Consider the following 72,089-nt stretch of genomic DNA (forward strand, 5'->3'; position numbering starts at 1 on the left):
ACATTTCGGGCCTGCTTGCACGCCTATCCGGATGCTCTGCTGGTCTGGGAAAATGGCCCATTTCGGGATTCTGCTGTGCCTGTTAACCGTCGTGGACGATGAGAAGGTCTCTAGTCATTCTGAGGAGTCTACTGGACTCAGGTCTGTTCTGCCACCCGCAGTGGGCATCCCCTGCAAAGGTTCGGATGTGTTGCTCAAACAATTACCGGTTGCCTTGTCACAGTCAATCTGCTCGACACATTTTTTTTTTGTTTTCCTGCGATGATGGTTCTTCAGGACTGCTTCTTCAGCTCTAATAACACTCTCGCAGACTTTTCCGGTGTCTCTAAAGTAGATGACGGTGTATGTGTGTCGCTTAAGAGGAAAAGATGCCTGTTTTTGTTGTTGTTATTACTGTCAGGAAATGTCCAACCTAACCCTGGTCCGCCCAGTAGTAGTAGTCAGATCGCTACTCCTGCTGATTTTAAAGCTAGGTCTGGGTTGGGTTTCATCCACTTGAATGTGCGCAGTCTGTCAGGTAAACTAGATGCTGTCCGTCTCTGGGCTCGACTGACGCTGACGTCATTGTCTTATCTGAAACACGGCTAAACAAGTCTGTCTGGCCTCTGACGTCGCCTTAAATGGTTTTAATGTGTATCGTTCCGACCGGCCTGATGAAGGCGGTGGCGTTGCCATTTATGTTCAGAATAAGTTCAGTGTAACCGCATTAGTTTCCAAATCGATCAGGAAGCAATTTGATGTTTAGCCTTAAATATAGAAGTGGCAAAGGGTCAAAGGTCATGGTGGTGGGCTGCTACTGACCCCCCTCAGCTGGCAAGGACTCCTTGTCTTCACTAGCAAATCTTTTATCTCAGCTAGACTACAGGACATAGTGCTGCTTGGAGGTTTGAGCTGGGACTGGTTAACTGCAGAGTCAGAGGATTTAAAAACCTTTGTATCTCTCTGAATGTTACTCAGACTGTGGACAGTCCGACTCGCCCTCACATCAAGTCCCTAATAAATCCTCCCTAATTGATCTCATTCTAACTAATGCTCCCCATAAATACTCATCTGTGGGAGTATCTGCTAATGATCTGAGCGATCTCTGAGCTGTAGCCACAGTTAGGGACACTAAGGTCCAAAAGGTTAAACCTCGCATTATCATTAAGAGAGACATGAACACTTTGTGGAGCAGGTTAGTTCATGATCTGTTTGATTTTGATTGGGGTAAATGGATCTGTGTGCTGATGTAGAAACCGCATGGTCTTATTTTTATCTTGGTTTTATGGAGATCATTGATAGACATGCACCCCTGCGTACACTTAGAGTGAAGGGACGAGACACTCCCTGGTTCTCTGCTGAGCTGTCCAGTGTCCTTCATGAGAGGAACAAGGCCTGGGCAAAGGCTAGGAGATCCGGCTCAGAGGTAGAGTGGCTGCGTTTTAGGCAGCTAAGGAATAGTTTCACTTCAAATGTCAAAAGTGCAAAGTCGAAGTACTATCTGTCAGTTACCACAGAAAACCTAAATAATCCTAGGAAATGTTGGAAAGCCATAAAATCGATATCCACGGTGAGATCCGTAATGAGCTCCTCCGTGCCTCACCACAGCACCTGCTCTCTGTCGGACAGGGCTCTATGCTCAGCTGCTTTAATGAGCACTGTGTGTCCTGTGGCTCTCTGCTTGATTCTGTCACTAACTCTGCTTCTGTGAACACCCCAGTCTGTGACTCTGAACAACGTGGTCTGGAAAACCCTTTCAGTTGTACTCCTTTTACTGTTGATGTTGTTCATGAAGCCTTATCTAAGCTAGATCCTAGGAAACCGGCCGGCCCGGACAACGTAGAACCTTTCTTTTTAAAGATAGCTGCAGATGTTATCGCTCCACCTCTCACTACTCTTTGTAACCTCTCCCTCAGCACTAATACAATTCCAAAAGTATGGAAGTCTGCTTATGTCTTGCCTTTGCTGAAAGGAGGGGAGGCACCTTATTGAATAACTATAGGCCGTCTCTAAGTGGTCAGTTCTGGCTCAGGCTCTTGAACGCCTAGTGAGTGAACAGGTAAAGGAGTTTTTATGTATAAATGACATCCTGTCTAAACATCAGTCAGGCTTCAGAAAGCAGCACAGCACCATCACTGCGACATTGAAAGTGGTGAATGACATTACTACTATTTTAGATAATAAGCAGAGTTGTGCAGCTCTGTTTGCTGACCTGTCCAAAGCGTTTGACACGTCGATCATCTCATCTTAAAGCAGAGGCTGCTCAGTGTCGGCATGTCCAGCCGTGCAGTGGGTGGTTTGAGAACTACCTCTCTGAAAGGTCCCATGTGTTCACTTTGATGGACTGTCTTCTGAGTGGTTAAACATTTCTAATGGTGTTCCTCAAGGCTCTGTTTTAGGACCACTTTTATTCTCCATATATATTAACAGCTTAGGGGAACATGTGGATGAAGCTACTTTACATTTCTATGCGGATGATACTGTAATGTTCTGTGCAGGTCCCTCATTCAGGAGCTGTTGTTAAATTACAGGCTGCTTTTAACACTATTCAGACTCAGCTCTCTGAACTAAAGCTTCTTCTAAATGTGGATCAAACCAAGGTAACGCTCTTTCTAAAGCTAAACAGACTCCAGAGCCTGTTTTAGATATTGTAACTACTCAAGGAATAAAACTCAAAGTGGTTACCTGTTACAAACACCTTGGTATCTGGCTTGATGATTGTCTCTCTTTTAAACTTCAGGTCTCTAACCTGCTGAGGAGCTGAGGGTGAGGCTAGGGTTCTTCTCCAGGAACACGTCCTGCTTCTCCTTGAGGCCAGGAAGAGGCTCTGTGACCTTTGACCTGTGCTGGACTCTGGGGATCTGGTCTATATGAATGCACCGGCCCATTGCCTGGGCCAGTTAGATGCTGCGTATCACAGCGCTCTGAGATGTGTGACTGACTGTAAAGCATTAACCCTTCACTGTACCCTGTGTGCAAGGGCTGGTTTGCTTTCACTAACTGCACGGAGGCTCAGTCACTGGTACATTTGTATATACAAAGCCATGTAAGGCAAATGTCAGCCTTATGAACAGAGGTACCATGGTACTTGCCCTTCAAATGTACGCGTGTCCGCTCAATGGAAATGCGATGTCAACTTCCGATGTCAAGTCCCTGTCAGCGGCTGGACAAATGTTACCAGTGTTTACCAGTGTTGCCAGGGGCACGAGCATACCCTCCACTGGAGGGTGGGTGCTGCTGCTGTGAAGAAGGCCGAATATCGGAGCCGATGAGCGGACGATAAAGCACCGCAAAATACACCCCCTTTAAGTGTTGCCAGGGGCACGAGCATACCCTCCACTGGAGGGTGGGTGCTGCTGCTGTGAAGAAGGCCGAATATCGGAGCCGATGAGCGGACGATAAAGCACCGCAAAATACACCTCTTTTCTGAGTCACCAGGGGCATGAAGTTCTGGAGGGTGTGAACATCTGGGTTTAGTCCGTTGGGGAGTGCTTAATTCCGGGGGTCTGGGGTCTCATGTTATGTAAGTATGGATGATTTTCGAAATTCTCGAAAAACGGCTAAGTGCCAACGGGGGAGGGGGTCAAGTCTTCGGCCTGTCCATTTCATGCATTTTTAATGGGGTCGTCGAATGTGATTGAAATGGACAGATTGAAAAACGGCTAAGTGCCAACGGGGGAGGGGGTCAAGTCTTCGGCGCTTCGGGACGAAGCCCCGGAGACTTTTGCACTCCCCCGTTGCAATTTACAACGGAGAGGGGAAACGAGACCTCCCCTCCTCCGTCCAAAAAATTCATTCATCTTTTCCAAGCTACCATCTGCACGAAATCGGAAACCCGGTTTTTGAGAGCACTTAGAAAAAAACGAGCTATTTTCACTTGATGGGGAAATCATGGAGGAATGTATCCGCCTCATGAGCACTTTGGATCGGATGAAATTGTTGCCTGGAGGACCCCCAATCATGGTTCTCACAAAACTTTAAGTTTTCAAACTGTTCTCTGGAGGAATTCAAGGGGAGTTGTCACGGAATAACGAGATACTATTTTCGGCTAAAATGTTGCCTGGAGGACCCCAGTCATGGTTCTCACAAAACTTTACGTTTTCGAACTGGTCTCTGGAGGAATTCAAGGGGAGTTGTCACGGAATAACGAGATACTATTTTTGGCTAAAATGTTGCCTGGAGGACCCCAGTAATGGTTCTCACAAAACGTTACGTTTTCGAACTGGTCTCTGGAGGAATTCAAGGGGAGTTGTCACGGAATAACGAGATACTATTTTCGGCTAAAATGTTGCCTGGAGGACCCCAGTCATGGTTCTCACAAAACGTTAAGTTTTCAAACTGTTCTCTGGAGGAATTCAAGGGGAGTTGTCACGGAATAACGAGATACTATTTTCGGCTAAAATGTTGCCTGGAGGACCCCAGTCATGGTTCTCACAAAACGTTACGTTTTCGAACTGGTCTCAGGAGGAATTCAAGGGGAGTTGTCACGGAATTACGAGCCACTATTTTCGGCTAAAATGGTTGCCTGGAGGACCCCAGTCATGGTTCTCACAAAACGTTAAGGGCGTTCTCCCCGGCAACCCGCCAGCAGATGAAAACACCCACCCCTCCGCCTCTCCACCTCTTCCGAGGGACGAGGGAACCGCGCGGGGGGATCTGCTGGAGGCTACTGCCGGGTGCTCTGTCCTGCGCTTCACCGGGACATGGCTCGAACACTCGGAACTCTGACTCCAGCGCGGTGTGGCGGCCTCGCCCTGGTCGTCCACCATGCGCCCTCCGGTACCTGACTCCCCTGCCTCCTCCGGGGGCAGGTGCGAGGGGTTCAATGCCTCCGTCCCCCTGGGGGACGGAGCGCCCGGAGGGTACTGTTATCCCCACGTTGTCGTACCCGAAACTGTCGGGTATCCTTTGCAAGAACCAGACTCTGGAGGAACGTGAGGGGAGTTGTCAGGGGACTCTACCCGCCTTATGGAACACTATTATCGGATACTTTTTTTTGACTTTCATGCATCTTTCCATGGATGAATTATTGTATTTATTTTTAACTTTTTGGTCAATTTCATCCAGTTTTGGACCCCGCCTTGCCTGGATGATAAGACCAAGAGATGACAGGGATCTCTGCCCGCCTAACGAGTGCCTAAATGGGACACCGCACGATGATGCAAATGAAAACAAACACTGATTTGAAAATAAGCTGAGTGCTTCCTTCTTTTTCACCCACGATTCTATACCTTCTACTAGTGACATTTCCCGGTAGCGAAATGCTCAAGAATACAGGTCGGATGGCGGTCCGTTGTCCGATCTGTAATAGTTCCTACCGCGCCCTGAGCAAACACCCACAGAGGTACCATGGTGTGCGTAACTTGGTTGAAAGAAATATTCTGCTGTTGTTGGCCAACGGACGGACCAACATTAGGCTCCATCCCTGTCCCATTGCAGGATGCGAGTACCGCGGCACAAGGCTGGATCGCCACTTGGACAGAGACCATGTTGAGCTGTCCCGGGAGGAAATACATGTGGTTCAAAATAAACTGAAAATGACAGTGGCAAAGAAGGAGCTTTATGAACTCCGAATGACAAACCCCACGATAGAAATGGTTACCTCTTGGGCTGTTGATATGGTGTAAGACGACGATATCCTGTCACAACCTCCACCCTTGTCCCCGGTGAATGAATGTGACAACCCGGACTGTAAGGAATGGAGGGTAGAGGCTAACAGAGTGAGGGCTCAGCGGGACAGATATGCTGCTGAGGTGAAATCCCTGCGCTGCAAGTTGCAGCAGATGATAAGACACAAGCGACAGAGGATGGATCAGCGGGCCGGGGACATGCCCGTGTTCGATGGGGAGGAACGAGAGCGGGTCATTCTTAAGAAACGACCCCGACCAGAGTCGACACCAACGAGGCTGTCCAAGTCGAAAGGTCCCTCCTGCAGCAAGTCTCCTATTCCCGCCTGCAGCAAGTCCCCCACTGGCTCTCACACACATTCATCCAGCTCCTCAGAACCTGCATCCATGCATACCGAGGCCTCGTCAACCTCCCCTCCCATAAATTCCCCCTGGTTCCGCGGCAGGGGCAGGGGAAATATAATGCGGGACATCACATTCCCACGGATCATGGGTAAGTGTGTTGAATATGTGACAAATGCAGTTTCTGTAACACACCATGTGTTGTCATTAAAGTACTGTTTTATATTTCACAGAGGAGTATCTGCAAGGATACCGGGAGCATTATGCAGGTATCGACCCACCAGTGAGGCTCCAAGAAAACACAGTCTCCAAACTAAGCAGAGTGAAGTCGTTCCTAAGTTTCATGGCTCACGGTTTCAATCGCCTGTCTGACTGGCTCTTTTTGAGGGATCTCAAGAGGATACGCGGGTGGTCCCGGAGCCTGATAAAATCAAGCCTTCAGGTCACGACCTCCGACTTCTATATCAAAAATATATCACACTTTCTCAAGTACATGGCCGACACACCGTGCAAGGGGAGCAGGCTCAGTCAAAACGACATGATTTTAATCAAATGGGAAGTAGTTGCCATCCTGAAGTCCCTGAAGAGAAAAGTACTTATCCACCAGATGCAAGTGAAGCGTGACAAGATGGAAGGTCTGCCGAGCCATAACGACATCATGACATGCTTGACTTCGACCAACACTCGCATCCCTCAGCTCCTGGATGTGATGGCCAGCAATCCGACTACCGCAACCCGGATACTCCTCTATGGGTACATGACCCTCCATTGGAGTTGTATTTACAGGCACCGTCCGGGGGTCTACTCCAACATGACCAACGCCGAGGTCCGAAAGGCGGATACAACTGGCACTGCCTTCGGCTACCTGGTTCATGTGAGTGCTATTAAGCAATGCATTTATTCTGGCAGTTATATGCATGATTGATATTGTATTGACACTCTCTAACTCTGTCATAACAGGTAAGCAACCACAAGACGGCCAACGCATTCGTGGAAGCGCAGCTGTACCTCACCGTAAAAGAATTTGGATGGATGAAGAGGTGGCTGGAAATCAAGGGTACGCTGACCTGCACCCAGAGCCGCTACTTCCTATACACAGTGGGGAAGAACCCGTCCAGGAACCTTGCCTACTCCCTGAGGTTGGCATGGGCTGATGTGGGGCTACACGGTCCCATTAACTTCACCGACCTCTGCACCGTCCACGCCGATAATGCGAAGAGGTTTCAGGACAAATGCAACCGCCAAAGAGTGAGTGATTTCATGTGTCACAACACTGCAACTGCAGACACATTTTACGCGAATAATCCTTCTTTGAAGGAGGCTGCGGAGATACGGCTGCTCTTCACAGAGTCACTGCAAGCAGCAGCGGCGGCATCGACAGCAGCAGCAGCGGGAAATGAAGACACTTTGGCGGGTATTGACATCGACAGTGACAACTCTGGGGAGGAGCACAGCCCCGCTCCCTACCAAGACTCCCTACCAAGACTCAGCGATACCGAGACGTCAGATGAAGAATTCTCCAAAAATGTCAACGCTTGGAGAGCGAAGAGGGACCAGTCACTGGCCGAACACAGCCCCTCAGACATGGGTGAAGAGAGGGTGCCATACTCGGCACCGACTTCAGCCACTGTTGCCAGTGATCAACTTGTAAATATGCAATGTTTTGTTGTACTCAGTCCCCTTGTAAATACTTTATATCCTGTGTGAATGTATTTATTACTGTAAATAAAGTTTGTTAAAATTACTTACTTTGTCTTCTGTTTTTAAAGCCCAATATGGGTTTTTTCCCTTTAATATCCCCAGGGGCACGATATTCTGGTTCTGGTGGTAGCATGGAGGTGTTTAGTCCGAGTGAGGAGTGCTCAAGTGTGGGATGATTTGTAAGGTAGAAGAGGGTAAAAAAAAGTTAAAGTGTGAACCTCCAGCAGGGCAGGTGGTGCTGTGAAGAAGGCCGAATATGGATGCCGATGGGCGGACGATAGAGCACCACAAAATACACCCCCCTTTAAGGTTCCCAGGGGCACGAGTTTCTTGAGGGTGTGATCATCTGGGTTTAGTCCGTGGGGAAGTGCTTAAGTTCGGGGGCCCGGGGACTCAAGGGGCACGATGTTCTGGAAGTACGCATGTCAGGGAGAGATCCTGGAGCTCCTTAGTCCGTGTTTTGGGGGTCTTGGAGCGGCCCCGAAGAGGTGGCTTTGTCGGTGTACCTAATGGGTATGAAAGCCACCCTTGACGGGTCGTCAAATGTGGATGAAATGGACAGATTCCTGTACATTTCATGCACTTTTAATGGGAGGATGAAATGTAAGTGTGAACTAGCCTGTTTAATCCGATTTTGAGCACTCTTTTCCCCGCATAAACTAGTTTAATCACCGTTAAACACTTATTTAAAATGCCAATTTAATGGAGTTCCCGCTATGCATTAAAGTCCGTGATCTGTACACACTAACGTGTACACTTGGCAGACCGCGACGGGTAGTTAATGTCCACAGTAATCTTACCCAGCTTTCACACACTAATTCCTGGGTAAGAAAGCCCTGTACATATCCCTGGATGAAATGGCCATGTGCACCCCTGTATTCAAAGTAATCTTACCCAGCTTTCACACACTAATTCCTGGGTAAGAAGGCCACCCTGGACGGGTCGTCAAATGTGGATGAAATGGACAGATTCCTGTACATTTCATGCATTTTTAATGGGAGGATGAAATGGCCATATCCTCCCTAAATTCACAGCAAACTTACCCAGCTTTCACATACTAATTCCTGGGTAAGAAAGCCCTGTACATCTCCCTGGATGAAATGGACATATTCTCCCTATATTCACATCAATGTTACCCAGCTTTCACACACTAATTCCTGGGTAAGAAAGCCACCGTGACTGGGTCGTCGAATGTGATTGAAATGGACAGAGTCCTGTACATTTCTAATGGGGTCGTCGAATGTGATTGAAACGGACAGAGTCCTGTACATTTCATGCATTTTTAATGGGGTCGTCGAATGTGATTGAAACGGACAGAGTCCTGTACATTTCATGCATTTTTAATGGGGTCGTCGAATATGATTGAAATGGACAGAGTCCTGAACATTTCATGCATTTTAAATGGGGTCGTCGAATGTGGATGAAATGGACAGATTCCTGTACATTTCATGCATTTTTAATGGGGTCGTCGAATGTGATTGAAATGGACAGATTCCTGTACATTTCATGCATTTTTAATGGGGTCGTCGAATGTGATTGAAATGGACAGATTCCTGTACATTTCATGCATTTTTAATGGGAGTCGTCAGTATATGGAGCTTAACCCATAATTCCCGGAGGTTCCAGGCCGAATTTGGAAGCTCATAGGCGGCCTGCCATGCGTCCCCACCCGTGGAAAGAAAAAAAAAGTAAAGAAAACGGTCAATTATATGTTAAAATAACGGGGGAGGGGGTCAAGTCTTCAGCGCTTCGGGACGAAGCCCCGGAGACTTTTGCACTCCCCGTTGCAATTTACAACGGAGAGGGGAAACGAGACCTCCCCTCCTCCGTCCAAAAAATTCATTCATCTTTTCCAAGCTACCATCTGCACGAAATCAGAAACCCGGTTTTTGAGAGCACTTAGAAAAAAACGAGCTATTTTCACTTGATGGGGAAATCATGGAGGAATGTATCCGCCTCATGAGCACTTTGGATCGGATGAAATTGTTGCCTGGAGGACCCCCAATCATGGTTCTCACAAAACTTTAAGTTTTCAAACTGGTCTCTGGAGGAATGCAAGGGGAGTTGTCAGGGGACTCTACCCGCCTTAAGAGGCACTATTTTGGGATACATTTTATCAATTTTCACCCTTTTTTATGGTTCTTCCAAAAAGTTAACTTAGACTTTTTCCGACTCTGGAGGAAGGTAGGGGGAGTTGTCAGGGGACTCTACCCGCCTTATGGAACACTATTTTGGGGTACTTTTTTCCCATTTTCACCCCTTTTCTCCGGTTCTCCAAAAAGTCCTGATTTCTCACTGATCGAATGGCAAACGCGACCCGCCATCGGAGGGCCTCCGCCGGCCCGGCCTCGTGCCGGTGCTCTGGCGGTCGGTTCCTCCGAACTGCGGGTTCGACTCTGATGGCCGGGAGGGTGTGCTGCGCGGGGGTAACCCCGCGGAGCACAGCCTTCCTGCCTGCCCGATATGAAGCGTGACCGAGACGAACCGTCTGACTCAGGTGTCCCACCACGGGTCCCGCGGCGGGACGGAGGTTCCGGGCTGGAACCTCCCCACCTCCGCCGCGGTGCACCCGGCAAACACTGTTTCTCGAACCCTCCACTGTTGCATAGCTGCGGCAATTGGCCTTGCTCCGGGCACCGGTTCCCCCGGGGACCAGTGTCCGGTGGCTCCACATGATATATGGTCGACCCTACTTCATAACATGCTACTCTCATCGAATCAGTTATGGTTCCCTTGACTGCTCAACGTTACTTGGGTGACTGTGACACGTCTAGACCTAATAGATGTCAACGAACGCTGACCTTCGGTGAAGTTCTGTGCTTCGTGCATTTATCAGATCCAAAACCCATGTGGTGTGCTCTCCGGGGCGCCCTGGGACCTTTGGTGACTCTGGATAACCTCACAGGCCCTCGTAGCGACCACGGGTAACGGAGAACCATGGTTTGATTCGGGAGAGGGAGCCTTACCATGGTATAGGGTTGACCGTACTTCATCACAGGCTACCCGTTTGATCCTGCGTACCAACCCCATATGCTTGTCTGCAAAGAGTGAACTGCCTGGTCCTGCCCTGGCGTTCCTCTACGGCTAGTGTCCAGCCGTCAGCTGTGCTATCAGCAAATTTGACCCGCCATTGGAGGGCCTCCTCCCCGGGTCCTCGTGCCGGTGCTCTGGCGGTCGGTTCCTCCAAACTGCGGGTTCGACTCTGATGGCCGGGAGGGTCAAATCCCCAAATATGTGTATTTGCCCAAATGATGGAAATAAACAAAATGCTATTTTACAGGACAAGACAGTACAGGACATGCCGGATGTAGGTGTATTTTCACAGCTTTCTGGAAATACACCAAATGTGATTTGCAGGGCGACCCAAAGCTCCTTTTACCCAAGTGATGTGCACGTGGCACATCACGGAGCTCATTTCATTACATGGTTTACCAGGGGCACTAAGGTTTTACCCGGATATCCTTATGTGTTTAGTCAGAGTGCTTGAGTTTGGGTACACGTCTTTGCCAGGCACACACAACCGAATATGGAAGCCGGTGAGCGGACAATAAAGAACCGCAAAATACACCACCTTTAAGTGTTGCCAGGGGCACGAGAACATCACATCCTCCACTGGAGGGTGGGTGCTGCTGCTGTGAAGGAGGCCGACTATGAGTGCCGAAGGGCGGACGATAAAGCACCGCAAAATACACCCCCCTTAAAGTGTTGCCAGGGGCACGAGAACATCACATCCTCCACTGGAGGGTGGATGCTGCTGCTGTGAAGGAGGCCGACTATGGGTGCCGAAGGGCGGACGATAAAGCACCGCAAAATACACCCCCTTCAAGTGTTGCCAGGGGCACGAGAACATCACATCCTCCACTGGAGGGTGGGTGCTGCTGCTGTGAAGGAGGCCGACTATGGGTGCCGAAGGGCGGACGATAAAGCACCGCAAAATACACCCCCCTTAAAGTGTTGCCAGGGGCACGAGAATATCCTCCACTGGAGGTTGGGTGCTGCTGCTGTGAAGGAGGCCGACTATGGGTGCTGATGGGCGGACGATAAAGCACCGCAAAATACACCCCCCTTTAAGATTCCCAGGGGCACGAGATTCTTGAGGGTGTGATCATCTTGGTTTAGTCCGTGGGGGAGTGCTTAAGGTCGGGGGCCCGGGGACCCAAGGTGTGCGAGGTTCTGGAAGTACGCATGTCAGGGAGAGATCCTGGAGCTCCTTAGTCCGTGTTTTGGGGGTCTTGGAGCGGCCACAGAGAGGTGCTTTTCCCCGGTGTATTTCATGGAAGTCTGAAATAACCTGTTTGCTCATGTCAGGGAGAGATGCTGGGGCTGCTGCGTCCGTGTTTTGGGGGTCTTGGAGCGGCCCCGAAGAGGTGGCTTTGTCGGTGTACATAATGGGTAAGAAAGCCACCCTTGACGGGTCGTCAAATGTGGATGAAATGGACAGAGTCCTGTACATTTCATGCATTTTTAATGGGAGTATTCAGGTGTGGATGAAATGGCCATACCTTCCCTAAATTCACAGCAAACTCACCCAGCTTTCACACACTAATTCCTGGGTAATAAAGCCATGTGCACACTGTATTTAAAGTAATCTTACCCAGCTTTCAGACACTAATTCCTGGGTAAGAAATGTGAATGAAATGGACATATTCCTGTACATTTCAATCACTTTTAATGGGAGTCATCAGGTGTGGATGAAATGGCCATACCTTCCCTAAATTCACAGCAAACTCACCCAGCTTTCACACACTAATTCCTTGGTAATAAAGCCATGTGTACCCTGTATTTAAAGTAATCTTACCCAGCTTTCAGACACTAATTCCTGGGGAAGAAAGTCACCCTGGACGGGTCATCAAATGTGGATGAAATGGACAGAGTCCTGTACATTTCAATCACTTTTAATGGGAGTCATCAGGTGTGGATGAAATGGCCATACCTTCCTTAAATTCACATCAAACTTACCCAGCTTTCACACACTAATTCCTTGGTAATAAAGCCATGTGTACCCTGTATTTAAAGTAATCTTACCCAGCTTTCAGACACTAATTCCTGGGGAAGAAAGTCACCCTGGACGGGTCATCAAATGTGGATGAAATGGACAGAGTCCTGTACATTTGAATCACTTTTAATGGGAGTCATCAGGTGTGGATGAAATGGCCATATCTCCGTTAAATTCACAGCAAACTTACCCATCTTTCACACACTAATTGCTGGGTAATACAGCCATGTGCACACTGCATTTAAAGTAATCTTACCCAGCTTTCAGACACTAATTCCTGGGTAAGAAATGTGAATGAAATGGACAGATTCCTGTACATTTCAATCACTTTGTATGGGAGTCGTGAGGTGTGGATGAAATGGCCATATCTTCTTTAAATTCACATCAAACTTACCCAGCTTTCACACACTAATTCATGGGGAAGAAAGTCACCCTGGACGGGTCATCAAATGTGATTGAAATGTACAGGAATCTGTCCATTTCAATCACTTTTAATGGGAGTCGTCAGGTGTGGATGAAATGGCATGTTTAATCCGATTTTGAGCACTCTTTTCCCCGCATAAACTAGTTTAAATCACCGTTAAACACTTATTTAAAATTTCAATTTAATAGACTTCCGCTATGCATTAACGTCCGTGATCTGGACACACTACCCTGTACATTTGGCCGACCGCGGCCGGTAGTAAATGTCCACCCAGTCTACCCATCAGTCCCTAGAGTATGTTAGGGAAACTTCCATCTTATATCTGCTCCCTGATCTCACGGTGAATTGTAAGTGGCTCCTGCCTGAGATCGCATGCTGTGGTTTTATTAAATGAGCATCTGCTAGGACTGTCTTAGGGAAGCAGCTTTTAGATGCAGCTCCTCTGTCTTGGAACAGTCTGCACATTAAATGGAAACTGAACAATCTGGTGCCACTAAATGTTTTTAAAGCTCGGTTGGATGCTACTCAATCGGAAGCTATTGGTACCTGTTTATGTGGATAATTATGTACATGATGCTGTATGATGTCCTTTGGTTGTTCTGTTTATGTGTTTATGTTTCATGTGGAACTACTTGAGCAGGTCTCCCTTGGAAAAGAGATCAATGATCTCAATGGGATTTTATCTGTATAAATAAAGGTTTGAAATGAAATGAAATGAATGTGTTGTTGATGAAGATGTTTCTTCATGTGGAACCTCTGGGTTTTTATATCTGCATCCTTTCTGAAGCTGCAGCGAGTTTGTCTTGATGGAAGTTATTTAGATCTGTTAGCCTCCGTTTATTCAGCCAGAAGAAACAACATGTTATTAATACATTATATACTTTATCTTTATTACATGTCCACCTCTCTTTAATCCCATAATGTACATATTATAATGTCCACATCTAAAGATAGGGAACATTTTAAAGCTTTACTTATGGGTTTTATTTTACATAGAGGCCAACAATCCAGGTACTAATTCCCTATTATATCCCACGTGACCTGACACACACACACACACACACACACACACACACACACACACACACACACACACACACACACACACACACACACACACACACACACACACACACACACACACACACACACACACACACACACACACACACACACACACACACACACCACACACACACACACACACACACACACACACACACACACACACACACACGCACGCACACACACACGCACACGCACACACGCACACACACACACGCACACACACACACACACACACACACACACACACACACACACACACCACACACACACACACACACACACACACACACACACACACACACACACACACACACACACACACACACACACACACACACACACACAGGCAGTTGGACTTCCTGCGCAGCCAGGTCTCTCTCCTCACATGTGCGATGGGGTCAGTATTTTAAATGTTTTAGGTCAAACGTCACAACGGTGAACAGAAATCAACATGAACACCCTGCAACAACAACAACAACAACAACAACAACAACAACAACAACAACAACAACAACAACAACACATCATCTATTGATTACATGCAGACGTTGATAAAGCTACAGCTACTTCAATATATATCACATTAATTCATAAAGCAACTTAGACATTTTGATGTTCCGGACCTTTGCATGGGGACATTTCCTCTAACTGGACCTCGTTGAATTTGAGTTGAATACCCCTGATCTATTGTATCTAACAATAATCCAACTCCAAAAATACTTCCTTTACACATTTTGCATACACCTTTTGTTGGTGGTATAATAATGTGTGTGTGGATGTGTATATCACTGTGAGACAGGCAGTACATAGAACAAATGGCATCTAAGAGTACAAATTGCAAAATACTTTATAATAAATAATATTATATGTAATAAAATAGATGAATGAAATGTTCGTTTATAAGTCATTGAATCTGAATCAGCTGTTCCTTTTATGATTGTTTATATTTGATTGTTAAGTTGCATGGTCCCTGTTGAATAAAGAAAGATAACAGTTCAATCTGTTGAAGCATTTTTTATTCCTCTTCTGACTCAAACTGAACCATCCTGTTACATGTTATTCCCAACACAGGCCAGCAGCAGATTCTTACACAGGATGTATATTTGGGACACATTACATGTTAGAGAATACGAAGGTGAACATATTGTCAACATATTGGGAACATAGTTGATATGAAGCTGCTCTGTGTCTGATCACAGCGAGGAGCTTCATTCAGCTTTAACTTCAGTTTCACTCCTAACGTCCGGACTCATGGACCTTTCAGGGTTCTCCTAAAATCACTGAGGCTGATATGAGAAGTGAACAGCAAGAGAAGAAACAGAAAGAGAGAGCAGCATCAAGCGTTTCATTTCCTTCCTCTGCACACAGTGAACGAGACACGTCATTAGAGTTAATACTGCTGAAGTCAGGGTCCTTTCATTCTCTGTCTCTGCAATCTCTTGATGACCTACACTTCACCGTACAACAGGCACTTACATATGATGCGGATTTTAGACATCTTCAGCCCGTACAGGACTGGGGTAAAGAGAGGCTGGCATGTTAGAAAGTACAGGGATAATAAAATGCGCAGCATGTTGGGAACACTGCTCATATCAAACCTGCTCTGTAATACTTCAAACAAGACTCCAAAAGAGAAATTGATGAGGGAAGCGAGGTGAGGTGTGCAGGTACTGAGAGCTTTCTGTCTGGTCTGTTTGGAGCCAGAGAAACACACTCTGAGGATCCTCATGTACGTGTAGAGGATTAAAAGCAGAGGAATGACGATGGAGATGACCGTGTAAAAGAGCCCATAAATGTTATTGACCCTGGTGTCAGAGCAGGCCAGCTTAACAATGAAGAAGTTCCCACAGTACACTGTATCGAGTATGTTCCCACACAGCGTTAAAGACACAGTCAGGAATATCAGAACAACAATTGAAAGAAAAGGGAACAACCATGTTGCAGCAATAAGCTTTGCGGCCTTACGAGAAGTCATATGAGTGTTATATTGCAGAGGATAACAGATAGCAAGATATCTGTCATAAGACATGACGGTTAAGTTTAAATATTCCACACACACATATGTATACACAGAATAAACCTGCAGGAAGCAGAGCGGAGCAGAGACAGTGTGGATGTCAGAGAGGATCTGAACCAGAAGGAATGGAAACAACCCTGTACTACCATACAGTTCATTTACAAACAGGCTGCACAGGAAGAGGTACATAGGTTCATGTAAGCTCCTGTTCACACAGATAACCACAATCAGCAACACGTTGGCACCTAAAATACACACATATAAACACATGACAATCATGAAGAACAAGTATTTAAAAAACCCTGTGTCGAAGTAGACACTTAGAGTGAAATATGAAAGGTGCGTAGAGTTCATCATGATCCTCCTGTGGGTAAAGATAAAAAACATTTAGCCTGAGCTGAGCACATTATTCACAGTGTTCAGTCACCAGCAGCAAAGACATGCTGTCACAGTTCAGCACACTCACCTGCTGAACCTGAGCTGGAGGAGCACTCTGGATAGGGACTTTTTCTCTATGCGCAGATTATGTAAAGGGGGAGGGTGGGGGTGGGGGCTTTGATCAGCATGGGAGGGACCCGGGTTTTGTGAACATAGCCAGGGTCCTCATTGGTATGACGTCTTTCTCCCTGTTGTTTGGGATAGTTACTGAAAACCCTAACGATGGTTTTGCTACAATGTCAAATGCAATATTAGTTCTGGAAACTTGCATTTGAGTGACAGAGGTTCATAAACAAAGACGGCGAAGGCTGTGTTAAAGCCTGGAAAGGAGAATCAATAAACCGCTTCAGAACCAAAACCCGGTCAAACAATCTTTTCATTTGTTTTGGGGAGACTTGTCATATTTAGATTTTGTCAGTTTCCCGCCTCATTATCTATGCCCGAAACCACTAACAAAAAACATCAAGTTCATCAAGGGCCGGAGTCGATGGTGCCACAACCAGGTCCTGAGGAAACTGGCAGTGACGACTAGAAACCAAGATGGTGACGACAAGAAACAAAGATGGTGACGACTAAAAAACCAAGATGTTGACGACTAGAAACCAAGATGGTGATGACCAGAAATCAAGATGGTGACGACAAGAAACAAAGATGGTGACGACCAGAAACCAAGATGGTGACGACTAAAAAACCAAGATGTTGACGACTAGAAACCAAGATGTTTACGACTAGAAACCAAGGTGTTGAAGACTAGAAACCGAGATGGTAACGACTAGAAACCAAGATGGTAACGACTAGAAACCAAGATGGTGACGAGCAGAAACCAAGATGGTGATGACCAGAAACCAAGATGGTGACGAGCAGAAACCAAGATGGTGATGATCAGAAAACAAGATGTTGACGACTAGAAACCAAGATGTTTACGACTAGAAACCAAGGTGTTGAAGACTGTAAACTGTAAGGGGAACTTCTGCAGCAATGGAGAGTCAGGACTCAGAGAGACACGAGGAGAGTTGGAGCTTTGGTGTCAAACACTGGTAGTTTATTACAAGTCAACGGCCGGAGAATTCATATCACAAGTCACAGCAGCAAAAGGTTCTGACTGCACGGGTGGGTTGCCATGTCAATTCTGCTCAGCCTCGCATCTTGTTGGACCTTTTAACTAGTTTACAGAGAGTTAAATCCACATATTGGGGATGGGCGTAAACATTCTGCAGACACAGGAGATGTCTCTCCCATCTGTGGAGCTTAGCGTAAAACCCCCTATGTCCGCTAGGTCAAGCCATAAAACTTATAGTATCAACATACAACTGCATTATCACATTCCTTACGGAAGATAAGGAGCAGGGCTGATCGTAAATGTCAACACACAGAAAATGTTAAATATCTTAGGAGTAAGGAAGAATTATTCTCTAACAGAAACCAAGATGGTGACGACTAGAAACAAAGATGGTAACTACTAGAAACCAAGATGGTGACGACTCGAAACCAAGATGGTGACGACTACAAAAACAAAGATGGTAACGAAACAGTTAACAAAGAAAAAGGGAGACTCAAGTTTCTGCTACACTTTATTTATCTGAAATCAAGCACTTTAAGATGCACATATTTTCAAAAGCTATTTTATTTATTTTCTCTATTTTATTTTTAAATGCAGCCCGAGAGGAACATTACACATATCCACAGTATTTACTGTATATCTGTATAGTTCAATGTTAATAGACAATAGATATTGTTGTTTTTGAATTGTACTTTCTTTATTTGGCAGTCAGTTGTTGATTACATGCAGACGTTGATAAAGCTACAGGCTACTTCAATATATATCACACTAATTCATAAAGCAACTTAGACATTTTGAAGTTCCGGACCTTTGCATGGGGACATTTTCTCTAACTGGACCTCGTTGAATTTGAGTTGAATACCCCTGATCTATTGTATCTAACAATAATCCAACTCCAAAAATCAGAATAGTAGAAATAGAAAGCCAGAAACCAAGATGGTGACGACTAGAAACCAAGATGTTTACGACTAGAAACAAAGATGGTGATGACTACAAACAAAGATGGTAACTACTAGAAACCAAGATGGTGACGACTACAAACAAAGATGGTAACTACTAGAAACCAAGATGGTGACGACCAGAAACCAAGATGGTGACGACTAGAAACCAAGATGGTAACGACTACAAACAAAGATGGTGACGACCAGAAACCAAGATGCTGACAAACGGAAACCAAGATGGTGACGACTGGAAACCAAGATGGTGACGACTAGAAACCAAGAAGTTTACGACTAGAAACCAAGATGATGACGACTGGAAAACAAGATGGTGACGACTAAAAACCAACATGGTGAAGACTAGAAACCAAGATGGTGAAGACCAGAAACCAAGAAGTTTACGACTAGAAACCAAGATGGTGACGACTAGAAACCAAGATGGTGAAGACCAGAAACCAAGAAGTTTACGACTAGAAACCAAGATGGTGACGACTAGAAACCAACATGGTGAAGACTAGAAACCAAGATGGTGACGACCAGAAACCAAGATGGTGACGATTACACTGTGGCAGTTGGACTTCATGAGCAGCCAGGTCTCTCTCCTCACATGTGCGATGGGGTCAGTATTTTAAATGTTTTAGGTCAAACGTCACAACGGTGAACAGAAATCAACATGAACACCCTGCACTCAGATTATTGCAGGTACAACACATCATATATTGATTACATGCAGACGTTGATAAAGCTACAGCTACTTCAATATATATCACACTAATTCATAAAGCAACTTAGACATTTTGATGTTCCGGACCTTTGCATGGGGACATTTCCTCTAACTGGACCTCGTTGAATTTGAGTTGAATACCCCTGATCTATTGTATCTAACAGAAACCAAGATGGTGACGACTAGAAACCAAGATGGTGACGACCAGAAACCAAGATGGTGACGACTAGAAACCAAGATGGTGATGACTAGAAACCAAGATGGTGACGACTAGAAACCAAGATGGTGACGACTAGAAACCAAGATGGTTACGACTATAAACCAAGATGGTGACGACCAGAAACCAAGATGGTGACGACTAGAAACCAAGATGGTGAAGACTAGAAACCAAGATGGTTACGACTACAAACCAAGATGGTGACGACTAGAAACCAAGATGGTGATGACTAGAAACCAAGATGGTGACGACTAGAAACCAAGATGGTGACGACTAGAAACCAAGATGGTGACGACTAGAAACCAAGATGGTAACGACTAGAAACCAAGATGGTGACGACTAGAAACCAAGATGGTGACGACTAGAAACCAAGATGGTGACGACTAGAAACCAAGATGGTGACGACCAGAAACAAGATGTTGACGACTAGAAACCAAGATGGTGACGACCAAAAAACAAGATGGTGACGACTAGAAACCAAGATGGTGACTTCTAGACACCAAGATTGTGACGACTAGAAACCAAGATGGTGACGACTAGAAACCAAGATGGTGACGACCAGAAAACAAGATGTTGACGACTAGAAACCAAGATGGTGACAACCAAAAAACTAGATGGTGACGACTAGAAACCAAGATGGTGGCGACAAGAAACCAAGATGGTGACGACCAAAAACCAATATGGTGACGACCAGAAAACAAGATGTTGACGACTAGAAACCAAGATGGTGACGACCAAAAAACAAGATGGTGACGACTAGAAACCAAGATGGTGACGTCTAGACACCAAGATTGTGACGACTATAAACCAAGATGGTGACGACTATAAACCAAGATGGTGACGACCAGAAAACAAGATGGTGATGACCAGAAACCAAGATGGTGACGACTAGAAAACAAGATGTTGACGACTAGAAACCAAGATGGTGACGTCTAGACACCAAAATTGTGACGACTATAAACCAAGATGGTGACGTCTAGAAACCAAGATGGTGACGACTAGAAACCAAGATGGTGACGAATAGAAACCAAGATGGTGACGACCAGAAAACAAGATGTTGACGACTAGAAACCAAGATGGTGACGACTAGAAACCAAGATGGTGACGACTAGAAAACAAGATGGTGACGTCTAGAAACCAAGATGGTGACGACTAGAAACCAAGATGGTGACGACTAGAAACCAAGATGGTGACGACCAGAAAACAAGATGTTGACGACTAGAAAACAAGATGGTTACGACCAAAAAACAAGATGGTGACGACAAGAAACCAAGATGGTGACGTCTAGACACCAAGATTGTGACGACTATAAACCAAGATGGTGACGACTAGAAACCAAGATGGTGACGACCAGAAAACAAGATGTTGACGACTAGAAACCAAGATGGTGACGACTAGAAACCAAGATGGTGACAACCAAAAACAAGATGGTGACGTCTAGAAACCAAGATGGTGACGACTAGAAACCAAGATGGTGACGACCAAAAACCAATATGGTGACTACTAGAAACCAAGATGTTGACGACCAGAAAACAAGATGTTGACGACTAGAAACCAAGATGGTGACGACTAGAAACCAAGATGGTGACAACCAAAAAACAAGATGGTGACGACTAGAAACCAAGATGGTGACGACTAGAAACCAAGATGGTGACGACCAAAAACCAATATGGTGACTACTAGAAACCAAGATGTTGACGACCAGAAAACAAGATGGTGACGAATAGAAACTTGGAGGGTGACGACCAAAAGAATAAATGTTGACGAACAATAAAAAAAAAAAATGTTGACGACTAGAAACCAAGATGTTGACGACTAGAAACCAAGATGGAGACGACTAGAAACCAAGATGGTTACGAATAGAAACCAAGATTGAGACGACTAGAAACCAAGATGGTTACGAATAGAAACCAAGATGGTGACAACCAAAAAACAAGATGGTGACGACTAGAAACCAAGATGGAGACGACTAGAAACCAAGATGGTTACGAATAGAAACCAAGATGGTGACAACCAAAAAACAAGATGGTGACGACTAGAAACCAAGATGGTGACAACCAAAAAACCAATATTGTTACGACTAGAAACCAAGATTGAGACGACTAGAAACCAAGATGTTGACGACTAGAAACCAAGATGTTGACGACAAGAAACCAAGATGGTGACGACCAAAAAACCAATATTGTTACGACTAGAAACCAAGATTGAGACGACTAGAAACCAAGATGTTGACGACTAGAAACCAAGATATTGACGACTTGAAACCAAGATGGTGACGAATAGAAACCAAGATGGTGACGACTAGAAACCAAGATGGTTACGACTAGAAACCGAGATGGAGACGACTAGAAACCAAGATAGTGACGACTAGAAACCAAGATGGAGACGACTAGAAACCAAGATGATGACGACTAGAAACCAAGATGGTGACGACTAGAAACCAAGATGGTGACTACTAGAAACCAAGATGGTGACTAATATAAAACAAGATGTTGACGACTAGAAACCAAGATGGTGACGACTAGAAACCAAGATGTTGACGACCAGAAAACAAGATGGTGACGAATAGAAACTAGGAGGGTGACGACCAAAAGAATAAATGTTGACGAACAAAAAAATAAATGTTGACGACTAGAAACCAAGATGGTGACGACTAGAAACCAAGATGGTGACGACCAGAAAACAAGATGTTGACGACTAGAAACCAAGATGGTGACGACTAGAAACCAAGATGGTGTCGACCAGAAAACAAGATGGTGACGAATAGAAACCAAGATGATGATGACTAGAAACCAAGATGCAGACGAATAGAAACCAAGATGGTGACGAATAGAAACCAAGATGCCATCTGCACCAAACAGAGAATTGTCTGCATTCTTTAAGGACAGGCCTATACGTCGCTGGGTGACATTAAAATAATGTGGATTGACGGATTTAATGGAGCACGTCTGCATCTGGTGGTGAAACCCTGAGTTACAGAAGGAGGATCCCTGAAGGATGACGTCAGTGAGCTGCAGACAGAAGGTAAAAGCAGCAGCTCAGAGTTTCAGCTCAGTGAGGAGAGCAGCACCTCACACACTCTAGATCTCTGTATTATACACATTGATATAGGACGGTCAGTTTGGATCATCTGTCTTATGTGTTCTGATGAAGAGGAACATGTGTTCACTGTTATTGCCATGTTTAAAGTGACATCTACATCCAGGTAATGCACTGCTCGTGTTGTGATGCTTGAAGAACCACAGGAGGATCATGGTGAACTCTACTCACGTTTCATATTTTATACTGACTGCATACTTCGACACAGGGTTTTTTAAATACCTTTATTTCCTGATCATTCTTGCTTTGTATTTTTGTATTTTAGGTACCAACGTGTTGCTGATTGTGGTTATCTGTGTGAACAGGAGCTTACATGAACCTATGTACCTTTTTCTGTGCAGCCTGTTTGTAAATGAACTGTATGGTAGTACAGGGTTGTTTCCATTCCTTCTGGTTCAGGTCCTCTCTGACATCCACACTGTCTCTGCTCGGCTCTGCTTCCTGCAGGTTTTCTGCTTGTTTACATATGGAAGTGTGGAATTTACTAATTTAGCCGTCATGTCTTATGACAGATATCTTGCTATCTGTTATCCTCTGCAATATAACACATATATGACTTCTAACAAAGCTTATGTTCTTATTGCAGTGTCATGGTTGTTCCCTTTTCTTGCAATTGTTGTTCTGATATCCTTAAGTGTGTCTTTAACGCTGTGTGGGAACATCATTAACAAAGTGTACTGTGGGAATTACTCCATTGTTAAGCTGGCCTGCTCTGACACCAGGGTCAATAACATTTATGGGCTCTTTTACACGGTCATCTCCATCATCATTCCTCTGCTTTTAATCCTCTACACGTACATGAGGATCTTCAGAGTGTGTTTCTCTGGCTCCAAACAGACCAGACAGAAAGCTCTCAGTACCTGCACACCTCACCTTGCTTCCTTGCTTAACTTCTCCTTTGGAGGTTTTTTCCAGATATTACAGAGCAGGTTTGATATGAGCAGTGTTCCCAACATGCTGCGCATTTTATTATCCCTGTACTTTCTAACATGCCAGCCTCTCTATACCCCAGTCCTGTACGGGCTGAAGATGTCTAAAATCCGCATCATATGTAAGCGCCTGTTGTACGGTGAAGTGTAGGTCATCAAGAGATTGCAGAGACGGAGAATGAAAGGACCCTGACTTCAGCAGTATTAACTCTAATGACGTGTCTCGTTCACTGTGTGCAGAGGAAGGAAATGAAACGTGCAGCTGTACATGTGCTGAGCTTGATGCTGCTCTCTCTTTCTGTTTCTTCTCTTGCTTTTCACTTCTCATATCAGCCTCAGTGATTTTAGGAGAACCCTGAAAGGTCCATGAGTCCGGACGTTAGGAGTGAAACTGAAGTTAAAGCTGAATGAAGCTCCTCGCTGTGATCAGACACAGAGCAGCTTCATATCAACTATGTTCCCAATATGTTGACAATATGTTCACCTTCGTATTCTCTAACATGTAATGTGTCCCAAATATACATCCTGTGTAAGAATCTGCTGCTGGCCTGTGTTGGGAATAACATGTAACAGGATGGTTCAGTTTGAGTCAGAAGAGGAATAAAAAATGCTTCAACAGATTGAACTGTTATCTTTCTTTATTCAACAGGGACCATGCAACTGATGCACCGGGAGTTTCCAGATAATTTTCAACTCATAAATTCTGCTTTAAAATAAAATATCCAACAATACACTATGGATATAAAATCACTATTAAATGCACCTCACATTTTGTCATGACAGAAACTGCCGGACTGTAAATGCAGTTTGGGATTTCTCTCCACAAGCAGCAAACAATCAAACTGCAGGTTATTATTTGTGTTTATTATCATCAAATGGTGTCTTTTCCATGATTCAAGTGTAATGAGTATACCAGGTGAAAGGGACTGTGGGAAACAAACTATCTTTCAAAGTCAACCTTGAGAAGCTATCTTGCATCTCGGTTTAAACTGATATATTTATGCCACACATATGTTTACATTAATACACTATATAGTATTTTTCCACTGTAAATTATTATACATTCTGTTTTATTTTATTCTGTGTGCCCACTTTGTGCAAAAAATGCAAAAATGCAGTCAGAGAGTTGAGCATGAACATGGCTCACAGCATTAAGAAGGAAAAAAGAACAAGATGTTGTTCACATGATGTTGGCAAATATGAACTTTAAACATCCATGACATAAACATATTATCCAGGAAACAAGCCACAGAGTTGCACCTGCAAGGTGAATACAGAACAACTGGTTACAAAATAAATAAACTACCGAGTGTTTGAAAGCGTAACAGTTTTATGATACTGCCCAGTCTATGATACTGCCCCATAAGACACGAGTGGATCAGACTTTAATTACATTTGAGTTGAGTGTTTCGTCAACCTAATGTGTTGCTTAAATACAGTATCTGTGACACTGAGTGTTGCACGGCCAGATGCGGCTCAGCTGACTCAGATCAGGAGATATTGTGATATTATCTGATCGATGATCTGACTGATGATGTGATATCAGTGTGATATGAATAAGTGCGACACGTCGGCGTCTTCCCTGCATGCGGCAGTTTAAACTGCATTTCCTTTCTCCTGTGATATGACTTGATAGATTTAAACTCCGCACACTGAGCTCTGATTGGTCAGGAGGCGGTGCTTTCACTGAGTTGATCTCTTTTCTATAGACGCCGGAGGCGGGCAGCGTCAGGTAAAAGAAAGTTATTTAGCCTTCCCAAACCTGAGCCTCACGCGCCGCCTATGGGGGGGGGCTCCTGCCTTAAGGAGAAATACATTGAGGCCTCAAAAAGGTGGTTATGTCATAGCCATAGAATATGTCTGGTCATGTCCTTTTTTTACACAAACATGGGAAGATGTGTCTTATGCCATAGCCAATAGAATATGTCCAGTCCTGTACATCAGTGGCCATGCCCAGTTTGTTTCATTGGTTGGGAATAGAGGAGGTGTTATTTGGGGTTTCTATCCGGTTTTTTGAGCATAAAGAGACTGGCTTTTTGGAGAGGGGGGGAAAAAGTGAACTCGTCTTGACGTGAAGTAGTGATGATGATGATGCTGATGATGATGATGATGATGATGATGATGATGATGATGATGATGATGATGATGATGATGATGATGATGATGATGATGATGATGATGATGATGATGATGATGATGATGACGACGATGACGACGACGACGACGCAACGTCATCAGCTCGCTCATCGCAGAAGGTAAACTACAACGTAGAGTGAACGTGTGGAGCTCACACGAGAGAGAAAACACCAAGATGAAAACATCTAATCCATCTCATTTACTGACGAGCATTTCTGCTAAAGACCGGGCAAAGCCGTTCCCCGATGTCTTGCATGAAAGTGAGGGAAACTATTCTGCACCCCGTGCCACTGTGTTGTACCATAAAAGAACATCGACGGTGACGACCCACTTTGATTCATTCAAACATTCGAAAATGCTTTCAGCTGCTGCGGACAAGAAAGCCAAACAACTCACGTTCACCGAGGCATCGACCTCCAAAACCCTTTCGAGGGCTACAAGAAACGAGGTGAGAGGCCTACAAGATTGAAGCTGGTCAGATAATTGTGTGTGTGTGTGTGTGTGTGTGTGTGTGTGTGTGTGTGTGTGTGTGTGTGTGTGTGTGTGTGTGTGTGTGTGTGTGTGTGTGTGTGTGTGTGTGTGTGTGTGTGTGTGTGTGTGTGTGTGTGTGTGTGTGTGTGTGTGTGTGTGTGTGTGTGTGTGTGTGTGTGTGTGTGTGTGTGTGTGTGTGTGTGTGTGTGTGTTCATATTCTCTAACACAGTGGTTCCCAAACGGTGTGCCGTGAGTCAAGTCCGGGTGTGCCGTGGGATTTTGTGACAACCATACGTTATTATTGCAATATACAACTACACAGAAATAATTAATTTTTAATTTACTATATCAGTACTTTGTAGGTTTATATGTACGTAATCTGCGCGACTTGCACGTCCACATCTCCACGTGCAGTGCTGCATAAACATGGCTGAGTCAGCGATAACTCTCGAGGGGTGGAGGTGTGCGCATTACTTTGAGTTCGTCCGAAGAATAGACAGGAAAGTGACGGTGAGGTGCAAACTGTGTCCAGGCCAGAAGCTGTTATCCACGGCTGTGAACACCACGTCACACCTCAACAAGCACCTGCAAAGAACACATGCTAAGGTGAAGCTAACGCACACGCTATTTGTTGTTTGTTTATATCACGTATCTGTTCTTCTTCTCTGTCTTCCGGTTGTTGCCTGTTTTGAATGACAAATACACACTACCGCCGCCTGCTGGTAAGGCGAGTTATTGCCACTCACGCATGTGCAGTTCGTACGTGCTCGGCGAGTAAAGTAACGAGTTACTTTATGTAGATAGTAACAAAGTAGTGTAATATATTACTTTTCTTTAAAGTAATATGTAATATATTTTAAAAAATTAGTAACGACCCCATCTCTGGAGTTGGCGTTCTCTGCTCTGGTTTACATGAAGAACAGCAGGAGGTCACGGCTCTCTGTTGAACAGGACTTGCGAGTGGCCCTCTCCTCAGTGCCACCAAGGATTACAACATTCTGCGCGCCCCGACAGGCACATGCATCTCACTGATTTGTAAATCGGCAAAATATTTACAATAGCACATGTTTCAATGCTGATTGCTGACATTTTACATTACTATTTATTTATTATTTAATTACATTTATAATTTGTAGTTCAGGACCATGGACAATGCAGCTTCCTTGCATTGACAGTTCTCTGTGCTGAGTTTCCTTTGCCTCATCTTTTATTGTGTGACCTGTCTGGTTTAAATGAGTGTGTTGCTGCTTTGATGAAGCCTAATTTGATAACGTTTCAAATTAATTTCTGAAATACTTCATTAATAAATATTTCATGAGTAATATAGTTGTCTTTGTCACATTTTACTTGGCATTAGTAACTAATTATGCACATGTACAGATATTTTACATGATATGAGTGATAACAGGTGTTATAAGAGCTATTTTGCACAATAGGTGTGCCTTGAGATGTTTACTTGTCCTTTGGTGCCTTGGGCACAAAGGGTTTGGGAACCACTGCTCTAACATGTAATGTGTCCCAAATAGAGAAGATAAGAATCTGCTGTTAAAAAAATGAACAAATTAAGGAATATTTCTTCCACATATTGTTATTTGCACATATTTTGAAATGCAACTTGAAATGTTCCATTGAGCATGAATAAAGTTATTGAATGACTTTCTCTGACCACACATGAGTTTATTAAAGTGTATACAAGTAATAATGCAATATAAAAACAAAACCATTCAGCTGAGTGTGCCAGCAATGTCCACCCTGAGGAGAGATGTGGATCTGTATAATAATAATAGATGGGATTTGTATAGGGCTTGTTCTAGTGCTCAAAGACGCTTCACATACAATCAGAGTTAGTTTTGAGAGACTTTTTGAAGAGTACAAGAGTATTGGCCTTTCAAATATTACAAAAGTCGGGATTATAACCAGAACAAATTCAGAAGCTTTATCTTAATTTTCACAACTGCTCCAATCAAAATCTGAAGGCCTAGGCTCCTCTTACAGTGGAATACACAATATACTTAGCTTATATATATATATATATATATATATATATATTAGGGCTGTCAGTCGATTAAAATAGTTAATCGCGATTAATCGCAAATTAATCGCACATATTTGATCCGTTCTAAATGTACCTTAGAGGAATATTGTTCAAGTTTTTAATACTCTTATCAACATATGAACGGACAAATATGCTTTATGCTAATGTTTATTATCATTTGAACAATGACAAATATTCTCATGAATATGAAACACAACAACCTGGAACCTCTCATACAATAATACAATACAAATGGTGTGTGTGTGTGCGTGTGTGTGTGTGTGTGCGTGCGTGTGCGTGTGTGTGTGTGTGTGTGTGTGCGTGCGTGTGTGTGTGTGTGTGTGTGTGTGTGCGTGTGCGTGTGTGTACGTGCGTGTGTGCGTGTGCGTGTGCGTGTGTGTGTGTGTGTGTGTGTGTGTGTGTGTGTGTGTGTGTGTGTGTGTGTGTGTGTGTGTGAGAGAGTGTGATTAAAATAGCCTAATTGCTTTTACAATATATAAACATTGAATGTGTTTAATTGAATAGTAAAGGGATTTAACGTTAGTGGCAGGTTGTGTGTGAGAGAGAATAAATAAGACAGCCCAATATTTCCCAAAAAATATTTAGCATATTTCGCGATTTCAACGCATAAAATCCCATCCAAACCCCGCATGTATAATCACATAATCAAGGGTTTTATCCCGCGTTTTTCTGGAGGGTCTAATTAATGTAATGCATCATGTTTGTGGGGTGGATAACAGTCAGTCTCAGTGGGGGCGAGCCTTGTTGATGAGGCCGATAGCAGAGGGAAAGAAACTGTTCAGATGGAAAGAGGTTCCGGTCCTGATGGAGAGAGGTTCTGGTCCTGATGGAGAGGGGTCCTGATGGAGAGAGGTTCTGGTCCTGATGGAGAGAGGTCCTGATGGAGAGAGGTTCTGGTCCTGATGGAGAGAAGTTCTGGTCCTGATGGAGAGAGGTCCTGATGGAGAGAGGTTCTGGACCTGATGGAGAGAGGTCCTGATGGTGAGAGGTTATGGTCCTGATGGAGAGAGGTCCTGATGGAGAGAGGTCCTGATGGAGAGAGGTTCTGGTCCTGATGGAGAGAGGTCCTGATGGATAGAGGTTCTGGTCCTGATGGAGAGAGGTCCTGATGGAGAGAGGTTCTGGTCCTGATGGAGAGAGGTCCTGATTGAGAGAGGTTCTGATGGAGAGATGTTCTGGTCCTGATGGAGAGAGGTTCTGGTCCTGATGGAGAGAGGTTTTGGTCCCGATGGAGAGAGGTCCTGATGGAGAGAGGTCCTGATGGAGAGATGTTCTGGTCCTGATGGAGAGAGGTTCTGGTCCTGATGGAGAGAGGTCCTGATGGAGAGATGTTCTGGTCCTGATGGAGAGAGGTTCTGGTCCTGATGGAGAGAGGTCCTGACGGAGAGAGGTCCTGGTCCTGATGTAGAGAGGTTCTGGTCCTGATGGAGAGAGGTTCTGGCCCTGATATAGAGAGGTTCTGGTCCTGATGGAGAGAGGTTCTGGCCCTGATGGAGAGAGGTTCTGGTGCAGGTGGAGTTGTGTAACAATATTCACAAAAAAACACTGAAATAAAAAAAAAAAAAAAGAGATTTGCTCTTTGCCCCACGGGCCTCCATCCTTGCCCCATGACTCTTCCCCCTCGATCCCCGCTCCTCACCCCTCAAACCGGGCCCCTTGATCCATGCCCTTCTATCCTCACTCCTCAGTTTTCGCCCTTCGACCCTTGATTCCAAACCCCTCGCCTTTCGCTAATTTCCCCTCAAACGTTCCACCTCAATCCCCGCTCTTCTCACCACCTACCCCCTGAATCATCGGCCCTCGTTCTTTGCCCCTCGATCCTCACCCGTAGGTCCTTGCCCCTCGATCCTTAACCCCCAAACCTCGCCCATCGATCACCGTTACTTGCAAATAGCTCCTTACCATTTGATTCTTACTCCTGGATCCTGGATCCTCTGCCATACCATAGCTCCTCAGCCCCCAAACTCGCCCATCACCCCCAAACCTCCCCTTTTGATCCCGCTTCTCAACAACAGCTCATCACGTCTTGTTCCTTGCCCTTGAAACTTGCCCCTAGACACTTACCCCTCTATAGTTGCTCCACCCTGTAGTTCCTTGCCCCTCAATCCCTTCCCCTCAAGCATTGCCCCTCACTCCTCGCCCCTTGATCCTTATCCCTTGGAACTTGTTCCTCACCTCTCCGTACCCACCCTTCTTATGCTCCTGGTAAATAGGGGTGGATGAAATGTATGTAATTCATGAGGACAATATGCATATAACACATTTACGTTACGTCCTTTAGGTCTTGGTCTGAAAAAGATGGTGTCCCCTGGTTTCAACTGTTCAAAACACTCCATATGTTTATATCTCCTTATATTGTTTGTCCATATTTTTAACTATAGGACTGGTCTTGGAGGACGACAGACACACATGTATTACTTTTATCCTGTTAAAGAGTCGACTCTAAGGATACACTTCTCGTATGTTGTACAGATTGTAAGACTGGTCGTACATGTGTAGTCTTATACATAAGTAATCATCTGATAAAGTTATGTAACATTTATAAAGCACACATACAATCTGAGAAAGTGAAAATACTCAACCGAAGCAACGCAATCTCAAAATTACTAAACTTTATGACTTTATTTATTGAATAACGTCATGCTCAATGGACAATTTGATATGAACATTTCCTCCGATAAATTCTCATGAGAGTGCTTAGGGGTAATGTAGCTTTGCTTCATATAGAAGATTTAAACATTATTAAAGAAAACAAATGATAGAAGACGTTTAGAGACAACATTTATAACTCCTCTTCTGACTCAAACTGAACTCATCTGTTGGAGCAGTGGTTCCCAACGGCGCAGCGCCATTGCAGGGGGCGCGTGAAGCTTGGGAAGAAGTAGTAAACAAACATTGTTTGCTCGTAAAATCAATCAAATTGACACATTTTTAACACAACCGATAGTCAAAGGAAAAGTGGACGAGCCTTTCAGCTATAATGCACAAATCAACAAAGTATGACATAACGTGGTCGTGGGGAGCTCTCGGTGCACTGCGGCAGCACCGTGCGTGCACACAGAGATCTGCCGGTGGAGAACAGAGCATTCAAAAGTGACAATCTACTCTACGCTCTACAGAGCTAGATGTGGGCAATGCTCATTTGCCATAAGTATGTTGGTGGAAACACGAGCAATCTGTCATCAGCTGGCCAAAAGGCATCATCTTCATACGGAGAAATGCACCGCTTTCAACTTCCTTAACTTGGAGTTCTGTTGTTCTGATTACATGTAAGGTGGGAGAAGTACTCAGATCAAGTACTTAAGTAAAAGTAGGATGCTGCAGGGTAGCTGGTGGATTTACTCCAGGTGGAACTAAAGTCTGATTTAACACTTGATTAGATTTCACATCATTCATCCACATCTGTAAAGTAACTAAAGGTATTAAATACATGTAGTGGAGTAGAAGTACACCATGTACCTCTGAACTGTAGAGGAGCAGAATTACAAAGAAGCAATAGTGCAAATACTTAAGTACCTCAATATAAGTACAGTACTTGAATAAATCTACTTACTACCACCACTGCAGGTATTTTATGTGTGCTAGCAGCCCATAATCCACACTATAGATAAAATGAATCAATGTGAATTCTGTTTCTAATTTGTTTAGTTTTCCCCCGAAAAAATAACCTATAAAAATACGGTTAAAGAACCGGATCGATAAGCAGTATTTGTAATTGTTTCAATTAGGCCTCATTATTTCACAGTGGCACAGTACTGTCAATACAAGCACTTTTGTTCATGTTCAATCCATAATAAAATATACACAATTATAGTTGGATCTTTTTGCCTTGTTATTATTAGCAGATAAAATGTTATGTTTGTACAACTATATACAATGAATTCTACCAATCTCATTTAGAATCAGATTAGGGGGGGCTCGAAAATATTTCCAATTATACAAGGGGGGCCTGACTGAAAAAGTTTGGGAACCGCCGTGTTAGAGGTTATTCCCAACCCAAGCTAGCAGCAGATTTTTACACAGGATGTATATCTTGGACATGTTGAGGCCGTACATCATAGGGCTGAAGAGAGGCTGACAAGTGAGGAAATATAATGATAGAAATATTCTCAACGTGTTGGGTACACCGCTCATATTAAACCTGCTCTGCAATATCTCAAAGAAAACTCCAAAGGAGAAGTTAATGAGGGAAGCGAGGTGAGGGGTGCAGGTGCTGACAGCTTTCTGTCTGCTCTGCTTACAGCCGGAGAAACACACTGTGAGGATCCTCATGTACGTGAAGACAAATACAGATAGGGGACCACAGACGGTGAAAAAAGTGGCAATAAGTTCATACACATTATTGACCGTAGTGTCAGAGCAGGCCAGCTTAACAATGGAGTAGTTATCACAGTACACTTTGTTAATGATGTTCCCACACAGCGTTAAAGACACAGTCAGTGATATCGTGACAAAGACAGCAAAAAAAGGAGGAAACCAGATGGCGGCAATAAGCACAACAACCATATTATACGTCATACGTGAGTTATATTGCAGAGGATAACAGATAGCAAGATATCTGTCATAAGACATGACGGCTAAGTTAGTAAATTCCACACTTGCATAAGAGTACACAGAGAAAATCTGCAGGAAGCAGAGCGGAGCAGAGACAGTGTGGATGTCAGAGAGGATCTGAACCAGAAGGAATGGAAACAACCCTGTACTACCATACAGTTCATTTACAAACAGGCTGCACAGGAAAAGGTACATAGGTTCATGTAAGCTCCTGTTCACACAGATAACCACAATCAGCAACACGTTGGCACCTAAAATACACACATATAAACACATGACAATCATGAAGAACAAGTACTTAGAAACCCCTGTTTCAAAGTAAGCACCAAGTATAAAATATGAAATATGAGTAGAGTTCACCATGATTCCACTGGTTCAGAATACTGTGCACAGGAACAACAGGAATAATACTAAAGTCACATTTGGTCTGCTAAAAGAAGTTTAAATGTTAACATGCATCACATAGTAAAGCTGCAATAACAATAAATACATTTTTGATGCAGAACATTTGTTTGTCAGCCTTTTAAATCTCCAGATGTTCAGCTTTTCTCTTTGACATATCAGAGTAAAGCGAGGTTCTGTGGACATTGAAGGACATTACCTTGGACATATCTCACACATGTTTTAACACCATTATTCTACCAGATAACCTGCAGATCAAACCATATTCAATAAAGTGACTTTGCCTTGACAATGATAATAAAAGTAATCGAGTCGCAGCAAAAGCATCAACACCAACAGCATTCAGTCTCTCTGCAGTCAGCACATGAGAAATGCATAATTCGTGCTAAGCATCTCAAGCTTACCCGTCTCTGGTTCAGACACAAAGGTTTGTGATATATCTGCAGACACAGTTGAAGCCTGAGAGGCCATCCTAACTGAGCCGAGACTCTGCGTGTTTTAAGCTTTTAACGTCAGAGGACGTCCCTATCCTTAAAGTCACAGGAAGTTCTCCCTCTGATTTATTATTGAACATTTGTGGGTATTCAAAGAGAGACATTTCCAAATAACAGAACATTCATACTGCAGGAAAAACAAAGTTTATTATATACTTCACATCTTTCCATTGAGCAGTGAAATGCTTTGCTCGCACCTCCTAGTCAAAGAGTAGTAATGATAACAAAATATACAAAATAAAGTATTTACATGACAGAAAATAGAAGATTGTGATACATTTTAAACAATTTCAGCTGATGTCAGAGTTTAAAACAGTGTAGCTAACCGTTAGCCTGAGATTTAAATTCAACACAGTGTAGCTAACCGTTAGCCTGAGGTTTAAATTCAACACAGTGTAGCTAACCGTTAGCCCGATAATGACTTGTGGTTTCTCCGCCATTTGGCGGGAGATTAATGAAACCGTTGATGGAGGGATCACACTGTGCTGAAGTTCCTTTATAGCCCAACATTAGCCGCCTTTAGCTTAGCGGTGGTGAGGTGAAGTCATGTGACTGTGCTGAAGTTCCTTTATAGCCCAACATTAGCCTCCTTTAGCTTAGCGGTGGTGACGTGAAGTCATGTGACCGTGCTGTAGTTCCTTTATAGCCCAACATTAGCCTCCTTTAGCTTAGCGGTGGTGACGTGAAGTCATGTGATCGTGCTATAGTTCTTTTATAGCCCAACATTAGCCGCCTTTAGCTTAGCGGTGGTGACGTGAATTCATGTGACCGTGCTGGAGTTCCTTTACAGCCCAACATTAGCCACCTTTAGCTTAGCGGTGGTGACGTGAAGTCATGTGATCGTGCTGTAGCTCCTTTATAGCCCGACATTAGCCGCCTTTAAGTTAGCGGTGGTGACGTGTCATGCAGTGACGTGTCATGCAGTGACGTGCGGTGAGGTTCATGGCTGGTGAGGCACTGACTCTTTCAGTCAGATATACAAATTATATTTGTACCTTAATCGAAATATTCTGTTATTTGCAAAAAGCTTTTTTAATCTGATGTTTCGATAAACTGTAAACAGACCTTTCAACAAAAGGATACCCAAAAAATGTAGTTTCATTTAAATATTGGACTGTTATCTCTTAGTAAGATCCCATTTTCAATACAATGTTGGTCTTACCTTGACTTGAAGATGAAGTCCATGTTCTCCTTCTGGACAACAATCTCTATTACTGTTTTGTAAAAGTCCTCCTTATCTTCCTCTGGTTTCAAAAGTCTAGCTTGTTGTTTGCGTCTACCCTCTCTGCGTAGAATAACAGTAGCAACGTGCGCCCCCTTCAGTGCCGCAGAGGTTATGGCTGCCTCCCCTGGTGCTTTTTTCATTGCCGTTGTATGATGAGACCAGCGAGCCTAAATATCATCTCAGCGCTCCGAGTTTGCCGATTTCGACTATCAAAAGCGATTGGAATCAGAAGTCACTTTTACAACAGAGATCAGTGGAGACATTTATTTGTTGTTTCTCCCCTGACTGCATGTCGCTGCTGTCATGTGACCGTCCTGTAGTTCCTTTATAGCCCAACCCTAGCTTCTTACTTCAGAAATCATAAAGTGGTGTTAATGTGTGGGTATCTTCTGCTTCTATAAGGCCCAGAGAGTATGAGCTATTTTAATCAGATAGATAGATAGTTAGAATTGGAGGGATGAAACCCTCTTTAATGGTCAGACACAGCACACACAGTGACATGTGTTCTCTTTAACCCATCCTAGTACCAGGAGCAGTGGGCAGCTATTGCACAGCGCCCGGGAGCAATGGGAGTGGGGGGGGTTGTCTGACGCCTGGCTCAAGGGTGCCACGGTAGGGCCCAGGAGGTGAACTGGGCCCTCTCCAAGTAGCAGTCCACACTCCATATTTAGGTCTGGTCGGGGACTTGGACCAGCGACCCTACGGCTCCCAGTCCAAGTCCCTACTGACTGAGCCACTGGAGGAATTACGCACAGTTTGAGTGAGGGAAACTAACTCTATTAGAGCTATTATTATTTGATTACTTTTAGGACCCAATGATTTGAATAAGGGACTGGGAAGTTAATGTACCTCAAAAAACTAAAGGCTTGTATTTTTGGGCCCAATATTATCACATGTATTAAACCATTTGTTGGTGGTATTGACATCATTCCAATTGAAATGCGTTGTTGTTACTCACTGTGAAACAAGCTGCACCTTTTTGCACGACCATAACAACAAATGGCATCTAAGAATACAAATGGTAGTAATCTTATAATTATGAACTCTTCCATAAGACACACATTACACGTGAGTCTGCGACTTCTTTCATGCTGTCTAAAGTAAACTGCATGTTTGCTACAGGGGAATGAAACGTGCAAAATACACACACACACACCACACACACAACCAGCTTCATGAAAACAACATTTATTTCCCGGTAAATAGGAATGTCCATATTTCATACTCCTTGTTCACGTTTTAATAATACACGTCTAAACTAAATAGAAACAGCTTTCAGGGAAAAAGGTATTTTCTTTTTGCAGTTTTAGACACAACAGAAGAACTTAGGGTCCGTGAAACATCATGTTGATCATATAGCTTTGCTTCATATAGAATATTAAAGTATAATTAAAGAAACATAATAACAGACAACGGGGGGTGAGCTTTCAGTGAACGAGGCACGTCATTAGAGTTAATACTGCTGAAGTCAGGGTCCTTTCATTCTCTGTCTCTGCAATCTCTTGATGACCTACACTTCACCGTACAACAGGCGCTTACATATGATGCGGATTTTAGACATCTTCAGCCCGTACAGGACTGGGGTAAAGAGAGGCTGGCATGTTAGAAAGTACAGGGATAATAAAATGCACAGCATGTTGGGAACACTGCTCATATCAAACCTGCTCTGTAATACCTGGAAAAAACCTCCAAAGAAGAAGTTAAGCAAGGAAGCGAGGTGAGGTGTGCAGGTACTGAGCGCTTTCTGTCTGGTCTGTTTGGAGCCAGAGAAACACACTCTGAGGATCCTCATGTACGTGTAGAGGATTAAAAGCAGAGGAATGATGATGGAGATGACCGTGTAAAAGAGTCCATAAATGTTATTGACCCTGGTGTCAGAGCAGGCCAGCTTAACAATGGAGTAATTCCCACAGTACACTGTATCGAGTATGTTCCCACACAGCGTTAAAGACACACTTAAGGATATCAGAACAACAATTGCAAGAAAAGGGAACAACCATGACACTGCAATAAGAAAAGAAGCTTTGTTAGAAGTCATATATGTGTTATATTGCAGAGGATAACAGATAGCAAGATATCTGTCATAAGACATGACGGCTAAATTCAAAAATTCCACACAAACATATGTATACACAGAATAAATCTGCAGGAAGCAGAGCGGAGCAGAAACAGTGTGGATGTCAGAGAGGACCTGAACCAGAAGGAATGGAAACAACCCTGTACTACCATACAGTTCATTTAAAAACAGGCTGCACAGAAAGAGGTACATGGGTTCATGTAAGCTCCTGTTCACACAGATAACCACAATCAGCAACACGTTGGCACCTAAAATACAAAAATACAAAGCAAGAATGATCAGGAAATAAAGGTATTTCAAAACCCCCGTGTCAGAGTATGCAGTCAGTATAAAATAGGAAGCTTCCGTAGAGTTAACCATGATCCTCCTGTTGTTAAAGATTTAGAACGTTGTGTTAAAGATTAGCACAGACACAGCATTATTCAACAATTATACATCAGCAACAGAAACCTGTGTCAAATGTGAAACAAATGTCAGACAACAGTTGTGTTTCACCTGCTACTCCTGAGCTGGAGTCACGGCCAGAGCTCATGACAGGGACCTGTACTATCTGACAATATGTGGAGGGGGGAGACGCAGTGTGGGAGGGGTTTTACTGGGCAGATCTCAAAGAACAAACTGTTTTCTAATAATTACTGACTAATGTGAAAACCTCAAAGATGTGTTGGTTAAATGTCATTAGCTTATCTCAGTAAAATGTCCCTGGTAAAAGATTGTCTCAATCGCTTCAGACAGCATCACTGAACGAACCAAAACCCAGATGGTGGCAGCCAAGAACCACGAGGGTGACGCTCCAAAACCAAGGTGGCAATGTGCAAAGACGGAGAAAGTGACTGTCCAACCTTGATAAATATAGTTGAGTATCATCCGCATAACAATGAAAGTTTATATATTAAACGGAAGCATATATAATGTGAACAAAATAGGTCCGAGCACTGAGCCCTGTGGCACTCCATGGCTAACTTTGATTTGCGTGGAAGATTCATCATTAACACGTACAAAATGAGAGCGTTCAGATAGATAGGACCTAAACCAGCCTAAAGCAGTTCCCTGTATGCCAACTAAGTGCTCTAGTCTTTGCAATAGGATGTCATGGTCGATAGCATCAAATGCAGCACTGAGATCAAGCAAAACAAGAATAGAGACAAGTCCCTTGTCTGAGGCTATTAGAATGTCATCTGTGACTTTAGCCAGAGCTGTCTCTGTGCTATGATGTGTTCTAAAGCCAGACTGAACATCTTCAGATAAATCATTGTTTTTTAAGTAATCACACAACTGTTTTGCGACCGCTTTCTCAAGAATCTTTGAGAGGAACGGAAGATTAGAAATAGGTCTATAGTTGGCTAAAACCTCTGGATCGAGGTTGTGCTTTTTAAGAAGCGGTTTTATCACTGCTACTTTGAATGATTGTGGAACATAGCCTGATAATAAAGACATATTCATAATATTTAATAAAGAAGTGCTAATTAATGGAAAAACTTCCTTCAACAGCTTAGTTGGAATTGGGTCTAACATGCATGTTGATGGTTTAGAAGAGAGAATCATTGAATTTAATTGTTCAAGGTTTATGGCTGAAAAGCATTCTAGTTTACGATCTAGTGTAATATTAGAACTTAGGTTTCCGGGAGCTGTTGATAACACTATACTGGTCAAAGGCAAGAGGTCATTCATTTTGTTTCTAAGAGTAACAATTTTATCGTTAAAAAAGCACATAAAATCATTGCTACTAAGTGCTAAGGGAATAGAAGGCTCAATCGAGCTGTGGCTCTCTGTCAGCCTGGCTACAGTGCTGAAAAGAAATCTTGCATTATTCTTATTCTCATCTATTAATGAAGAGTAGTAGGCTGCTCTCGCTTTACGCAGTGCTTTCTTATATTCATTGAGAGTAATATGCCAAATCAAACGAGATTCTTCAAGTTTAGTGGAACGCCATATACTTTCAAGTTGTCTCGACTTTTGCTTTATTTTGCGGGTTTCGGCCATGGAGCTAATCTATGTTGTTTTATTTTCTTCTCTTTCAAAGGAGCAACAGAGTCTAATTTTATTCGCAGCGCATCTATAGCACTATCAACAACATGATCAATTTGGGGTGGTATACATTTTGTATACGTTTCCTCCCCTACATGCAGACATGCTATCGAGTTAAGTATTGGTGGAATCTCTTCCTTAAATGTGGCTATAGCACTAACAGATAGGTTTCTGCTGCAGGAGCTTTTGACTAATGCTTTGTAGTCTAGTAACAGTACTTCAAAAGTTACTAAGAAATGGTCGGATAAAGCAGGATTATGCGATTCGACTAATAGTTGCTCAATTTCAATACCATAAGTCAGAACAAGGTCGAGAGTGTGATTATAGCAGTGGGTTGGTTTATTTACACTCTGACGGAAACCAACAGAATCTAATATAGAGTTAAATGCAACAGTAAGGCTATTTTTATCATCGTCAACATGAATATTAAAGTCACCTACGATAATTACTTTGTCTGTTTTAAGAACCAAAGTTGATAAAAACTCAGAGAATTCTGATAAGAATTCTGAATAAGGACCTGGTGCACGGTACACTGTAACAAATAAGATTGGCTGCAAAGTTTTCCAGGTCGGATGCGTAAGACTAAAAACAAGGCTTTCAAAGGAGGTATAATTTAATTTTGGTTTAGTATTGATAAGTAAACTTGAGTCAAAGATTGCTGCAACTCCACCTCCTCGGCCCGTGCCTCGAGCAATATGAGTGTTGATATGGCTGGGTGGAGTGGCCTCATTTATGCTGACATATTCTTCATGTCTCAACCAAGTTTCAGTGAGACAGCATATATCAATATTATAATCTGATATTAAATCATTTACCAATATTGCTTTAGATGCTAGAGATCTTATGTTTAAGAGACCACATTTAATCTTCCTGTTTTGTTGCACTGTAGTAGTTGTTACATTTACTTTTATTAGGTTATTATGTATGACACCTCTATTAGGTTTTACCTTAAATTGCTCAATGACCCCCTTTCCTGGACGGCTTGACTGAATTTAAGACAAATGGACTGAGTTCTGAAACTTAGAGATGTTGGTCTCTGGGGGCCCAGGAACGTATCCTGTAATTTTCGACCTCATGGGGGCATGCACCTTGAAGACACAGCCCCTGTACACGCTGAGGACCTGAGTTCCTGCAGTCAGTATGTCCAATTGAAAAAGCGTTTCACTTTAAGAAAATTCAGAAGACCAGTAGGAAGGTGGTCAGGAAAGGGTGCTCAAAGCCAGCTGATGGGCCTGGCTCAGTCACCCCCTTTCTGGAGGTCTTGACTTAACATGAGAGGCCCAGCCCAACCATGCCCCAGAAAGACAGAGAATGGGGTTCTCTGAGCAATCAAGCCCCTGGAGCCTCCTGGACCCCCTTCCACCAGCCAGACATGCCGACCCACTCTTAGGGTGTTTCTCAATTGCGAGTAAAGCTGCTCCAGAGTCACTATTTCAAGCATACTACGTCATTGAGTCCCGCCAAAGTACTGTTCGAATGTCCAACATACTTGGAATTCTACCGAGCCAGTCGTCACCATCTTGGTTTCTAGAAATCACCATCTTGTTTTCTAGGCGTCACCATCTTGTTTTTTGGTCGTCACCATCTTGGTTTCTAGTCGTCACGATTTAGTTTTTTGGTCGTCACCATCTTGGTTTCTAGTCGTCACCATCTTGGTTTCTAGTCGTCGCCATCTTGTTTTCTGGTTGTCACCATCTTGGTTTCTGGTCGTCACCATCTTGCTTTCTGGTCGTCACCATCTTTGTTTTCTGGTCATCACCATCTTGGTTTCTAGTCGTCACGATTTAGTTTTTTGGTCGTCACCATCTTGGTTTCTAGTCGTCACCATCTTGTTTTCTGGTTGTCACCATCTTGGTTTCTGGTCTTCACCATCTTGGTTTCTCGTTGTCATCGTCTTGTTTTTTGTTCGTCACCATCTTGGTTTCTGGTCTTCACCATCTAGGTTTCTAGTCATCACCATCTTGGTTTCTAGATCTCACCATCTTGGTTTCCAGTCGTCACGATGTCGTTTTTTGGTCGTCACCTTCTTGGTTTCTAGTCGTCACCATCTTGGTTTCTAGTCGTCACCATCTTGTTTTTTGGTCGTCACCATCTTGGTTTCTTGTCGTCACCATCTTGGTTTTTGGTCATCACCATCTTGGTTTCTAGTCATCACCATCTTATTTTCTGGTCGTCAAGAAGTTGGTTTCTAGTCATCACGATCTTGGTTTCTATTCGTCACCATCTTGGTTTGTATTTGTCACCATCTTGTTTTTTGGTCTTCACAATCTTGGTTTCTAGTCGTCACCATCTTGTTTTCTGGTCTTCACCATCTAGGTTTCTAGATCTCACCATCTTGTTTTTAGGTCGTCACCATCTTGGTTTTTGGTCGTCACCATCTTGGTTTCTAGTCGTCACCATCTTATTTTCTGGTCGTCAACTTCTTGGTTTTTGGTCGTCACAATCTTTTTTTCTTGTCGTAACCATCTTCTTTTTCGGTCATCACAAACTTGGTTTCTAGTCGTCACCATATTATTTTTTGGTCGTCACCATCTTGGTTTCTAGTTTTCACCTTCTTGTTTTTTGGTCGTCACCATCTTGGTTTCTGGTCGTCAACATCTTGGTTTTTGGTCGTCACAATCTTTTTTTCTTGTCGTAACCATCTTCTTTTTCGGTCATCACAAACTTGGTTTCTAGTCGTCACCATATTATTTTTTGGTCGTCACCATCTTGGTTTCTAGTTTTCACCTTCTTGTTTTTTGGTCGTCACCATCTTAGTTTCTGGTCGTCACCATCTTGGTTTCTGGTCGTCAACATCTTGGTTTTTGGTCGTCAACATCTTGGTTTCTATTCGTCACGATCTTTGTTTCTTGTTGTCACAATCTTGGTTTCTAGTCTTCACCATCTTGGTTTCTGCTCATTACCATCTTGGTTTCTAGTCGTCAACATCTTGTTTTTCAGTCGTCACCATCTTGGTTTCTAGTCGTCTGCATCTTGGTTTCTAGTCGTCACCATCTTGGTTTCTAGTCGTCACCATCTTGGTTTCTAGTCTTCACCATCTTGGTTTCTAGTCGTCTGCATCTTGGTTTCTAGTCGTCACCATCTTGGTTTCTAGTCGTCACCATATTGGTTTCTGGTCATCAACATCTTGGTTTCTAGTCATCAACATCTTGTTTTTTGGTCTTCACCTTCTTGGTTTCTAGTCGTCACGATTTTGTTTTTTGGTCGTCACCATCTTGGTTTCTAGTCATCAACATCTTGTTTTTTTTATATTCCACAATGTCAAATGCTTTATATTTCAGGAAGCTCTATACTTATATACTAATGCCCCTGTTCCACCAAACCGGATCCGGTTCAAGATCCGTTCTTGTGCTTTTCTGGTGCTGAACCGGTTCTTCTCTGTAGCACCATTTGTGTTTCCATCGCTCAGAGCCCGAGTGAAGCTCCAGTGAAGCTGCGTCATCGTTTGTGTCATCACATACATGTTTACGTGCCTTCTTATGACACCCACACAGCGCCGAAATCCCTCATATCGACAGCGTTAACGTTCGTTGCTATGGAGATACATGCTGTCTAGCATTAGCATGCTAGATCTATCGTTTGTTTACTTGCAAGCTCAGTAGCTGTAGTAGGCCAGCTTTGTTGTTATTTAACTTTTTATTTTGTATCATATTTTTTATTATATCATAACTTAGTACTTTTTTTAATGCATGTAACATATATAACATATGTAAGATTAAGCTGTCTGTGGCTCTTTTTCCTGCTGTAACTACGCAAATGCCCCTTCCGTGGGACTAAAAAAAGTATTCTGATTCTGATTCACTGGCATCCATCCTGGCTCCTAGTTGTCTGTGTTGCTGAACAGAATTTGCGGCATTTTGTTGTTGTTGATTAGGTTAATCCCGCCCTCCGACAAAAGATAGAAGTATTGGTTCGTGGTTCTTGGTTCTTGGTTCTTGCGAGTGGGGTCAGCTAAGAACCGGTTTTTGGTGCTTAGGGCTGGCTCCGCTGCGGTGGAAACAGGAAGAACCAGAACTAAATCAGGCTGTAGCCTCTGGAATCGGTTTGGTGGAAAAGGGGCATAAATATAGACATGAAAGAGTCTAAGGTCTGTTATAGTTTATCCCTAATGGCGTCATTATTCAGCAGTGGGAGAACACCCTTACTCTAACAGCAAAAGGCCCCTGACTCAATGGGATATTACTGTAAGCTTTAGTTTCATTTTCGAGGCAAGTCTGGACATGTCCAGTCTCACACCCGGAAGCAATAACACACCCCCACATATATGGGTATCTTGGTGTGTACTTGCTTCTGCTTCTCTTACCTGTTAACCTAAATTAATTATGAGCTGTCCTCTCCTGATTTAGGGTAAGATTGCACACACTTAGATAGGGCCACACCTCATTACAGATACTAGAATCCTAAGGGATCGCTTAAACAGATTTGGTAAGTCGTCTGCCTTAAAACAGCAGTTCATTGAACCTGGTTCTTCAGGAGTTAGTAGAGGTGAGACCTTGCTGATCCAGGTGGATCCGAGCCTGGCGGTAAACTTGCATAGACTCAATAGCTTCTGATAGGTCAATTAGAAGGTTTGAATTAATAGTCAGAAAGAAATTAATACAGACCCTCTGACCTCAAGACAACACATATCCGACCTAAAACATAAGCTGGTTCCAATTCTATTTTAGTCTAAATGTATGCAACATTTACAAAATTAACAATTTATTTTCATATCAGGATGATTTTTACTTGGGTATAAACCAAAAATTGATGAACCAAAAAGATGGCGTATATGCCAGATTTTGCTGGGCTGTAATTGGTCACGGACGCGAGGGAACACGTGGAGGAATAAATAATAATTTGACATGCAAGACGCTCTCTAAGAGGATAAAGAGATTCAAGTCTGACTTCTATAAACATATGAACATTTCTGATCCTAATGGTATTAATGTGGGCAAAGCTCATTTGGCAAATGACAATCAACCAACAACATATGTAATATAAATTGTCAAACTCATATTCTGCCGGACCCAATCTTTTGAATTCATTAGAACTGTCACAGTCCCAGTTCTCTTGCAAGAAACAGCGTCTGAGGGCTTCTTAACATTTAACAAACTATGAATGTGTCCTATCCACTTAACAGGAAGAAACTCAGCTAACTGACGATATGAACAATTTTTAGCCAAATGAAACACAAGTCTAACGCTGAGCCTCTGAATTAGCCCTGAGCGAAATAATGCTAACGCACTTAGCACAGAACTCACGGCAGAAACACTCCACCACTTATTGGATCTGCACAAACAAGACATCAGCTATCAATCTGAGATTCCACAGATTCCAGAAATATCAGTATCATCACTGAGCGACCAGGACTCGTGGCATGGGAAGCAAACCCAGACATCATAATATTCTTACCTTTGCTGTTGTTCTGATCAAAAGTTGTGTTCAATGGCATCAAAACAATAAAAACGCTACGAGTGTAACGTAGCTTTACATTCGAGCAAACTTTATGCGCATCACTCTCACTCCTCATGGTGTACGTGTATGTGGATTTAGGATCAGCCCCTCGATTCTATTGGCTCTAACGGTTAGAAAGAGGTGTCAATCATCAAAATTGACCAATGGGTTCCAGAGAAACGGCAAATCCACCCAAATAACCCCAGAGGTGTCCTTTTTTTCTAAACCTCTCTAAAAAGGTCAAATGTCGCTTGTTTTGCATCAATCTTGATACAGGGTACTTATATGTTATAGTTTGGATTCCTAAAGCTTTTAGTCTATTGAAGGCTGGTTTTCACTATAAGTAATGGTTTATTTTTGGACAGACACTATCATTTAAATGTTTTTACTATGTTCAATCTGAATTTACTTTAAAATAAAAAACATCTATATTGATTCTGACTCTTCTACATCCAACTCACAGGTTTATCATTGCTTTCAGAAAAAGATTATTAATTTAACCCTTTTAGAAGATATGCTCATTTGTTCTGGGAATGTCATTTTGGAGCCTGAGACCTGAAAAACAGGCTTGGGGCTTTAGAGGTTTAAATAAAAAAAGCTGACTAAATGTTCCCTATCTGTAGATATTCACTTTGAATGATGGAGCACACTTTGATCATTTATAGCTTATTTTTTCCTGACACAACCACTGATCTTCACTTCAGAAGCAAACACACTTCGACACATCTTACTGTTTCTTTATAAGGCCATACATTATGGGATTGAAGAGAGGTGGGCATGTAAGGAAGTTATATATTTGTTTTAATAGACTCAACATGTTGGGCCTGTAATATTTTACAATTCTTCAAAGAAGTTGATGAGGGAAGCGTGGTGAGGTGTGCAGCTTTCTGTGTGCTCTGCTTACGACCAGAGAAACACACTCTGAGGATCCTCGTGTACGAGGAGAGGATAGAATTAGAGGACAAAAGAATAACCATTGAGGCAAGCATTTTTTATTCCTCTTCTGACTCAAACTGAACCATCCTGTTACATGTTATTCCCAACACAGGCTAGCAGCAGATTCTTACACAGGATGTATATTTGGGACACATTACATGTTAGAGAATACGAAGGTGAACATATTGTCAACATATTGGGAACATAGTTGATATGAAGCTGCTCTGTGTGTGTTCACAGCGAGGAGCTTCATTCAGCTTTAACTTCAGTTTCACTCCTAACATCCGGACTGATGGACCTTTCAGGGTTCTCCTAAAATCACTGAGACTGATATGAGAAGTGAAAAGCAAGAGAAGAAACAGAAAGAGAGAGCAGCATCAAGCTCAGCACATGTACAGCTGCACGTTTCATTTCCTTCCTCTGCACACAGTGAACGAGACACGTCATTAGAGTTAATACTGCTGAAGTCAGGGTCCTTTCATTCTCTGTCTCTGCAATCTCTTGATGACCTACACTTCACCGTACAACAGGCGCTTACATATGATGCGGATTTTAGACATCTTCAGCCCGTACAGGACTGGGGTAAAGAGAGGCTGGCATGTTAGAAAGTACAGGGATAATAAAATGCGCAATATATTCGGCACATATTTCATGTCAAATCTGCTCTGTAATACTTCAAAGCAAGACCCAAAAGACACATTTAGCAGGGAAGCGAGGTGAGGTGTGCAGGTACTGAGAGCTTTCTGTCTGGTCTGTTTGGAGCCAGAGAAACACACTCTGAGGATCCTCATGTACGAGATCAAAGTGAGAGAAACAGGAAACATGATTAAGAAAAAAGTAATAAAGATTCCATACACATTATTGACTGTAGTGTCAGAGCAGGCCAGCTTAACAATGGAAAAGTTATCACAGTAAACTTTGTTAATGATGTTCCCACACAGCTGCAGAGAAAGAGTCAGAGACACCATAATCCAAATGGCAATAAATGGATATAACCATGACACTGCAATAAACATGGAAACCCTGTTAGAAGTCATACGTGAGTTATATTGCAGAGGATAACAGATATCAAGATATCTGTCATAAGACATGACGGCTAAGTTAGTAAATTGTATACTTGCATATGAATAAATACAAACAATCTGCAGGAAGCAGAGCGGAGCAGAAACAGTGTGGATGTCAGAGAGGACCTGAACCAGAAGGAATGGAAACAACCCTGTACTACCACACAGTTCATTTACAAACAGGCTGCACAGAAAAAGGTACATAGGTTCATGTAAGCTCCTGTTCACACAGATAACCACAATCAGCAACACGTTGGCACCTAAAATACACACATACAAGCACATGACAATCATGAAGAACAAGTATTTAAAAAACCCTGTGTCGAAGTATGCAGTCAGTATAAAATAAGAAGCTTCTGTAGAGTTCATCATGATCCTCCTGTGGTTCTTCAAGCATCACAACACGAGCAGTGCATTACCTGGATGGAGATGTCACTTTAAACATGGAAATAACAGTGAACACATGTTCCTCATCATGAGAACACATAAGACAGATGATCCAAACTGAGCGTCCTATATCAATGTGTATAATACAGAGATCCAGAGTGTGTGAGGTGCTGCTCCCCTCACTGAGCTGAAACTCTGAGCTGCTGCTTTTACCTTCTGTCTGCAGCTCACTGACGTCATCCTTCAGGGATCCTCCTTCTGTAACTCAGGGTTTCACCACCAGATGCAGACGTGCTCCATTAAATCCGTCAATCCACGTTATTTTAACCCAGCGATGTATAGGCCTGTCCTTAAAGAATGCAGACAATTCTCTGTTTGGTGCAGATGGCATCTTGGTTTCCATTCGTCTGCATCTTGGTTTCTGTTCGTCACCATCTTGGTTTCTAGTCGTCACCATCTTGTTTTTTGGTCGACACCATCTTGGTTTCTAGTTGTCACCATCTTGTTTTTTGGTCATCACCATCTTGGTTTCTAGACATCACCATCTTGTTTTTTCGTCATCACCATCTTGGTTTCTAGTCGTCACGATTTAGTTTTTAGTCGTCACCATCTTGGTTTCTCGTTGTCATCGTCTTGTTTTTTTGTCGTCACCATCTTGGTTTCTAGTCATCACCATCTTGGTTTCTGGTCGTCACCATCTTGGTTTCTGGTCGTCAAGAAGTTGGTTTCTAGTCATCACGATCTTGGTTTCTAGTCGTCACCATCTTGGTTTGTAGTTGTCACCATCTTGTTTTATGGTCGTCAACATCTTGGTTTCTAGTCGTCAACATCTTGATTTTTGGTCGTCACCATCTTGGTTTTTGGTCGTCACCATCTTGGTTTCTACTTTTCACCATCTTGGTTTCTAGTCGTCACCATCTTGGTTTCTAGATGTCACCATCTTGTTTTTAGGTCGTCACCATCTTGGTTTCTCGTTGTCATGATCTTGGTTTCTTGTCGTCACCATCTTGGTTTGTAGTCATCACCATCTTGTTTTCTGGTCTTCACCATCTAGGTTTCTAGTCGTCACCATCTTGGTTTCTAGATGTCACCATCTTGTTTTTAGGTCATCACCATCTTGGTTTTTGGTCGTCACCATCTTGGTTTCTAGTCGTCACCATCTTGGTTTCTAGTCATCACGATCTTGGTATTTAGTTGTCACCATCTTGTTTTTTGGTCGTCACCATCTTGGATTCTAGACATCACCATCTTGGTTTTTGGTCGTCACCATCTTGGTTTCTACTTTTCACCATCTTGGTTTCTAGTTGTCACCATCTTGGTTTCCAGTCGTCACGATGTCGTTTTTTGGTCGTCACCATCTTGGTTTCTAGTCGTCACCATCTTGGTTTCTAGTCGTCACCATCTTGTTTTTTGGTCGTCACCATCTTGGTTTCTTGTCGTCACGATCTTGGTTTTTGGTCATCACCATCTTATTTTCTGGTCGTCAACTTCTTGGTTTTTGGTCGTCATGATATTTTTTTCTTGTCGTAACCATCTTCTTTTTCGGTCGTCACAAACTTGTTTTCTAGTCGTCACCATATTGTTTTTTGGTCGTCACCATCTTGGTTTCTGGTCGTCACCATCTTGGTTTCTGGTCGTCACCATCTTGGTTTCTGGTCGTCACCATCTTGGTTTCTGGTTGTCAACATCTTGGTTTTTGGTCATCAACATCTTGGTTTCTATTCGTCACGATCTTTGTTTCTAGTCGTCACCATCTTGGTTTCTGCTCATTACCATCTTGGTTTCTAGTCGTCAACATCTTGTTTTTTGGTTGTCACCATCTTAGTTTCTAGTCATCACGATCTTGTTTTTCGGTCTTCACCATCTTGTTTTCTAGTCGTCAACATCTTGGTTTCTCGTCATCAACATCTTGTTTTTTTGGTCGTCACCATCTTGTTTTCTAGTCGTCAACATCTTGGTTTCTTGTCTTCAACATCTTGTTTTTTGTTATATTCCACAATTTCAAATGCTTTATATTTCAGGAAGCTCTATACTTATATACTAATGCCCCTGTTCCACCAAACCGGATCCGGTTCAAGATCCGTTCTTGTGCTTTTCTGGTGCTGAACCGGTTCTTCTCTGTAGCACCATTTGTGTTTCCATTGCTCAGAGCCCGAGTGAAGCTCTAGTGAAGTTGCGTCATCGTTTGTGTCATCACATACATGTTTACGTGCCTTCTTATGACACCCACACGGCGCGGACATCCCTCATATCGACAGCGTTAACGTTCGTTGCCATGGAGATACATGCTGTCTAGCATTAGCATGCTAGATCTATCGTTTGTTAACTTGCAAGCTCAGTAGCTGTAATAGGCCAGCTTTAGCTTTGTTGTTATTTAACTTTTTATTTTGTATTATATTTTTTATTATATCATAACTTAGTACTTTTTTTAATGCATGTACATATATAAGATATGTAACATTAAGCTGTCTGTGGCACTTTTCCCTGCTGTAACTACGCAAATGCCCCTTCCGTGGGACTAATAAAGGTATTCTGATTCTGATTCACTGGCATCCATCCTGGCTCCTAGTTGTCTGTGTTGCTGAACAGAATTTGCGGCATTTTGTGGTTGTTGATTAGGTTAATCCCGCCCTCCGACGTAAAATAGAAGTATTGGTTCTTGATTCTTGGTTCTTGCGAGTGGGGTCAGCTAAGAACCGGTTTTTGGTGCTTAGGGCCGGCTTCGCTGCGGTGGAAACAGGAAGAACCAGAACTAAATCAGGCTGTAGCCCGGAACAGGCTCTGGAATCGGTTTGGTGGAAAAGGGGCTTAAATATAGACATGAAAGAGTCTAAGGTCTGTTATAGTTTATCCCTAATGGCGTCACTATTCAGCAGTGGGAGAACCCCCTTACTCTAACAGCAAAAGGCCCCTGACTCAATGGGATATTACTGTAAGCTTTAGTTTCATTTTCGAGGCAAGTCTGGACATGTCCAGTCTCACACCCGGAAGCAATAACACACCCCCACATATATGGGTATCTTGGTGTGTACTTGCTTCTGCTTCTCTTACCTGTTAACCTAAATTAATTATGAGCTGTCCTCTCATGATTTAGGGTAAGATTGCACACACTTAGATAGGGCCATACCTCATTACAGATACTAGAATCCTAAGGGATCGCTTAAACAGATTTGGTAAGTCGTCTGCCTTAAAACAGCAGTTCATTGAACCTGGTTCTTCAGGAGTTAGTAGAGGTGTGACCTTGCTGATCCAGGTGGATCCGAGCCTGGCGGTAAACTTGCATAGACTCAATAGCTTCTGATAGGTCAATTAGAAGGTTTGAATTAATAGTCAGAAAGAAATTAATACAGACCCGCTGACCTCAAGCCAACACATATCCGACCTAAAACATAAGCTGGTTCCAATTCTATTTTAGTCTAAATGTATGCAACATTTACAAAATTAACAATTTATTTTCATATCAGGATGATTTTTACTTAGGTATAAACCAAAAATTGATGAACCAAAAAGATGGCGTATATGCCAGATTTTGCTGGGCTGTAATTGGTCACGGACGCGAGGGAACACGTGGAGGAATAAATAATAATTTGACATGCAAGACGCTCTCTAAGAGGATAAAGAGATTCAAGTCTGACTTCTATAAACATATGAACATTTCTGATCCTAATGGTATTAATGTGGGCAATGCTCATTTGGCAAATGACAATCAACCAACAACATATGTAATATAAATTGTCAAACTCATATTCTGCCGGACCCAATCTTTTGAATTCATTAGAACTTTCACAGTCCCAGTTCTCTTGCAAGAAACAGTGTCTGAGGGCTTCTTAACATTTAACAAACTATGAATGTGTCCTATCCACTTAACAGGAAGAAACTCAGCTAACTGACGATATGAAAAATGTGTAGCCAAATTAAACACAAGTCTAACGCTGAGCCTCTGAATTATCCCTGAGCGGAAAAATGCTAACGCACTTAGCACAGAACTCACGGCAGAAACACTCCACCACCTATTGGATCTGCACAAACAAGACATCAGCTAGCAAGCTGAGATTCCACAGATTCCAGAAATATCAGTATCATCACTGAGCGACCAGGACTCGTGGCATGGGAAGCAAACCCAGACATCATAATATTCTTACCTTTGCTGTTGTTCTGATCAAAAGTTGTGTTCAATGGCATCAAAACAATAAAAACGCTACTGAAGGTTAATCCAATGTGTCTGTGTCACTTTGAAATGATTTCTGATAATCCATCATCACATTTATGGCAATTTCACTTTTCAGAGTGTAACGTAGCTTTCAATTTGGGCAAACTTTATGTGCATCACTCTCACTCCTCATGGTGTACGTGTATGTGGATTTAGGATCAGCCCCTCGATTCTATTGGCTCTAACGGTTAGAAAGAGGTGTCAATCATCAAAATTGACCAATGGGTTCCAGAGAAACGGCAAATCCACCCAAATAACCCCAGAGGTGTCCTTTTTTTCTAAACCTCTCTAAAAAGGTCAAATGTCGCTTGTTTTGCATCAATCTTGATACAGGGTACTTATATGTTATAGTTTGGATTCCTAAAGCTTTTAGTCTATTGAAGGCTGGTTTTCACTATAAGTAATGGTTTATTTTTGGACGGACACTATAATTTAAATGTTTTTACTATGTTCAATCTGAATTTATTTTAAAATAAAAAATATCTATATTGATTCTGACTTTTCTACATCCAACTCACAGGTTTATCATTGCTTTGAGAAAAAGATTATTAATTTAACCCTTTTAAAAGATATGGTCATTTGTTCTGGGAATGTCATTTTGGAGCCTGAGACCTGAAAAACAGGCTTGGGGCTTTAGAGGTTTAAATAAAAAAAGCTGACTAAATGTTCCCTATCTGTAGATATTCACTTTGAATGATGGAGCACACTTTGATCATTTATAGCTTCTTTTTTCCTGACACAACCACTGATCTTCACTTCAGAAGCAAACACACTTCGACACATCTTACTGTTTCTTTATAAGGCCATACATTATGGGATTGAAGAGAGGTGGACATGTAAGGAAGTTATATATTTGTTTTAATAGACTCAACATGTTGGGCCTGTAATATTTTACAATTCTTCAAAGAAGTTGATGAGGGAAGCGTGGTGAGGTGTGCAGCTTTCTGTGTGCTCTGCTTACGACCAGAGAAACACACTCTGAGGATCCTCGTGTACGAGGAGAGGATAGAATTAGAGGACAAAAGAATAACCATTGAGGCAAGTATTTTTTATTCCTCTTCCGACTCAAACTGAACCATCCTGTTACATGTTATTCCCAACACAGGCTAGCAGCAGATTCTTACACAGGATGTATATTTGGGACACATTACATGTTAGAGAATACGAAGGTGAACATATTGTCAACATATTGGGAACATAGTTGATATGAAGCTGCTCTGTGTCTGATCACAGCGAGGAGCTTCATTCAGCTTTAACTTCAGTTTCACTCCTAACGTCCGGACTCATGGACCTTTCAGGGTTCTCCTAAAATCACTGAGGCTGATATGAGAAGTGAAAAGCAAGAGAAGAAACAGAAAGAGAGAGCAGCATCAAGCTCAGCACATGTACAGCTGCACGTTTCATTTCCTTCCTCTGCACACAGTGAACGAGACACGTCATTAGAGTTAATACTGTTGAAGTCAGGGTCCTTTCATTCTCTGTCTCTGCAATCTCTTGATGACCTACACTTCACCGTACAACAGGCGCTTACATATGATGCGGATTTTAGACATCTTCAGCCCGTACAGGACTGGGGTAAAGAGAGGCTGGCATGTTAGAAAGTACAGGGATAATAAAATGCGCAGCATTTTGGGAACACTGCTCATATCAAACCTGCTCTGTAATACTTCAAACAAGACTCCAAAAGAGAAATTGATGAGGGAAGCGAGGTGAGGTGTGCAGGTACTGAGAGCTTTCTGTCTGGTCTGTTTGGAGCCAGAGAAACACACTCTGAGGATCCTCATGTACGTGTAGAGGATTAAAAGCAGAGGAATGATGATGGAGATGACCGTAAAAAAGAGTCCATAAATGTTATTGACCCTGGTGTCAGAGCAGGCCAGCTTAACAATGGAGAAATTTCCGCAGTACACTGTATCGAGTATGTTCCCACACAGCTGCAAAGACAGAGTCAAAGAAATCAAAATCAAAATGGCAATACATGGCATTGACCATGTTAGAGTTATAAGTACGGTAATCTTTTTAGACGTCATACGAGTGTTATATTGCAGAGGATAACAGATAGCAAGATATCTGTCATAAGACATAGCTGCTAAATTTAGATACTCCACAAAAACATATGAATACACAGAATAAATCTGCAGGAAGCAGAGCGGAGCAGAAACAGTGTGGATGTCAGAGAGGACCTGAACCAGAAGGAATGGAAACAACCCTGTACTACCATACAGTTCATTTACAAACAGGCTGCACAGAAAAAGGTACATAGGTTCATATAAGCTCCTGTTCACACAGATAACCACAATCAGCAACACGTTGGCACCTATAATACAAAAATACAAAGCAAGAATGATCAGGAAATAAAGGTATTTTAAAAAAAACGTGTCAGAGTATGCAGTCAGTATAAAATATGAAATGTGAGTAGAGTTCACCATGATCCTCCTGTGGTTCTTCAAGCATCACAACACGAGCAGTGCATTACCTGGATGTAAATGTCACTTTAAACATGGCAATAACAGTGAACACATGTTCCTCATCATGAGAACACATAAGACAGATGATCCAAACTGAGCGTCCTATATCAATGTGTATAATACAGAGATCCAAAGTGTGTGAGGTGCTGCTCTCCTCACTGAGCTGGAACTCTGAGCTGCTGCTTTTACCTTCTGTCTGCAGCTCACTGACGTCATCCTTCAGGGATCCTCCTTCTGTAACTCAGGGTTTCACCACCAGATGCAGACGTGCTCCATTCAATCCGTCAATCCACATTATTTTAATGTCACCCAGCGACATATAGGCCTGTCCTTAAAGAATGCAGACAATTCTCTGTTTGGTGCAGATGGCATCTTGGTTTCTATTCGTCACCATCTTGGTTTCTATTCGTCACCATCTTGGTTTCTCGTCGTCAACATCTTGGTTTCTGGTCGTCAACATCTTGGTTTCTGGTCGTCAACATCTTGGTTTCTGGTCGTCAAGATCTTGGTTTCTAGTCGTCACCATCTTGTTTTCTGGTTGTCACCATCTTGCTTTCTGGTTGTCACCATCTTGGTTTCTATTCGTCACCATCTTTGTTTCTGGTCGTCAACATATTGATTTCTGGTTGTCATCGTCTTGTTTACTAGTCGTCACAATCTTGGTTTCTAGTCGTCACCATCTTGTTTTTTGGTCGTCACCATCTTGGTTTCTAGTCGTCACCATCTTGGTTTCTAGACATCACCATCTTGTTTTCTAGTCGTCACCATCTTGTTTTTTGGTCGTCACCATCTTGGTTTCTAGTCGTCACGATTTCGTATTTTGGTCGTCACCATCTTGGTTTCTAGTCGTCACCATCTTGGTTTCTAGTCATCACCATCTTGGTTTCTAGACATCACCATCTTGGTTTCTAGTCGTCACGATTTAGTTTTTTGGTCGTCACCATCTTGGTTTCTAGTCGTCACGATTTAGTTTTTTGGTCATCACCATCTTGTTTTCTAGTCGTCACCATCTTGTTTTTTGGTCGTCACCATCTTGGTTTCTAGTCGTCACAATTTCGTATTTTGGTCGTCACCATCTTGGTTTCTAGTCGTCACCATCTTGGTTTCTAGTCATCACCATCTTGTTTTTTGGTCATCACCATCTTGGTTTCTAGTCGTCACGATTTAGTTTTTTGGTCGTCACCATCTTGGTTTCTAGTCGTCACGATTTAGTTTTTTGGTCGTCAACATCTTGGTTTCTGGTCTTCACCATCTTGTTTTCTCGTTATCATCGTCTTGTTTTTTGGTCGTCACCATCTTGGTTTCTAGTCGTCACCATCTTGGTTTCTGGTCGTCAACATCTTGGTTTCTATTCGTCACGATCTTTATTTCTAGTCATCACCATGTTCTTTTTTAGTCGTCACGATCTTGGTTTCTAGTCGTCACTATCTTGGTTTCTAGTCCAAGAGAAAGGTTTCTGTTACAACCAGGCTCGTGGGCTGTAACATAAAGCAGGGAGGCGAGACGAAAGGTACGAATAATATAGTTTATTGTTTGAACACAACAAACTAAACAGACACTAGCATCAGGTCCCCGAAACTGCCGCATAGAAAATGCCCAGAGGAGTGAGAGAGACGTATCTGGCGGTGCTCCTCCTATAACCTTTTCCCCAGGTGTAGCTCATCAGGCAGGTCACCTCCCCGACAGGTGCGGCTCATCACCACCGGAACCTGTGAACACTCACAAAGCACACACAAATAGACGGCACCCCAATTAGTGAGGAGGGGTCGTCTAAGTCACCATCTTGGTTTGTAGTCGTCACCATCTTGGTTTCTAGTCGTCACCATCTTGGTTTCTAGTTGTCACCATCTTGGTTTGTAGTTGTCACCATCTTGTTCTTTGGTAGTCAACATCTTGATTTCTGGTTGTCATCGTCTTGTTTACTAGTCGTCACAATCTTGGTTTCTAGTCGTCACCATCTTGTTTTTTGGTCGTCACCATCTTGGTTTCTAGTCGTCACCATCTTGGTTTCTAGACATCACCATCTTGTTTTCTAGTCGTCACCATCTTGTTTTTTGGTCGTCACCATCTTGGTTTCTAGTCGTCACGATTTCGTATTTTGGTCGTCACCATCTTGGTTTCTAGTCGTCACCATCTTGGTTTCTAGTCATCACCATCTTGGTTTCTAGACATCACCATCTTGGTTTCTAGTCGTCACGATTTAGTTTTTTGGTCGTCACCATCTTGGTTTCTAGTCGTCACGATTTAGTTTTTTGGTCGTCAACATCTTGATTTCTGGTCTTCACCATCTTGTTTTCTCGTTATCATCGTCTTGTTTTTTGGTCGTCACCATCTTGGTTTCTAGTCGTCACCATCTTGGTTTCTAGTCGTCACGATTTAATGTTGTGGTCGTCACCATCTTGTTTTCTAGTCGTCACCATCTTGGTTTCTAGACATCACCATCTTGTTTTCTAGTCGTCACCATCTTGTTTTTTGGTCGTCACCATCTTGGTTTCTAGTCGTCACAATTTCGTATTTTGGTCGTCACCATCTTGGTTTCTAGTCGTCACCATCTTGGTTTCTAGTCATCACCATCTTGTTTTTTGGTCATCACCATCTTGGTTTCTAGTCGTCACGATTTAGTTTTTTGGTCGTCACCATCTTGGTTTCTAGTCGTCACGATTTAGTTTTTTGGTCGTCAACATCTTGGTTTCTGGTCTTCACCATCTTGTTTTCTCGTTATCATCGTCTTGTTTTTTGGTCGTCACCATCTTGGTTTCTAGTCGTCACCATCTTGGTTTCTGGTCGTCAACATCTTGGTTTCTATTCGTCACGATCTTTATTTCTAGTCATCACCATGTTCTTTTTTAGTCGTCACGATCTTGGTTTCTAGTCGTCACTATCTTGGTTTCTAGTCCAAGAGAAAGGTTTCTGTTACAACCAGGCTCGTGGGCTGTAACATAAAGCAGGGAGGCGAGACGAAAGGTACGAATAATATAGTTTATTGTTTGAACACAACAAACTAAACAGACACTAGCATCAGGTCCCCGAAACTGCCGCATAGAAAATGCCCAGAGGAGTGAGAGAGACGTATCTGGCGGTGCTCCTCCTATAACCTTTTCCCCAGGTGTAGCTCATCAGGCAGGTCACCTCCCCGACAGGTGCGGCTCATCACCACCGGAACCTGTGAACACTCACAAAGCACACACAAATAGACGGCACCCCAATTAGTGAGGAGGGGTCGTCTAAGTCACCATCTTGGTTTGTAGTCGTCACCATCTTGGTTTCTAGTCGTCACCATCTTGGTTTCTAGTTGTCACCATCTTGGTTTGTAGTTGTCACCATCTTGTTCTTTGGTAGTCACCATCTTGGTTTCTAGACATCACCATCTTGTTTTCTAGTTGTCACAATCTTGGTTTCTAGTCATCACCATCTTGTTTTTCGGTTGTCACCATCTTGGTTTCTAGTCGTCACCATCTGGTTTTCTGGTTGTCACCATCTTGCTTTCTGGTCATCACCATCTTGGTTTCTATTTGTCACCATCTTTGTTTCTGGTCGTCAACATCTTGATTTCTGGTTGTCATCGTCTTGTTTTCTAGTCATCACAATCTTGGTTTCTAGTCGTCACCATCTTGTTTTTTGGTCGTCACCATCTCGGTTTCTAGTCATCACCATCTTGGTTTCTGGTCGTCACCATCTTTGTTTTCTGGTCGTCACCATCTTGGTTTCTAGTCGTCTCGATTTAGTTTTTTGGTCGTCACCATCTTGGTTTCTAGTCGTCACCATCTTATTTTCTGGTTGTCACCATCTTGGTTTCTGGTTGTCACCATCTTGCTTTCTGGTCGTCACCATCTTTGTTTTCTGGTTGTCACCATCTTGGTTTCTAGTCATCACGATTTAGTTTTTTGGTCGTCACCATCTTGGTTTCTAGTCGTCACGATTTAGTTTTTTGGTCGTCAACATCTTGTTTTCTGGTTGTCAACATCTTGGTTTCTAGACATCACCATCTTATTTTCTAGTCGTCACAATCTTGGTTTCCTATCGTCACCATCTTGTTTTTTAGTCGTCACCATCTTGGTTTCTAGACATCACCATCTTGTTTTCTAGTCGTCACCATCTTGTTTTTTGGTCGTCACCATCTTGGTTTCTAGTCGTCACGATTTCGTTTTTTGGTCGTCACCATCTTGGTTTCTAGTCGTCACCATCTTGGTTTCTAGTCATCACCATCTTGTTTTTTGGTCGTCACCATCTTGGTTTCTAGTCGTCACGATTTCGTTTTTCGGTCGTCACCATCTTGGTTTCTAGTCGTCACGATTTAGTTTTTTTGTCGTCAACATCTTGGTTTCTGGTCTTCACCATCTTGGTTTCTCGTTGTCATCGTCTTGTTTTTTGGTCGTCACCATCTTGGTTTCTAGTCGTCACCATCTTGGTTTCTGGTCGTCAACATCTTGGTTTCTATTCGTCACGATCTTTATTTCTAGTCATCACCATGTTCTTTTTTAGTCGTCACGATCTTGGTTTCTAGTCGTCACTATCTTGGTTTCTAGTCCAAGAGAAAGGTTTCTGTTACAACCAGGCTCGTGGGCTGTAACATAAAGCAGGGAGGCGAGACGAGAGGTACGAATAATATAGTTTATTGTTTGAACACAACAAACTAAACAGACACTAGCATCAGGTCCCCGAAACTGCCACATAGAAAATGCCCAGAGGAGTGAGAGAGACGTATCTGGCGGTGCTCCTCCTATAATCTTTTCCCCAGGTGTAGCTCATCAGGCAGGTCACCTCCCCGACAGGTGCGGCTCATCACCACCGGAACCTGTGAACACTCACAAAGCACACACAAATAGACGGCACCCCAATTAGTGTGGAGGGGTCGTCTAAGTCACCATCTTGGTTTGTAGTCGTCACCATCTTGGTTTCTAGTCGTCACCATCTTGGTTTCTAGTTGTCACCATCTTGGTTTGTAGTTGTCACCATCTTGTTCTTTGGTGGTCACCATCTTGTTCTTTGGTAGTCACCATCTTGGTTTCTAGACATCACCATCTCTTTTTCTAGTCGTCACAATCTTGGTTTCTAGTCGTCACCATCTTGTTTTCTGGTTGTCACCATCTTGATTTCTGGTCGTCACCATCTTGGTTTCTATTCGTCACCATCTTTGTTTCTGGTCGTCACAATCTTGGTTTCTAGTCGTCACCATCTTGTTTTTCGGTCATCACCATCTTTGTTTCTAGTCGTCACCATCTTGTTTTCTGGTTGTCACCATCTTGATTTCTGGTCGTCACCATCTTGGTTTCTATTCGTCACCATCTTTGTTTCTGGTCGTCAACATCTTGATTTCTGGTTGTCATCGTCTTGTTTTCTAGTCGTCACAATCTTGGTTTCTAGTCATCACCATCTTGTTTTTCGGTCATCACCATCTTTGTTTCTAGTCGTCACCATCTTTGTTTCTGGTCGTCAACATCTTGATTTCTGGTTGTCATCGTCTTGTTTTCTGGTCGTCACAATCTTGGTTTCTAGTCATCACCATCTTGTTTTTTGGTCGTCACCATCTTGGTTTCTAGTCGTCACCATCTTGTTTTTTCGTCGTCACCATCTTGGTTTGTAGTCGTCACCATCTTGGTTTCTAGTTGTCACCATCTTGGTTTGTAGTTGTCACCATCTTGTTTTTTGGTAGTCACCATCTTGGTTTCTAGACATCACGATCTTGTTTTCTAGTCGTCACAATCTTGGTTTCTAGTCGTCACCATCTTGTTTTTCGGTCATCACCATCTTTGTTTCTAGTCGTCACCATCTTGTTTTCTTGTTGTCACCATCTTGATTTCTGATCGTCACCATCTTGGTTTCTATTCGTCACCATCTTTGTTTCTGGTCGTCAACATCTTGATTTCTGGTTGTCATCGTCTTGTTTTCTAGTCGTCTCAATCTTGGTTTCTAGTCATCACCATCTTGTTTTTTGGTCGTCACCATCTTGGTTTCTAGTCGTCACCATCTTGTTTTCTAGTCGTCACCATCTTGGTTTCTAGTCGTCACGATTTCGTTTTTTGGTCGTCACCATCTTGTTTTCTAGTCGTCACCATCTTGGTTTCTAGACATCACCATCTTGTTTTCTAGTCGTCACCATTTTGTTTTTTGGTCGTCACCATCTTGGTTTCTAGTCGTCACCATTTAGTTTTTTGGTCGTCACCATCTTGGTTTCTAGTCGTCACCATCTTGGTTTCTAGTCGTCACCATCTTGCTTTCTGGTCGTCACCATCTTTGTTTTCTGGTCGTCACCATCTTGGTTTCTGGTCGTCACCATCTTGGTTTCTAGTCATCACCATCTTGCTTTCCGGTCGTCACCATCTTTGTTTTCTGGTCGTCACCATCTTGGTTTCTTGTCGTCACCATCTGGGTTTCTAGTCGTCACCATCTTGTTTTTTGGTCGTCACCATCTTGGTTTCTAGTCGTCACGATTTAGTTTTTTGGTCGTCAACATCTTGGTTTCTGGTCATCACCATCTTGGTTTCTATTCGTCACCATCTTTGTTTCTGGTTGTCATCGTCTTGTTTTCTAGTCGTCACAATCTTGGTTTCTAGTCGTCACCATCTTGTTTTTTGGTCGTCACCATATTGGTTTCTAGTCGTCACCATCTTGTTTTTTGGTCGTCACCATCTTGGTTTCCAGTCGTCACCATCTTGGTTTCTAGTCGTCACCATCTTGTTTTCTGGTTGTCACCATCTTGGTTTCTAGTCATCACGATTTAGGTTTTTGGTCGTCACCATCTTGTTTTCTAGTCGTCACCATCTTGGTTTCTAGACATCACCATCTTGTTTTCTAGTCGTCACCATTTTGTTTTTTGGTCGTCACCATGTTGGTTTCTAGTCGTCACGATTTAGTTTTTTGGTTGTCACCATCTTGGTTTCTAGTCGTCACCATCTTGGTTTCTAGTCGTCACCATCTTGTTTTCTGGTTGTCACCATCTTGGTTTCTGGTCGTCACCATCTTGGTTTCTAGTCATCACCATCTTGCTTTCCGGTCGTCACCATCTTTGTTTTCTGGTCGTCACCATCTTGGTTTCTAGTCGTCACCATCTTGGTTTCTATTCGTCACCATCTTGTTTTTTGGTCGTCACCATCTTGGTTTCTAGTCGTCACGATTTAGTTTTTTGGTTGTCACCATCTTGGTTTCTAGTCGTCACCATCTTGGTTTCTAGTCGTCACCATCTTGTTTTCTGGTTGTCACTGTCACTACCCGATCCATCACCCTACCCGATCGGTTCTGCGCATGTGCGAGATGGTCCGGAAGTCCGGACGGCAACACCAGATGGACACTTGACACAGTGGCTTTTAGCAAAGCTCAAAAAGAAAAACCGAGAGAGATGAGTTATTGTTATTACAACGTGACTTCACTATTATTTAACAACTCTTTTTATTGGGTTCTTTTATTTGGGGTTAAGTACATTGTCAGAATAAGTGAGAAATAGATTTAACTTCTGTTAGACTGCTATCATACTGAATAAATATTTACTGTGAATGTATGCAAAAATGTATGGCATATGGCTGTCTAACAGAAGTTAAATTCATTCCTCACTTATTCTGACAATGTACTTAACCCCAAATAAAAGAACCCAATAAAAAGAGTTGTTAAATAATAGTGAAGTCACGTTGTAATAACAATAACTCATCTCTCTCGAGTTTTCTTTTTGAGCTTTGCTAAAAGCCACTGTGTCAAGTGTCCATCTGGTGTTGCCGTCCGGAGTTGTCCAACATGGCGGACCCTCTCGCACATGCGCAGAACCGATCGGGCAGGGTGACGGATCGGGTAATGACAGTCACCATCTTGGTTTCTGGTCGTCACGATCTTGGTTTCTAGTCATCACCATCTTGCTTTCTGGTCGTCACCATCTTTGTTTTCTGGTCGTCACCATCTTGGTTTCTAGTCGTCACCATCTTGGTTTCTATTCGTCACCATCTTGTTTTTTGGTCGTCACCATCTTGGTTTCTAGTCGTCACGATTTAGTTTTTTGGTTGTCACCATCTTGGTTTCTCGTCGTCACGATTTAGTTTTTTGGTCGTCACCATCTTGGTTTCTAGTCGTCACCATCTTGTTTTTTGGTCGTCACCATCTTGGTTTCTAGTCGTCACCATCTTGGTTTCTAGTCGTTACCATCTTGTTTTCTGGTTGTCACCATCTTGGTTTCTAGTCGTCACGATTTAGTTTTTTGGTCGTCACCATCTTGTTTTCTAGTCGTCACCATCTTGGTTTCTAGACATCACCATCTTGTTTTCTAGTCGTCACCATTTTGTTTTTTGGTCGTCACCATCTTGGTTTCTAGTCGTCACGATTTAGTTTTTTGGTCGTCACCATCTTGGTTTCTAGTCGTCACCATCTTGGTTTCTAGTCGTCACCATCTTGTTTTCTGGTTGTCACCATCTTGGTTTCTGGTCGTCACCATCTTGGTTTCTAGTCATCACCATCTTGCTTTCTGGTCGTCACCATCTTTGTTTTCTGGTCGTCACCATCTTGGTTTCTAGTCGTCACCATCTTGGTTTCTAGTCGTCACCATCTTGTTTTTTGGTCGTCACCATCTTGGTTTCTAGTCTTCACGACAATAGCTTCTGATAGGTCAATTCGAAGGTTTGAATTAATAGTCAGAAAGAAATTAATACAGACCCGCTGACCTCAAGACAACACATATGCGACCTAAAACATAAGCTGGTTCCAATTCTATTTTAGTCTAAATGTATGCAACATTTACAAAATTAACAATTTATTATCATATCAGGATGATTTTTACTTGGGTATAAACCAAAAATTGATGAACCAAAAAGATGGCATATATGCCAGATTTTGCTGGGCTGTAATTGGTCACGGACGCGAGGGAACACGTGGAGGAATAAATAATAATTTGACATGCAAGATGCTCTCTAAGAGGATAAAGAGATTCAAGTCTGACTTCTATAAACATATGAACATTTCTGATCCTAATGGTATTAATGTGGGTAAAGCTCATTTGGCAAATGACAATCAACCAACAACATATGTAATATAAAGTGTCAAACTCATATTCTGCCGGACCCAATCTTTTGAATTCATTAGAACTGTCACAGTCCCAGTTTTCTTGCAAGAAACAGCGTCTGAGGGCTTCTTAACATTTAACAAACTATGAATGTGTCCTATCCACTTCACAGGAAGAAACTCAGCTAACTGACGATATGAACAATTTTTAGCCAAATGAAACACAAGTCTAACGCTGAGCCTCTGAATTAGCCCTGAGCGAAAAAATGCTAACGCACTTAGCACAGAACTCACCGCAGAAACACTCCACCACCTATTGGATCTGCACAAACAAGACATCAGCTATCAATCTGAGATTCCACAGATTCCAGAAATATCAGTATCATCACTGAGCGACCAGGACTTGTGGCATGGGAAGCAAACACAGACATCATAATATTCTTACCTTTGCTGTTGTTCTGATCAAAAGTTGTGTTCAATGGCATCAAAACAATAAAAACGCTACGAGTGTAACGTAGCTTTACATTTGGGCAAACTTTATGCGCATCACTCTCACTCCTCATGGTGTACGTGTATGTGGATTTAGGATCAGCCCCTCGATTCTATTGGCTCTAACGGTTAGAAAGAGGTGTCAATCATCAAAATTGACCAATGGGTTCCAGAGAAACGGCAAATCCACCCAAATAACCCCAGAGGTGTCCTTTTTTTCTAAACCTCTCTAAAAAGGTCAAATGTCGCTTGTTTTGCATCAATCTTGATACAGGGTACTTATATGTTATAGTTTGGATTCCTAAAGCTTTTAGTCTATTGAAGGCTGGTTTTCACTATAAGTAATGGTTTATTTTTGGACAGACAATATCATTTAAATGTTTTTACTATGTTCAATCTGAATTTACTTTAAAATAAAAAACATCTATATTGATTCTGACTCTTCTACATCCAACTCACAGGTTTATCATTGCTTTCAGAAAAAGATTATTAATTTAACCCTTTTAGAAGATATGCTCATTTGTTCTGGGAATGTCATTTTGGAGCCTGAGACCTGAAAAACAGGCTTGGGGCTTTAGAGGTTTAAATAAAAAAAGCTGACTAAATGTTCCCTATCTGTAGATATTCACTTTGAATGATGGAGCACACTTTGATCATTTATAGCTTCTTTTTTCCTGACACAACCACTGATCTTCACTTCAGAAGCAAACACACTTTGACACATCTTACTGTTTCTTTATAAGGCCCTACATTATGGGATTGAAGAGAGGTGGGCATGTAAGGAAGTTATATATTTGTTTTAATAGACTCAACATGTTGGGCCTGTAATATTTTACAATTCTTCAAAGAAGTTGATGAGGGAAGCGTGGTGAGGTGTGCAGCTTTCTGTGTGCTCTGCTTACGACCAGAGGAACACACTCTGAGGATCCTCGTGTACGAGGAGAGGATAGAATTAGAGGACAAAAGAATAATCAATCAATCAATCAATGTTTATTTATATAGCCCAATATCACAAATGTTACATTTGTCTCAGTGGTCTTCACAGTGTGTACAGAATAATCAATAACCATTGAGGCAAGCATTTTTTATTCCTCTTCTGACTCAAACTGAACCATCCTGTTACATGTTATTCCCAACACAGGCCAGCAGCAGATTCTTACACAGGATGTATATTTGGGACACATTACATGTTAGAGAATACGAAGGTGAACATATTGTCAACATATTGGGAACATAGTTGATATGAAGCTGCTCTGTGTGTGTTCACAGCGAGGAGCTTCATTCAGCTTTAACTTCAGTTTCACTCCTAACGTCCGGACTGATGGACCTTTCAGGGTTCTCCTAAAATCACTGAGGCTGATATGAGAAGTGAAAAGCAAGAGAAGAAACAGAAAGAGAGAGCAGCATCAAGCTCAGCACATGTACAGCTGCACGTTTCATTTCCTTCCTCTGCACACAGTGAACGAGACACGTCATTAGAGTTAATACTGTTGAAGTCAGGGTCCTTTCATTCTCTGTCTCTGCAATCTCTTGATGACCTACACTTCACCGTACAACAGGCGCTTACATATGATGCGGATTTTAGACATCTTCAGCCCGTACAAGACTGGGGTAAAGAGAGGCTGGCATGTTAGAAAGTACAGGGATAATAAAATGCGCAGCATGTTGGGAACACTGCTCATATCAAACCTGCTCTGTAATACTTCAAAGCAAGACCCAAAAGAAGCATTTAGCAGGGAAGCGAGGTGAGGTGTGCAGGTACTGAGAGCTTTCTGTCTGGTCTGTTTGGAGCCTGAGAAACACACTCTGAGGATCCTCATGTACGAGATCAAAGTGAGAGAAACAGGAAACATGATTAAGAAAAAAGTAATAAAGATTCCATACACATTATTGACTGTAGTGTCAGAGCAGGCCAGCTTAACAATGGAAAAGTTATCACAGTAAACTTTGTTAATGATGTTCCCACACAGCTGCAGAGAAAGAGTCAGAGACACCATAATCCAAATGGCAATAAATGGATATAACCATGACACTGCAATAAACATGGAAACCCTGTTAGAAGTCATACGTGAGTTATATTGCAGAGGATAACAGATAGCAAGATATCTGTCATAAGACATGACGGTTAAGTTTAAATATTCCACACAAACATATGTATACACAGAATAAATCTGCAGGAAGCAGAGCGGAGCAGAGACAGTGTGGATGTCAGAGAGGACCTGAACCAGAAGGAATGGAAACAACCCTGTACTACCATACAGTTCATTTACAAACAGGCTGCACAGGAAGAGGTACATAGGTTCATGTAAGCTCCTGTTCACACAGATAACAACAATCAGCAACACGTTGGCACCTAAAATACACAGATACACGCACATGACAATCATGAAGAACAAGTATTTAAAAAAACCTGTGTCGAAGTAGACACTTAGAGTGAAATATGAAACGTGAGTAGAGTTCACCATGATCCTCCTGTGGGTAAAGATAAAAAACATTTAGCACAAAGTATAATTAAAGAAACATAATAACAGACAACGGGGGGTGAGCTCTCAGTGAACGAGACACGTCATTAGAGTTAATACTGCTGAAGTCAGGGTCCTTTCATTCTCTGTCTCTGCAATCTCTTGATGACCTACACTTCACCGTACAACAGGCGCTTACATATGATGCGGATTTTAGACATCTTCAGCCCGTACAGGACTGGGGTAAAGAGAGGCTGGCATGTTAGAAAGTACAGGGATAATAAAATGCGCAGCATGTTGGGAACACTGCTCATATCAAACCTGCTCTGTAATATCTGGAAAAAACCTCCAAAGGAGAAGTTAAGCAAGGAAGCAAGGTGAGGTGTGCAGGTACTGAGAGCTTTCTGTCTGGTCTGTTTGGAGCCAGAGAAACACACTCTGAGGATCCTCATGTACGTGTACAGGATTAAAAGCAGAGGAATGATGATGGAGATGACCGTGTAAAAGAGCCCATAAATGTTATTGACCCTGGTGTCAGAGCAGGCCAGCTTAACAATGGAGTAATTCCCACAGTACACTTTGTTAATGATGTTCCCACACAGCGTTAAAGACACACTTAAGGATATCAGAACAACAATTGCAAGAAAAGGGAACAACCATGACACTGCAATAAGAAAAGAAGCTTTGTTAGAAGTCATATATGTGTTATATTGCAGAGGATAACAGATAGCAAGATATCTGTCATAAGACATGATGGCTAAATTACTAAATTCCACACAAACATATGTATACACAGAATAAATCTGCAGGAAGCAGAGCGGAGCAGAAACAGTGTGGATGTCAGAGAGGACCTGAACCAGAAGGAATGGAAACAACCCTGTACTACCATACAGTTCATTTAAAAACAGGCTGCACAGAAAGAGGTACATGGGTTCATGTAAGCTCCTGTTCACACAGATAACCACAATCAGCAACACGTTGGCACCTAAAATACAAAAATACAAAGCAAGAATGATCAGGAAATAAAGGTATTTCAAAACCCCCGTGTCAGAGTATGCAGTCAGTATAAAATAGGAAGCTTCCGTAGAGTTAACCATGATCCTCCTGTTGTTAAAGATTTAGAACGTTGTGTTAAAGATTAGCACAGACACAGCATTATTCAACAATTATACATCAGCAACAGAAACCTGTGTCAAATGTGAAACAAATGTCAGACAACAGTTGTGTTTCACCTGCTACTCCTGAGCTGGAGTCACGGCCAGAGCTCATGACAGGGACCTGTACTATCTGACAATATGTGGAGGGGGGAGACACAGTGTGGGAGGGGTTTTACTGGGCAGATCTCAAAGAACAAACTGTTTTCTAATAATTACTGACTAATGTGAAAACCTCAAAGATGTGTTGGTTAAATGTCATTAGCTTATCTCAGTAAAATGTCCCTGGTAAAAGACTGTCTCAATCGCTTCAGACAGCATCACTGAACGAACGAAAACCCAGATGGTGGCAGCCAAGAACCACGAGGGTGACGCTCCAAAACCAAGGTGGCAATGTGCAAAGACGGAGAAAGTGACTGTCCAACCTTTGGATAGCCAAGGTGTAAAATGGGTTTGCTTCTTCCACATTGACGCTGATAAACACTCCTTTGGGGGGCAAGTTCCCAGACCCATAGATCAGTGAGGGGTCCCTACATTGACTCGTTTTTCTTTTGGGCACCGTTTGAAAGAAAGCAAGGATAAAGCATCTTCCGTTGCAAAAATACAGATTTTCAAAGTTTGAGCTTTTTTAAAGGCCTTTTTGCACAAATCCACCAGAAGGCCCCCTCTTTGAAGAGTTTCCACTGAACTCCCTCTACAGTGTAAATAGCTCAAAGAGCCCTATGGCTAATTTATTGATCAGAATGAAGCATCCTGAAGATACTTTCCCACCTTTCACTCCGGGGGACAGGTGGGGGTCCTGTAATTTTCGGTCTCATAGGGGCATGCACCTTGAAGACACAGCCCCTGTACACGCTGAGGACCTGAGGTCCTGCAGTCAGTATGTCCAATTGAAAAAGCATTTCACTTTAAGAAAATTCAGAAGACCAGTAGGAAGGTGGTCAGGAAAAGGTGCTCAAAGCCAGCTGATGGGCCTGGCTCAGTCACCCCCTTTCTGGAGGTCTTGACTTAACATGAGAGGCCCAGCCCAACCTGTTCGGATTTGGAAATGTTTATGATCTATTTTGTGTGCTTGTGAACGAGAGAAGGAGAAAACAACATCCACCTTTGAACTGCAATTACTTATCTTAAAAAGATTGCAACATTATACTCCTTTAAAAAAATTGCTCAATTCATTTAAACACATTTATTATGTGCACAATAAAACCTCAACAAGTATATTGATCCTGGCTTAACCAGCGCCCTTTACTCTATTGTTCATAAGCTCAGTATTTGACAACTATTAGGATTGTAGTAATGTCTGTATAGACCAATTGTACTATAAATAATTTGAAACAGTTTAATAAAGAATGTTAAACTATATTTAAACTGTAATTGAACTTCAACGTATATCAATTATCTGATTCCAGTGGCCAGTTGGAAACAGACAATCAACAAGGTTTTCATTTTGCAGCAACAGCGCAAAAGTTTCAATTACTGTCTGAGTATATTACATTACATTGCATTTAGCTGACGCTTTTATCCAAAGCAACTTACAATAAGTACATTCGACCAGGAAGACACAACCTTGAAGAAAACAGAACCATAAAGTACATCAGGTTTCATAGAGCCAAGTACTTCAAGTGCTGCTCAACTGGCTATAGATAAGCCAGTCCTCATGCCTGAGTCTGGTTCTGTCTTATCTTCTTTGTTTCGGAATGTGTTCAATACATTAAGTTTTGTTATTCATTATTACCATATAATACATAGATTAAGAATAAATGAAACAAATAAAACAACATTGAGCTGTTTGAGCTTTTCATCTTTACATTATTTATTTATTTTTCTCAAGTCATTTAATTTTGGTGAGATAGCTGAAGTTTAGTTCATTTTACCCTGGCTGTGGACTGATTCATTATGAGTTGTTACAACGCATGCACAAGATGGCGGGTAGACAAACAAACACGAAACAATTATACAAACAAACATGAACACTCTCAACAACCAACGGCTTGACAAAAACTCTTCCAGCCTAGTTTTAATCCGAATTAAGGAGACTTTCAGAGGGGGTTAGAGAAATATCTTGTTTAATTATGAGAGCCTTCTTACTCATAATCTTGTGTTCAGCAATCCATATTATGACATTCTCACACCACGTATTAACCACTTTCTTTGGTTCAAAAATGGTAATAATCGCGTAAATAATGACTATATAATTGTTCCTCTCTCTTTGTCTGCATGCGCTCTCCACAGGGGGCGGAGAGTCGGCAACTCAGCAGAAATGCTGTTGATTTAGGCAATTTATCCTCTGAAATCTCCTAAATTCGGTGATTCGTTTCAATACAAATCTACGACATTGCTTCTAATTCAGAAACTGCACTTTACTGATGCTCTCTTTCAAAGTTTCTCCGAATATTTGCTGTGTGTAATTGTCCGGTGATTTAATTCCGAGAATCACACACAGAGGAAATCGATGAAATTCGATATTCAGAGGTTATTTATTAGCCCCAAATATTCTCATAGTTTTCACATGGGCCGTGCTTGCTCGTAGGCACCTTCCCCAGCAACAATCACGGGGAAATCGGCCAGGACAATGTCCCCCTTGACACCGATTCCCGAGGTTATAATTAGCCTCCGAATGTAAATGAGTAGAGAAACAAAAAGAGAAAATTGCAGCAGCTCAGTTCTTTTTACAGGTACCGTCAACCTCAGATACTGGCAAGCCAATCTCAAAATAGAAATGTACTTACCAGCCTCTGAAGATCTTTTGGTATCCTGTTCCGTGACGCCAATTTGTGAAGGAAAGTTCTGATCAGCAATGTGAATGGAAGAAATAGAAGACTGGAGTCCACTTTACATCAAACATTGGAGTTTATTGAGAGTCTACGGCCGGAGCATTGGCAAGGTTTCCACACGACTTCCTCATGTAAATCCCAAGCCAACACTGAGGATTACACAGAACATAGCACAATTCTACACAGAGAATATAGGAGTGGCCTATATTCTTGCTCTTTCTATCCTAATCGATATCACACATGTCAAGGACAAAGAAAGTCTGTTAAAGTCATCTGCGCGCATGGTCCACACTCCCCCAAAGGAAGGCAGGACCTTTGACCTGTGCCCTGCTCTAAGTTGCAGGCAGGACACATAGGAAAACACTAAAATTCTCCCCTGCACAGATGTCATTAAAATATTCTCTAACACCCACAATGCTTTGCGCACGGACCAATTTCCCCAAATCTGTGGTGGAAAATGTAAGACGGGGCCTCTCATATGACACACACCTGCAGACTTGCTAGCCTGTTCCACTCTTTGTTTTCTGAATGCCAGGAAGTATTCTTGCCTCACTTCTGAAGCAAGATGCTCGGCAGACATGTGCTACCAAGTAAGCGTACTCGCGATTGAGAAACACCCACAATCTTCAGTCTAGCACCCCTAAATACACTGGAAAGAATTTAATGTATCATGTCCTGTAAGTTGTAGCCCCCCAGGAAAAAGCACCTTAAAAGTAAGACTCTGAACATTTCCAATACCTGAGGTTCTGTGGTACGGTATTGGGAACGTCCGTTCAAAATACTATAATGTAGGGCCACGGTACTTGGAATGCTGAGGGTCCTATCTTCACAATGACTAGAGGTAGGGGGTTGAAATGTTGAACGTGCTATCAAGCCAACCCAAAGATTCAGTTGGGTGAAACAGAAAAGACGATTGCACAACCTTTGACTTTTACCTTTTTCTGGCCAATTATCTGCACAAAATATAGTTATTCCGATTTACTTTAAATGTGATACCGTGGGAGATCTCTCCTGAGGGATGACCATTCCAAAGTTGTAGGGCTATAGCCATTAGCATTCTGGGGAAATCACCCTGTGTGTTCCTCATCCCGGGTCCAGCAGTAATGCTGCGTTCACACCGGACGCGATGCGACTTTTTGGGGGCGGCGCGATTACATGTAAAGTTAATGCACAGGACGGACGCAAATTCGCTCCAACGGCGAGCATGAAGCGATTGATGCGAATGCCGCGGGGCTATTGAGGCGATTGGAGAGGGCCGCGACAACCGCTCGAGTTCAATGTTTTCAACTCGAGCGTCAAATTCGCGTGACACGATCTCGTGGGAACCAATCAGCGGTGAGGATCTCTGGTTTATTTATGTCTTTAGGACATTGTTGTGAGTTTGGACGGAGCAGCTACAACGTTAGCTTGGCCTGATCGATCCGATCTCCATTCATGCTTTTTGAACAAAAGCATCAGCTAAACAAAATCAGTGTAGTGCAGTGGACAGGATCTTCTGCAGTTACATGTTTTGTTGGCACAATCGCACCCCACATAATGAAGTAGAATATATGACCGATTTAAAGCAATCCTGAGCTTGGTTGAAACGCATTTCTATTCATTTAGAAGTTTTATCATTAACATGATGTGGCTACCTCCCCTGCTATTCTACCTGGTCGGCTACCTGGTGCTGGGGATCTCCGGGACCGGTGTCGCTCCTGACGCTGAACACCCACAAGACACACCTGCGCTTGATGTGTGGCCTACCCCAGGCACCATGGCTTCCCCGGATTCAGCAAGAGTTGTTGCCATGATGACAACCCCGCTGCTCGCGGAGGACCTTCTCTCATGGACGTCTCATCTACCCGGGGTTCTGCCGCGAGGACTACGGTGTCTATGGGCCCAGGGAAATGGGAGACTTTCCCCCTATGCAGCGCGCACTTGCGACGGCAAGCCGACCAGCCCAGCGAGGAGGACCTGGCTTCTAATTCTCCTACTCCTGATGTCGGGTAACGTGAAACCGAATCCAGGCCCAGAACTGTCTCAGCTGCAAACACCAGAGGAGTTTAGAACGAAAGACGGATTACGTCTTTTTCACCTTAATGTTCGCAGCACGATCAATAAGATGGACTCCATCAGAATATGGGCCGATTCGACTGACTCTGATATTATTGTCCTTTCTGAGACGTGGCTCAAAAAGTCGATTACAAATTATATGATAAATATAAAAGATTACAATGTCTTTAGAACAGACCGTGTGGGAAAAGGGGGCGGGGTTGCGATTTATGTTAAAAACCATTTAGACTGCACCTGCATCGAATCCCTAACAAAACCAAAATGCTTTGAACTCTCTGTAATTAAACTATTGCTCCCAAGTGGTTCAGACAGTAGAGTGGTCGGATGCTACCGCCCGCCCGCTGCCTCAAGCGAAGCCACGAATATACTCTCCAATCTTCTCCATAACTGGACTAAATCCGAGATGGTTTTACTCGGAGACCTAAACTGGGACTGGCAAACGGATTTACAAAACTCTTTCAAGGACACTTGTGACTCTCTCTGTTTGGTGCAACTAGTTAACTCGCCAACTCGGTTAAACCAAAAACATTTAGAGACTCCACTTTGATTGATGTTATTCTTACAAACGCACCTCAGCGTTTCTCCGCAGTAGGCACGTTTTGTAATGATATAAGCGACCACTGCGCACTGGCTTGTGTGAGACCCTGTAAGACCCCTAAAGGAAAGCCACGTTTC

At 42.8% G+C, this 72,089-nt stretch overlaps 8 protein-coding genes across 8 annotated transcripts; 1 reads left to right on the top strand and 7 right to left on the bottom strand.

Annotated features, from left to right (window-relative positions):
* Positions 1–15,584: 15,584 nt before the first annotated feature.
* On the bottom strand, positions 15,585–16,511 carry LOC117443139 (olfactory receptor 11A1-like). The gene has a single exon (XM_034079088.1). It carries the CDS (start codon positions 16,509–16,511, stop codon positions 15,585–15,587), a length of 927 nt encoding a protein of 308 aa, XP_033934979.1.
* A 6,272-nt stretch (positions 16,512–22,783) lies between these two features.
* Positions 22,784–23,710, top strand: LOC117443147 (olfactory receptor 4B13-like). The gene has a single exon (XM_034079097.1). The coding sequence runs from the start codon at positions 22,784–22,786 to the stop codon at positions 23,708–23,710; it is 927 nt and encodes a 308-aa protein (XP_033934988.1).
* An 8,491-nt stretch (positions 23,711–32,201) lies between these two features.
* On the bottom strand, positions 32,202–33,140 carry LOC117443145 (olfactory receptor 11A1-like). Its single transcript, XM_034079095.1, has one exon. The coding sequence runs from the start codon at positions 33,138–33,140 to the stop codon at positions 32,202–32,204; it is 939 nt and encodes a 312-aa protein (XP_033934986.1).
* Positions 33,141–36,408: 3,268 nt separating this feature from the next.
* Positions 36,409–37,335, bottom strand: LOC117443148 (olfactory receptor 4B13-like). Its single transcript, XM_034079098.1, has one exon. It carries the CDS (start codon positions 37,333–37,335, stop codon positions 36,409–36,411), a length of 927 nt encoding a protein of 308 aa, XP_033934989.1.
* An 8,549-nt stretch (positions 37,336–45,884) lies between these two features.
* Positions 45,885–46,811, bottom strand: LOC117443140 (olfactory receptor 11A1-like). The gene has a single exon (XM_034079089.1). The coding sequence runs from the start codon at positions 46,809–46,811 to the stop codon at positions 45,885–45,887; it is 927 nt and encodes a 308-aa protein (XP_033934980.1).
* A 5,727-nt stretch (positions 46,812–52,538) lies between these two features.
* LOC117443142 (olfactory receptor 11A1-like) lies at positions 52,539–53,465 on the bottom strand. Its single transcript, XM_034079092.1, has one exon. The coding sequence runs from the start codon at positions 53,463–53,465 to the stop codon at positions 52,539–52,541; it is 927 nt and encodes a 308-aa protein (XP_033934983.1).
* Positions 53,466–64,507: 11,042 nt separating this feature from the next.
* Positions 64,508–65,434, bottom strand: LOC117443138 (olfactory receptor 11A1-like). Its single transcript, XM_034079087.1, has one exon. The coding sequence runs from the start codon at positions 65,432–65,434 to the stop codon at positions 64,508–64,510; it is 927 nt and encodes a 308-aa protein (XP_033934978.1).
* A 167-nt stretch (positions 65,435–65,601) lies between these two features.
* On the bottom strand, positions 65,602–66,528 carry LOC117443141 (olfactory receptor 11A1-like). Its single transcript, XM_034079091.1, has one exon. The coding sequence runs from the start codon at positions 66,526–66,528 to the stop codon at positions 65,602–65,604; it is 927 nt and encodes a 308-aa protein (XP_033934982.1).
* Positions 66,529–72,089: the final 5,561 nt, after the last annotated feature.

This window comes from Pseudochaenichthys georgianus, unplaced genomic scaffold, assembly GCF_902827115.2.
Source record: "Pseudochaenichthys georgianus unplaced genomic scaffold, fPseGeo1.2 scaffold_546_arrow_ctg1, whole genome shotgun sequence".
Classification (NCBI taxonomy): domain Eukaryota; kingdom Metazoa; phylum Chordata; class Actinopteri; order Perciformes; family Channichthyidae; genus Pseudochaenichthys; species Pseudochaenichthys georgianus.

What these genes read in the sequence shown, in the direction of transcription:
- LOC117443139 (XM_034079088.1), bottom strand. Translation starts at nt 16,511, where the DNA reads ATGATGAACTCTACGCACCTTTCATATTTCACTCTAAGTGTCTACTTC.
- LOC117443147 (XM_034079097.1), top strand. Translation starts at nt 22,784, where the DNA reads ATGGTGAACTCTACTCACGTTTCATATTTTATACTGACTGCATACTTC.
- LOC117443145 (XM_034079095.1), bottom strand. Translation starts at nt 33,140, where the DNA reads ATGGTGAACTCTACTCATATTTCATATTTTATACTTGGTGCTTACTTT.
- LOC117443148 (XM_034079098.1), bottom strand. Translation starts at nt 37,335, where the DNA reads ATGGTTAACTCTACGGAAGCTTCCTATTTTATACTGACTGCATACTCT.
- LOC117443140 (XM_034079089.1), bottom strand. Translation starts at nt 46,811, where the DNA reads ATGATGAACTCTACAGAAGCTTCTTATTTTATACTGACTGCATACTTC.
- LOC117443142 (XM_034079092.1), bottom strand. Translation starts at nt 53,465, where the DNA reads ATGGTGAACTCTACTCACATTTCATATTTTATACTGACTGCATACTCT.
- LOC117443138 (XM_034079087.1), bottom strand. Translation starts at nt 65,434, where the DNA reads ATGGTGAACTCTACTCACGTTTCATATTTCACTCTAAGTGTCTACTTC.
- LOC117443141 (XM_034079091.1), bottom strand. Translation starts at nt 66,528, where the DNA reads ATGGTTAACTCTACGGAAGCTTCCTATTTTATACTGACTGCATACTCT.